This window comes from Pseudophryne corroboree, chromosome 6, assembly GCF_028390025.1.
Source record: "Pseudophryne corroboree isolate aPseCor3 chromosome 6, aPseCor3.hap2, whole genome shotgun sequence".
In the NCBI taxonomy this organism is placed as follows: Eukaryota; Metazoa; Chordata; class Amphibia; order Anura; family Myobatrachidae; genus Pseudophryne; species Pseudophryne corroboree.
Window position 1 is genome coordinate 519,517,658 of NC_086449.1, and position 72,089 is coordinate 519,589,746.

Genomic DNA, 72,089 nt, shown 5'->3' on the forward strand with positions numbered 1-72,089 from the left:
CCTCCTGGAGGGAGAATAAATAGCGTGGTGCACGTAGCGTGCAACCGTGCCCGCAGCATGGCGAACCCGCAAGGGGCTCATTTGCGCTCACCCATCTGTCGTTATGCCAGCGGTCGGGATCCCGGCACCGGTATGCTGGCCGCTGGGATCCCGGCCGCCGGCATACCATACTACACCCTGCTCGGGCACACAGAGGTTACTATCGCTACAGTATATGCCCCCAATGTAGGGGCATAATATATTGCACAAACGTCATATAGGCCACTTGTTCCTCAGTGGAGATTTCAACTCCGTTCTAGAGCCAACTCTAGATAAATCTTTCCCCTGGAACCTTCATTCTACTTGTTCTATATCTAGAAGTCTGTCAGGTCCGGGTGTTTTTGTGAATCCGTTAACCCGGGACCAACCACAGGTGTAGGTGCTGGGGTATGAAGAAAGCAGGGAGGACGAAGAAAGTTCCGTTTCATATATTTATTAAAAATAACAATTCAGTAAAGAGTTAAATGACAAGTTGTTAATCATCATATTATACTGAAGTATTGCAGGAATGGCAGATATAATATGCAGGATAAATCTCAAAAACAAAATAAAAGAAATGTTCATGGAACTGTATATAAAACAAGCTGATGAATAAATGTTGAATTGTCCAAATATGAACAAGCTTTGATGCTGAACTGCAGAATGTGTTTAACTGGATAATGCAGACATGAAGAAATAACTGTAAGGATTTGCAATGAAGTTTTGAGAGTTAACTGAGAGGCTGTGAAGAATTATCCTTGTTATGATGACATAGAAAATAAAAGTACTGAATTGGGTTACTTGCGGGTTCCGGAGATCACTGTGAAAACTGTAGCAGACGACAAGGTGATGAACGGGTTAAATGCAGAGTAGAACAAATGAACAGCTGAGGGTAGTGGAATCCTCCAAACTTTGTATGGTTGAAGGCAGGCAGACAAGGTAACCTCATGCAAGACTCTGGGAATCCAACTGTTTCCAGTAGGTGTGCAATTAACTGACAGCACAGCGGAGAGCCGGTGGATCTTTAGCAGTGAAGGCTGCAGACGGACCTCTGGGAACGGAGGCGATATCTGGACCACGGGAATCACACAGGAATGCACGGAGAGAGCTCAGAGCTAGAGCACAGCGTTGATACAACAAAGCACTGGCCCAGAGTAACATAATCCCAGCCTACTTAAAGGCAGCACAAGCACGGGATTGGCTTACACCTGCCCACAGGTGTTTTCACAAGTGCTCTGTATTACCTATTTGGTCTCCAACATGGCCACCTCCTATACAGCAGACACACCGCAGTGCCTTAGGCCATTTGGTCCCCGCACTCTCAGTTCCCAGAATCTGCATTACCTGTGCCACTGATCACGCCGCGTCCCCACACGGGCGCACAGCACCGTGAGCAACCGCACTGGCAACGCACGAACCCCAGAACCCGCAGAGGTGAGAGACCGGTTCGTGACAAAGTCTCAATAAACATATGGCATCAGCAGGTCTTTTTGATACATGGCGTTCTCTCAATCCCTCTTCTAGGGATTATGGGGCTAATTCAGTAAGGAAAGCAAATTCTACTAATCAGCAGAATTTGCTATCCTTTTCCTAGCATGCTGGGGCTGCCCATTGCTGGGCAAGGCCGCCCAGCATGCTGACCGAAGCCTCCCACTCCCTTCAACAAGCAGAAATTGCGAGTGATCGCAATTTCTGCTTGCTAGCAGAATTGCTGATAGCTTGGCTGCACCCGCAGGAGACCCGCCGCCTGCTCCCTGATTACGGCAGCTGCATGTGACGTCACGCAGCTGCCGTGATCACACCCACGACATTCCCTTATTCGGCTACCTCCGCTCCCCCGTTCGCACCGCCCCTGTAACACTCTGTCTCTTCCCTGGAAATGGAGCATTGCCCCCCCCCCCCCCCCCCCCCACCCCACTACTGCCTCTGCCTCTGCAGCGCAGTAGTAACCTGATCGTTGTGCTGCGAAAAACTTCAGCGAGCGATCAACTCGGAATGAGGGCTATACTCCGGAATTGATTTCTTCTTATTTATTGTAGTCTTCCCATTTCCACGCACATCATATATGTTAAAACTGTTACTAAATCCTGGTCTGACCACTCCATAGTAACCTCCTCCTTTGACCTCCTAGACACTCCAGACCCCCTTGGCGGCTTAATGAGACACTTCTTAAAATTCCTCAATTTCAGACTAAACTTAAAGAACAATCATAATAAGACTGCACTGGTGAAAAAGTGATGTTTAATTATACCAATAAAAAACATATATTAAAACTACATCAATGTGTTTTTTAAAGTTTTGACTTTAGGGTTGAGTATCCCCTCATAGACAGCTGCTGGTAAATTAGTGTTCATTAGTGACTATAGTGCCAGTCTTCACTTTTTAAATTAAAGAAGTCTTAAAAGATTACTTCTCTCTCTCTATTGCCTTTTAGAAAATGCTAGACAGCATCTGATTGGTTGCTATGGGCAACATCACCAATTCTCTGTTTTAGAAAATCTACGCCTTAATGTCTCTGGCTCCAGGTGCTTCCCTGTTGTTTGGGATGCCCATAAGTCCATCCTCCGAGGATATATCATCAGCTTTGCTTCACAAGGAAACAAAGAACATTTATCATCAGCTTTGTTACACTTAAAAATAAAGGAACATAAACATCTCCCTCACAGATCAGGTTCACCATTTAGTTTCTCTCCATAAACACATGCCCACTGATGCCCTCTTCAAGCAACTTACCTCAGCAAAATCTGCTCTTAACTAAACCAGCGATTTTATGAAAAGAGCAACAAGGCAGGAACTCTTGCCAACCGTTTGAAGGCTCGGAGGGCAACTATGGCGATCCCTGCGCTTAAGGACTACTCCGGCTCCCTTCAATGCAATCCCCCTAAAATCAACAATATCTTTAAAGATTATTATTCTTATCTTTATAATCTTCAGGACCATGCTCCATCACATTCCTCTTGTCCCATCCCCATTATTACTTGTCTTCCGGTCCTCTACCTTTAAGACACTTAACATCCCTATAACCGAGGAGAGGTTTCGCTTGCTGTTAAACTACAGAAACCTTCAAAAGCACCTGGTCCAGACAGTCTTCCTACTATAAAACATTTCCAAGTTTACTAATACCCCATCTTATATACTCCTTGAACCAAATCCTGGAGGGTATTATAAGGGTATATATCCTCCCTCTATGCCCCTCCTCCAGACCTCAGTTAGATTTCTGTGCCCGGCCGAGCTGGATGCACACTAGGGGCTCTCCTGAGCTCCTAGAGAGAAAGTATATTTCAGGTTTTTTATTTTACAGTGAGACCTGCTGGCAACAGGCTCACTGCATCGAGGGACTAAGGGGAGAAGAAGCGAACCTACCTGCTTGCAGCTAGCTTGGGCTTCTTAGGCTACTGGACACCATTAGCTCCAGAGGGATCGACCGCATGGAACTGGCCTTGGTATTCGTTCCCGGAGCCGAGCCGCCGTCCCCCTTACAGAGCCAGAAGCAAGAAGAGGTCCGGAAAATCGGCGGCAGAAGACATCAGTCTTCACCAAGGTAGCGCACAGCACTGCAGCTGTGCGACATTGCTCCTCATACACACTTCACACTCCGGTCACTGAGGGTGCAGGGCGCTGGGGGGGGGGGGGGGGCGCCCTGAGCAGCAATAAAAACACCTTGGCTGGCAAATATATCACAATATATAGCCCCAGAGGCTATATATGTGATAAATACCCCTGCCAGAATCCATAAAAAAGCGGGAGAAAAGTCAGCGAAAAAGGGGCGGAGCTATCTCCCTCAGCACACTGGCGCCATTTTCTCTTCACAGTGCAGCTGGAAGACAGCTCCCCAGGCTCTCCCCTGTAGTTTGCAGGCTCAAAGGGTTAAAAAGAGAGGGGGGGGGCACTAAATTTAGGCGCAATATTGTATATACAAGCAGCTATTGGGAAAAATTCACTCAATATAGTGTTAATCCCTAAATTATATAGCGCTCTGGTGTGTGCTGGCATACTCTCTCTCTGTCTCCCCAAAGGGCTGTGTGGGGTCCTGTCCTCAGTCAGAGCATTCCCTGTGTGTGTGCGGTATGTCGGTACGGCTGTGTCGACGCGTTTGATGAGGAGGCTTATGTGGTGGCAGAGCAGATGCCGATAAATGTGATGTCGCCCCCTGTGGGGCCGACACCTGAGTGGATGGATAGGTGGAAGGTATAAACCGACAGTGTCAACTCCTTACATAAAAGGCTGGATGACGTAACAGTTGTGGGACAGCCGGCTTCTCAGCCCGCGCCTGCCCAGGCGTCTCAAAGGCCATCAGGGGCTCAAAAACGCCCGCTCCCTCAGATGGCAGACACAGATGTCAACACGGAGTCTGACTCCAGTGTCGACGAGGTTGAGACATATACACAATCCACTAGGAACATCCGTTACATGATCCCGGCAATAAAAAATGTGTTACACATTTCTGACATTAACCCAAGTACCACTAAAAAAGGGTTTTATGTTTGGGGAGAAAAAGCAGGCAGTGTTTTGTTCCCCCATCAAATGAGTGAATGAAGTGTGAAAAAGCGTGGGTTCCCCCGATAAGAAACTGGTAATTTCTAAAAAGTTACTGATGGCGTACCCTTTCCCGCCAGAGGATAAGTTACGCTGGGAGATATCCCCTAGGGTGGATAAGGCGCTCACAAGTTTGTCAAAAAAGGTGGCACTGCCGTCTTAGGATACGGCCACTTTGAAGGTACCTGCTGATAAAAAGCAGGAGGCTATCCTGAAGTCTGTATTTACACACTCAGGTACTAGACTGAGACCTGCAGATAGTGCTGCTGCAGCGTGGTCTGTGACCCTGTCAAACAGGGATACTATTTTGCGAACATAAGAGCATATTAAAGACGTCGTCTTATATATGAGGGATGCACAGAGGGATATTTTGCCGGCTGGCATCCAGAATTAATGCAATGTCCATTCTGTCAGGAGGGGATTAGAGACCCGACACTGGACAGGTGATGCTGACTTTAAAAGGCACATAGAGCCTTATAAGGGTGAGGAATTGTTTGGGGATGGTCTCTGGGACCTCGTATCCACAGCAACAGCTGGGAAGAAAATTTTTTACCTCAGGTTTCCTCACAGCCTAAGAAAGCACTGTATTATCAGGTACAGTCCTTTCGGCTTCAGAAAAGCAAGCGGGTAAAAGGTGCTTCCTTTCTGCACAGAGACGAGGGAAGAGGGAAAAAGCTGCACCAGTCAGCCAGTTCCCAGAATCAAAATTCTTCCCCCGCTTCCTCTGAGTCCACCACATGTCGCGGGGGCTCCACAGGCGTAGCCAGGTACGGTGGGGGCCCGCCTCAAAAATTTCAGCGATCAGTGGGCTCGCTCACAGGTGGATCCCTGGATCCTTCAGGTAGTATCTCAGGGGTACGAGCTGGAATTTGAGGCGTCTCCCCCCCGCCGTTTCCTCAAATCTGCCTTGCCGACAACTCCCTCGGGCAGGGAGGCTGTGCTAGAGGCAATTCACAAGCTGTATTCCCAGCAGGTGATAGTCAAGTTGCCCCTACTTCAACAAGGACGGGGTTACTATTCCACTCTGTTTGTAGTACCGAAACCGGACGGTTCGGTGAGACCCATTTTAAATTTGAACACATACATAAAAAAATTCAAGTTCAAGATGGAATCGCTCAGGGCGGTTATTGCAAGCCTGGAGGAGGGGGATTACATGGTATCCCTGGACATCAAGGATGCTTACCTACATGTCCCCATTTACCTTCCTCACCAGGAGTACCTCAGATTTGTGGTACAGGATTGCCATTACCAATTCCAAACACTGCCGTTTGGACTGTCCACGGCACCGAGGGTCTTTACCAAGGTAATGGCAGAAATGATGATACTCCTTCGAAAAAAGGGAGTTTTAATTATCCCGTACTTGGACGATCTCCTTATAAAGGCGAGGTCCAAGGAACAGTTGTTGGTCGGAGTAGCACTATCTCTGGAAGTGCTACAACAGCACGGATGGATTCTAAACATTCCAAAGTCACAGCTGGTTCCTACCACACGCCTACTGTTCCTGGGGATGGTTCTGGACACAGAACAGAAAAAAGTGTTTCTCCCGCAGGAGAAAGCCAAGGAGCTGTCATCTCTAGTCAGAGACCTCCTGAAACCAAAACAGGTATCGGTGCATCACTGCACACGAGTCCTGGGAAAAATGGTAGCTTCTTACGAAGCAATTCCATTCGGCAGGTTCCATGCAAGAACTTTTCAGTGGGACCTCTTGGACAAGTGGTCGGGTTCGCATCTTCAGATGCATCGGCTGATAACCCTGTCTCCAGGGACCAGGGTATCTCTACTGTGGTGGCTGCAGAGTGCTCATCTTCTAGAGGGCCGCAGATTCGGCATACAGGACTGGGTCCTGGTGACCACGGATGACAGCCTTCGGGGCTGGGGGGCAGTCACACAGGGAAGAAATTTCCAAGGACTTTGGTCAAGTCAGGAGTCGTCCCTACACATAAATGTTCTGGAACTGAGGGCCATTTACAATGCCCTAAGTCAGGCAAGACCCCTGCTTCAAAACCAGCCGGTACTAATCCAATCAGACAACATCACGGCAGTCGCCCATGTAAACCGACAGGGCGGCACAAGAAGCAGGATGGCGATGGCAGAAGCCACAAGGATTCTCCGATGGGCGGAAAATCACGTCTTAGCACTGTCAGCAGTGTTCATTCCGGGAGTGGACAACTGGGAAGCAGACTTCCTCAGCAGACACGACCTACACCCGGGAGAGTGGGGACTTCATCCAGAAGTCTTCCAACTGTTGGTAAACCGTTGGGAAAGGCCACAGGTGGACATGATGGCGTCCCGCCTCAACAAAAAAAAGAGATATTGCGCCAGGTCAAGGGACCCTCAGGCGATAGCTGTGGACGCTCTAGTGACACCGTGGGTGTACCAGTCGGTTTATGTGTTCCCTCCTCTGCCTCTCATACCAAAGGTACTGAGAATAATAAGAAGGTGAGGAGTAAGAACGATACTCGTGGTTCCGGATTGGCCAAGAAGAGCTTGGTACCCAGAACTTCAAGAAATGATATCAGAGGACCCATGGCCTCTACCGCTCAGACAGGATCTGCTACAGCAGGGGCCCTGTCTGTTCCATGACTTACCGCGGCTGCGTTTGACGGCATGGCGGTTGAATTCCGGATCCTAAAGGAAAAGGGCATTCCGGAGGAAGTCATTCCTACGCTAATAAAAGCCAGGAAAGAAGTAACCGCAAACCATTATCACCGTATTTGGCGAAAATATGTTGCGTGGTGTGAGGCCAGGAAGGCCCCTACAGAGGAATTTCAGCTGGGTCGTTTTCTGCACTTCCTACAGTCGGGAGTGTCTATGGGCCTAAAATTGGGTTCCATTAAGGTCCAGATTTCGGCTCTGTCGATTTTCTTCCAGAAAGAACTGGCTTCACTGCCTGAAGTTCAGACTTTTGTAAAGGGAGTGCTACATATTCAGCCCCCTTTTGTGCCTCCTGTGGCACCTTGGGATCTCAACGTGGTGTTGAGTTTCCTGAAATCACATTGGTTTGAGCCACTTAAAACTGTGGATCTGAAATATCTCACGTGGAAAGTGGTCATGTTATTGGCCTTGGCTTCGGCCAGGCGGGTGTCAGAATTGGCGGCTTTGTCATGTAAAAGCCCTTATCTGATTTTCCATATGGATAGGGCAGAATTGAGGACTCGTCCCCACTTTCTCCCTAAGGTGGTATCAGCTTTTCACTTGAACCAACCTATTGTAGTGCCTGCGGCTACTAGGGACTTGGAAGATTCCAAGTTACTGGACGTTGTCAGGGCCTTGAAAATTTATGTTTCCAGGACGGCTGGAGTCAGGAAAACCGACTCGCTTTTTATCCTGTATGCACCCAACAAAATAGGTGCTCCTGCTTCTAAGCAGACTATTGCTCGCTGGATTTGTAGCACAATTCAGCTGGCGCATTCTGCGGCTGGATTGCCGCATCCTAAATCAGTAAAAGCCCATTCCACAAGGAAGGTGGGCTCATCTTGGGCGGCTGCCCGAGGGGTCTCGGCTTTACAACTTTGCCGAGCTGCAACTTGGTCAGGGGCAAACACGTTTGCAAAATTCTACAAATTTGATACCCTGGCTGAGGAGGACCTTGAGTTCTCTCATTCGGTGCTGCAGAGTCATCCGCACTCTCCCGCCCGTTTGGGAGCTTTGGTATAATCCCCATGGTCCTTACGGAGTTCCCAGCATCCACTAGGACGTCAGAGAAAATAAGATTTTACTCACCGGTAAATCTATTTCTCGTAGTCCGTAGTGGATGCTGGGCGCCCATCCCAAGTGCGGATTGGCTGCAATACTTGTATATAGTTATTGCCTAACTAAAGGGTTATTGTTGAGCCATCTGTTGAGAGGCTCAGTTATATTTCATACTGTTAACTGGGTATAGTATCACGAGTTATACGGTGTGATTGGTGTGGCTAGTATGAGTCTTACCCGGGATTCAAAATCCTTCCTTATTGTGTCAGCTCTTCCGGGCACAGTATCCTAACTGAGGTCTTGGCAACAGACAATCCTCCCCTCTCTCATCCATCCGGACCAGGTAGGCTTTGTGCATTCCCGCCAAGCCCTTGATAATACTAGGCGCACAATAAACCTTATCCATCATGTCAACTCTATCAGGCTCCCCTCTCTCCTTCTAGCCATTGACGCCGAGATGGCCTTTGATAGGGTATCACAGATTTTTATGATTAACACTCCTCAAATTTGGCTTTGGAGGTAAATTTCTCCAGGCTCTCAAGGCCCTTTAGCACAACCCTTCTTCTTATCTCAGACTCCTTCCACATTTCTAATGGTACCAGGCAGGGGTGTCCGCTCTCCCCATTGATATTTACTCTAATCACTGAACCCCTGCAGGATTTGTGCAAACCCGGACATCTCTGTTGGTAGTTCTTCTTTCTCTTTTTGCCGACGATGTCCTTCTTACCCTAACCAACCCATTGATTTCCCTCCCAAATCTATTTCATGGTACAGGTTTTAAGGATACTTAAGGTTACAAGCGGCAGAGGAGGCACGGGGCTGGGGATGCTTGCTGATTGAGCCGTGCAGCAGCAGGGGCTGTATGGCAACAGCACACAGCGCACAGCCCTTTCTTCCTCACTGCTGGCTCCTCCTCACAGTGCAGCGGAAGCAGGCTGCTGCGGGTTCTACTCCTCCTCCATGGCGGTCGTCGTGCTGGTCTGTGACTGGGAGACTTAAGTAATGAGCAGCACTGAAAATCCTTACCTACAAGTTCAGTAATCTTACATTGTTCTTAATGACAATCTCTTTGTCCCTGCTGTCACTTTCTCTATGTTTCTGCTGCCTCTCTGTCTCTCTCCATGCTGTCTCTCTCTGTCCCTGCTGTCTCTCTATGTTACTGCTGTCTCTCTCTGTTCATGCTGTCTTTTTATGTCCCTGCTATGTCTCTCTGTACTTGCTGCCTTTCTCTGCCCCTGCTGTCTTTCTATGTCCCTGCTGCTTCTCTCCGTCTCAATGTCCATGCTTTTTCTCTCTGGGGGTCATTCAGACCTGATCTCAGGCTAGGATTTTTCGCTGCACTGCGATCAGGTCAGAACTGCGCATGCGTATGCACCGCAATGCGCAGGCGCGTTGTACGGCTACAAAGTGGATCGTTGCTGGGCGATGGATTGACGAAGAATCCATTCGCACAGCTGATCGCAAGGAGATTGACAGGAAGAAGGCGTTTGTGGGTGTCAACTGACCATTTTCAGGGAGTGTTTGGAAAAATGCAGGCGTGTCCAAGCGTTTGCAGGGCGGGTGTCTGACTTCAATTCCGGCCCCGGACAGGCTGAAGTGATCGCAGTGGCTGAGTAAGACCTGGGCTACTTAGAAACTGCACAAAACTTTTTTGTACTGCTCGGCTGCACATGTGTTTGCACACTTGCTAGCAAAAATACACTCCCCTATGGGCGGCGACTATCTGCTCGCAGCAGTGCAAAAAAAAACCCTAGCGAGCGATCAGGTCTGTGTCTATGTCCCTGCTGCCCTCTTCCCTCCAGTTACCACTGTACAGATGTTGCCATGCTCCTTGTGGCAACATCCAGGTGTGAATGCACAGAATTTAAGATTTTGAGCAGGGCCTTCCTACTTCTATGACTATATACAAAAAGAAAAGGTCGCACAAGTCGTCTGTTCCTTTAAACCAACCCTCTAAATGTTTACCGTTTTGTTCATATGAATTATCTTTACTGAGGGGTGCTACCACAGGCAAGATAGGGTACTATATATGCAAAAAAAGAGAAAACAAGATTGCCTTATAGTGGTGCACATTGCTAATATAAAATGTAACTTTTAATTTGTATTAATAAAAAACATTGCGAAATATAGGATAAAATATAAAGGTGAAAAAATAGAAAAAGTGATTTAAAATATGTGACTCCTCGCACACAGGGCGTCCGCAAACTGTAAATTCTGTATGCCTTTATAATATGCAAATGTTCATATATTTTACTGTATTTATTAATAAACGTTGTATAATTCCCAGCAGTGATTCATGTCTTGTTTTATATTCATTAAATATTATATAGTTACCAGCAATTCATGTCTTGTTCTTTATTCCTTATTTTCAATATAACCAATAAAGGTCATGTATGACAAGATATACTAATATTCAATCTATATGTAAGAGAATCACTATAGGAGTCTCTAGCAAATCAGTGTGCTAGTTAATTTCTTCACAGCAAGATGTTTACATATGATTTTATTAATTTCTATGTATATACAGTGTGTGTGTGACTCCTTGGGATTCATTCATTCCAGTGAACAAAACAGTCTTGCTTGGTTGCGTTTCTAGAATAAGTAACGTCCATTAAAGACCAGATCCATATCCCACAAATGTCTGGACATATGGTAGAGGTCACTATTATTCCATCTTACCACACATTAAGGAGATATACTATAGTGCTAAGAGTCTAATAAATGTTGTTATATTATGTGTCTGTTCTTCATTTATAGTGCACTCATTCAGTCTAGCTGTGACTCATATATCGCCACATATATTTTAATGTTATAGTTGATTCTATGGGGTTAATTCCCTTCTACACAGGCAAGTATTGATAATGACGGTCACACAGCGTCTGTGTCCTTTATTAGCAGCACAAAGCAAACAGTCTGACTATAACTCATGTGTGGCTCCAAATGTTTCAATATTGTAGCTATTCCTTAGCTTCTATCAGCACAAGCAATTGTTGATTGATGTTGTTACACTGTCCGTATCCTTTATTGGTAGCCCAGTCACACAGTCTAGCTGTGACTCATACACTGCTGTGAATGTTACAATATTGTAACTATTCCAGTGAGGTTAATGTCTATCAGTACAGACAGCTCTTAGAACATGATTTCTGTTTAAATCCACAGTATGGTTTATTTCTGTGTGATTGATGTGGATTACTAGTGCATTCCTGTATTGCAACTTATCCCACCTCAATAATTAACACAGTATATATCCTTCCCTAATTATCTACAGTATTTTACTGCATATACACCATACACTAGATCTCATAATAGAATGTGTTGATAGTGGTAATTGATTCTATGGGGTTAATTCCCATCAGCACAGACAGCCACCAGTACATAGAATTACACAGCGTCTGTGTCCTTCATTAGCAGCACGAGTCACACAATCTGACTATAGCTCATGTGTGGCTGCAAATAGCTGTTAATTAATGTTGTTACACTGTGTCTATATTCTTTATTAGTAGCCCAAATACGCAGTCTAGCTGTAACTTATATAGTGCTGTGAGTGTTGCAATATTATAACCATATTCATGGAATCAATTTCTGTCCGTACAGACAGCTATTAGGACATGATTACTATTTAGATCCAAAGTATGGTTTATTACTGTGTAATTCTTGTGGATTATTGGTGATTCCTTATTACAAAATATTCCACCCAAATCAATACATATCACACACTGAGTCTCATGGTGGAGTGTGCTGATAATAACAGCACGTTGAAACACTGCTCTCCGTATGGCTGTCTAAGCACACTTTCTATCTATATAATTGTACCCTTCGAGGGGTGTAATATTAGAGTATCAATCTAAATCACTGACATGCTATATCGCTGTGGTACAGAAGACTATCTACATACACATTTCTCTATCTAAATGATCATTCCCTTCCGGGAGTGTGTAAGATCTTTGTTTCACTGCCTCGGCATTAAAGCAGTAGCGGACGCCGTGTGCGCAGAGAGGCCTGACGCACGTTTCGCAATTGCTTCTTCTGAGGCTACTTCTATGACTGTTTGTTATTACCCAGTTTTGTTTTATCATTGTGTCCAATTGTAAAGCGCAATGTAATTTGCTGCTCTATATAAGAAACTGTTAATAAATAAATAAATTTACAGCATCTGTGTGCACATCTTAGATGCGCATGCACCGCATTCAAAGTGAATGGGACAGCAAAAGACACAGCTCAGCGCTGCTAGGCGCATGCAATATGTAGCCACGATTAGCGTGACTACAGCTGTATATGTTTCCATGTCAGTGATGTCACCCTCCCCCTAATCCCACAAAGCCCTAGTGTTCTTCTGTATCATATGGCTTTTTAAGTGTATTGTATGTTGATTTGCCTTTTTTCAATGCATTGTACGTTGATTTGGCTTTTTTGGTGCATTGTGTATCTGTTTTTTCCCCCCTCAGTGTATTGTATGTGGATCTAACTTTTTCAATGTATTTGTATTTAGTATGGATTCTAGTTTTCTGTGAATGTGTGTGTGAATTTACAGATATTTCCTCTCCTATATTTTTCTATTTCTGTAGTTTAATACTGGTTGAGTATCCCATATCCAAATATTCCGAAATACAGAATATTCCAAAATACGGATTTTTTTGAGTGAGACTGAGATAGTGAAAAATTGGTTTTCTGTGGCTCAATGTACACAAACTTTGTTTAATACACAAAAGAATAAAAAATATTGTATTAAATGACCTTCAGGCTGTGTGTATAAGGTGTATATGAAACATTAATGAATTGTGTGAATGTAGACACACTTTGATTAATGCACAAGGTTATTAAAAATATTGGCTAAAATTACCTTCAGGCTGTGTGTATAAGGTGTATATGAAACATAAATGCATTCTGTGCTTATATTTAGGTCCCATCACCATGATATCTCATTATGGTATGCGATTATTCCAAAATACGGAAAAATCCGATATCCAAAATACTGCTGGTCCCATGCATTTTGGATATGGGATACTCAACATGTATATTATATTATAGACTGACGTTATAATAACACACACCTACACAGCCCAAACTTTGACCATTTGTTTTTTTTTACTTGGTTTATGACATTATGCACCAATTGATGCCCCACCCCCACTAAAAGCTCCTCACACACAGCTCTGCCCACCCCAGGAGTTCCTGAACCTGTTTGTTTTTTTTTTTTTTTAGAAAAATAGCACTGCATATTGGAGTTTAAATACTGTAGGCTTCTCATATACCAGTCAATGAAAACTTATTATGCAAATAACCAAAATGTCTCATATATTGAACATTAATCTTCATAGTAATAGTCTCCATTAAATGGCAACATTCAGTGCTAATCCACAGGGGTGTCTAATCCCATGAAAAGATTTAAAAAATGGGAGGGAAGGGGGGTTCTTGAGTGTTAATGTCACAACTGAGGGCCTGAGCTGACGGGAGGCAGCCTCAGTTGTAGGGGCTGAGATGTAACGGAACCTGGGAGGTTGTATCAGACCCCTAGACATGTAAGTAACATGTAGAAGAAATGCCCGAAGGCGTGAACACGACAACCAGGGTAAAAGTCAATGATGTTTATTTATGACAAACTCCGTAACACAGCAGCAGTAAAAGAAAACATAAAAATCAGCAGAGGATAAATACAGTTCCTGGGTTCTACAGGGTGGCAAGGGCCACAGGGCTCTGGTAGTGTGAGATAGTTCTTATAATCTTCTAGTTGGAAACTCCTTACCAGGCCCGACTGTAGCAATGGAGATAGCCCAGGATCGTACCAGCTGGTGTTCCAGGAAAAGCTGGGCTGCTGTGGATAAAACGGCTGCTGTGGGTACTGGCTGGAACCAGACTGATGTTGGCACGGAGTGGATACTGGCTGGAACCAGTTAAATGATAAATGTAGCTTGAGAGCGGTGAAATAATAATGCCAGTGATAAATGATAATCTGTAGAAAAGGGTACCGGCACTTTAAGAAGAGCTGATCTCTGCTGGAAGCTGATTGCTGTAAGCAGGTGGATCTGTAGCTGGAAGCAGATGAATCCAAATGGATAGGAGAGTCAGGCTACACCGCAGGTGGAATGCTGGTGCGGGTCTCTTTAGTGGAGGTTTGGAGATAGGAACTGGAACCTGGAAAACAACCACAGGAGAGAGACAAACTGGAACAAGGTTTGACAACCAAAGCACTGACGCCTTCCTTGCTCAGGCACAGAATACTTATACCTGCAGCAAGGAAGGGATTGGCTAGGCAATTATGCAGATTAACATTGCAAACAGTAGATTGGTGGAAATGAACAGATGACAGAATCCAAGATGGCTGCGCCCATGCAGACACTTGGAGGGAAGTTTGGTTTGTAATCCATGTGGGAATTAAAACAGTAATGGCGGCGCCGGCCACAGGAGACAGGAGACGCCAGACTGATAAGTGCACATTTAACCACGCGGGCACAGCGGAGGCCGCGGCTGACGTAATCACCACTCTGACACTCTGCATGCAGAAACTCAGGAACAGCGGCGGAGGCCGCGGGAGACGCCATTCCGGATGTTACAGGCGTTGCGGTGACCGCGTCTCAGAGTGACAGGAGAGGAGGCAGGAATGTGGACATCAGTATGACAGATGGGATCTGGTCCTGGAACGCTGAGCCAGCCTTAGAAGGCATCTGAAGGGTAAGTAATGGCGTCCAGATACCCGGATCGTGACAGCACCCCCCCTTTAGGAGTGGCCCCAGGACACTTCTTTGGCTTTTGAGGAAACTTGGAATGGAATCTCCGGACCAAGGCAGGAGCATGGACATCAGAAGCATTGGTCCATGAGCGTTCCTCAGGGCCGTAACCCTTCCAGTCAATAAGATACTGTAGTTGACCGTAACGGTGACGTGAGTCCAGGATCTTGGCCACTTCATACTCAACGCCTCGTTGAGTTTGGACTTTCGGAGTTGGAGGAAGTGAGGAATGAAACCGATTCAGGATCAGCGGTTTCAACAGGGAAACATGGAATGTCCTGGGTATTTTTAAGAAGGGAGGTAACTGAAGTCTGTAAGCAACAGGATTGATGACTTGCTCAATTTTGAAAGGACCAATGTAGCGAGGTGCAAACTTCATACTGGGAACTCTTAACCTCAAATTCTTCGTGGATAACCATACCCGATCACCCACCTTGAGAGCAGGAACCGCTCTACGCTTCTTGTCCGCAAACTTCTTATACCTGAACGATGCCTTGAGCAGAGCTGCTCGTACACTCTTCCAGTTGTTTACAAACTGATGCAAGGTGATATCCACTGCTGGAACAGAAGTTGCTGGGAGCGGTTGGAATTCAGGGACTTTAGGGTGGAATCCAAAGTTGGTGAAGAATGGTGTTGAAGAAGATGAGGAATGATACTGAGTGTTATGACAGAACTCGGCCCAGGGAAGTAATTGAACCCAGTCATCTTGAGAGGAAGACACATAGATGCGGAGGAAGGCCTCCAAGTCCTGATTCACCCTCTCAGTTTGACCATTGGTCTGAGGATGGTAAGCCGTGGAAAACTTTAGTTTGACTTGGAGGACTTGACATAAACTTCGCCAGAATTTGGCTGTGAATTGAACTCCTCGATCTGAGATAATTTCTTCAGGCAGACCGTGGAGTCGGAAGATCTCTTGTATGAACACTTGAGCCAACTTGGAAGCTGACGGAAGACCGGTGAGAGGAATGAAGTGTGCCATCTTGGTGATCCGGTCAACTACCACCCAGATGGTATTGAACTTGTTGCACATGGGTAAGTCTGTAATGAAATCCATCGACAAATGGGTCCATGGTCGACGGGGAACGGATAGTGGAACCAGTTGCCCCGCAGGCGACTGGCGGGATACTTTATGTTGGGCACACTTTGGGCAAGATGCAATAAACTCCATGACGTCCTTTCTCAGAGTTGGCCACCAATAGGACCTAGAGATAAACTCCAGGGTTTTTTGGATACCTGTATGTCCGGCAAAACGGGAAGCATGGGCCCAATGCATGAGCTTCTTCCTCAGTACCGGCTTCACAAAACTTTTCCCTAGTGGGGGCGTAGAGTCCATCCCTACCGTGGAGAATGCCAACGGATTGATAATAGGATGCTTGTCTGAAGACTCTGACTCATTTTCTTGCTCCCATGAGCGGGAAAGGGCATCGGCCTTGCGATTCTGAGAGCCCGGACAGAACTGGAGTTTAAAGTCGAACCTGGAAAAGAAAAGTGCCCATCTGGCCTGACGAGGGTTGAGACATTGTGCGCCTTTCAGATATAAAAGGTTCTTGTGGTCTGTAAGTATGGTGATTGAATGAGAAGCTCCCTCCAACAGATATCTCCACTCCTCTAGAGCGAGCTTGATGGCTAGCAACTCCTGGTCGCCAATGGCATAGTTGCGCTCCGCTGGGGAGAACTTCCGGGAGAAGAAACTGCAAGGATGTAAATGGCCATCTTTAGCCCTCTGAGATAACACCGCTCCTACTCCAACGGAGGAGGCATCCACCTCTAAGATGAAAGGAGAGTCGATGTCGGGCTGTTTCAGAACTGGTGCAGAGATGAACCGTTGTTTTAAGAGATGAAAAGCTTGCGTAGCTTCTTCAGACCACTTGGACGGGTTAGCACCCTTCTTAGTTAAAGCAGTAATAGGCGCCACAATGGTGGAAAAGTCTCGTATAAACTTTCTGTAATAATTGGCGAACCCTAAGAACCTCTGGACCCCTTTGAGGGTTAAGGGTATCGGCCAATTCTGGATTGCTTGTAGTTTCTCAGGATCCATCTCTAGTCCGGAACCGGACACAATGTAACCTAGAAACGGAATGGACTTGACTTCAAAGATGCATTTCTCTAATTTGCAATAGAGATGATTGACACGGAGACGGGACAGAACCTCTTTTACCCAAAAACGATGTTCCTCTAAATTGTTGGCAAAAATGAGGATATCATCTAGATAGACCACGACATGACGGTATAAAATGTCTCTGAAGATCTCATTGACAAAATGCTGGAAGACAGCTGGAGCATTGCTCAATCCGAAGGGCATGACAAGGTACTCATAATGTCCGTCACGGGTGTTAAAGGCGGTCTTCCACTCGTCACCCTCACGGATCCGGATGAGATTGTATGCACCTCTCAAGTCCAGCTTTGTGAAGATGGTAGCTCCGCTAACTCTATCAAAGAGCTCAGTAATCAGGGGTAGTGGATAGCGGTTCTTGATGGTAATGTCGTTCAGACCTCTGTAGTCAATGCACGGCCGCAGACCACCATCTTTTTTCTTTACGAAAAAGAAGCCTGCGCCGGCTGGAGAAGAGGAAGGTCGAATGAACCCTTTTGCTAGGTTCTCTTTAATGTATTCCTCCATAGAATGCGTCTCAGGCAGAGACAACGGGTAAGTTCGGCCTCGAGGTGGAACCTTCCCTGGAACGAGATCAATCGGGCAGTCCCATTCTCTATGAGGAGGAAGGATATCAGCAGAAGCCTTACTGAACACATCCGTGAAATCTTGATATGGAGGAGGTGGAACATCAGACGACCTGGGGGAGGAAGAACAGACAGGCAATACTTTAAACAAACATGTCTCAGCACAGGAGGGAGACCATGCCAGAATCTGCGTAGTCGTCCAATCAATAGATGGATTGTGAAGACGGAGCCATGGAAGGCCCAGGACCACAGGATGTGTGGCCCTTGGTATCACTAAAAAAGAAATAAATTCGGAATGAAGAACTCCCACTCTCAGACGAACTGGTAGAGTCCTTAGGGAAATAACTGCATCAAAAATCTTGCTGCCATCCACGGCAGTTAAGGAGATGGACGAAGGAAGTCTCTCGGTGGGTAGGGACCACCGTTTAACATAGGCTTCGGTAATAAAGTTCCCAGCTGCTCCGGAATCAAGGAGGGCAATGACGTTCCGATAACGTTGAGCAATTTGGAGCGACACTGGGAGATTACAATCATGAGGAGATGGAGAGGAGATCATTACTCCTAGCCGGCCCTCTCCTGGGCTAGCTAGGGTTTGGAGTTTTCCCGGACGTTCGGGACAGGCATTGATGGTGTGAGACGGAGCTGCACAGTAAAGACAAAGAGACTCAGAGAGACGTCTTCGGCGCTCAGCAGGAGTTAAACGGGAACGGCCAATTTGCATGGGCTCGTCTTTAGATGGTGACAGTTGGCGAGGAGGAGGAGCAGAAGATTTTGGAGCAGATGATCTTCCACGCTCAGTTGCTCTCTCTCTGAAACGTAAATCAACTTTCGTGCAGAGTGAGATTAGCTCATCTGACTTGGAAGGTAAGCCTCTGGTAGCTAACTCATCTTTAATACGCTCAGATAAGCCATGCCAGAATGCAGCATACAGGGCCTCGTCGTTCCATGCCAGTTCGGATGCCAGGATCTGGAACTGTATAAGATATTGTCCTACAGTACGTGATCCCTGGCGTAAACGGAGAATCTCAGATGAAGCTGAAGTTACCCGGCCTGGCTCGTCGAAGATACGCCTGAATGTTGACACGAATGCAGTGTAGGAGGATAGCAGGGTGTCGGACCTCTCCCATAACGGTGATGCCCAATCAAGGGCTGAGCCACTGAGAAGAGAAATAATGTAGGCAATTTTTGTACGGTCACTGGGAAAATTGCCTGGTTGTAGCTCAAACTGAATCTCACACTGGTTGAGAAATCCCCTGCAGAATCTTGGAGATCCGTCAAATTTTGCTGGCGTTGGAAGATGAAGACGTGGAGCAGAAATGGGTAAGGTGGGTGGGGTCATAGCTGGAGTCACTGTGGTTGACGCACCGGACGCGTCTGATCCACGGAGGGTTGTCTGAATCCCATCCAGCCGAGTAGAGAGATCCTGGAGACAGCGGATGATGTGGCCCTGTGCAGCCTCCTGATGTTCAAGTCGGGCTGCCAGTTCTTGCATCGGCCTGGCCGCTTGATCCTGGTCTCCGGCTGGATTCATATGGTCAGTGCTTACTGTCACAACTGAGGGCCTGAGCTGACGGGAGGCAGCCTCAGTTGTAGGGGCTGAGATGTAACGGAACCTGGGAGGTTGTATCAGACCCCTAGACATGTAAGTAACATGTAGAAGAAATGCCCGAAGGCGTGAACACGACAACCAGGGTAAAAGTCAATGATGTTTATTTATGACAAACTCCGTAACACAGCAGCAGTAAAAGAAAACATAAAAATCAGCAGAGGATAAATACAGTTCCTGGGTTCTACAGGGTGGCAAGGGCCACAGGGCTCTGGTAGTGTGAGATAGTTCTTATAATCTTCTAGTTGGAAAGTCCTTACCAGGCCCGACTGTAGCAATGGAGATAGCCCAGGATCGTACCAGCTGGTGTTCCAGGAAAAGCTGGGCTGCTGTGGATAAAACGGCTGCTGTGGGTACTGGCTGGAACCAGACTGATGTTGGCACGGAGTGGATACTGGCTGGAACCAGTTAAATGATAAATGTAGCTTGAGAGCGGTGAAATAATAATGCCAGTGATAAATGATAATCTGTAGAAAAGGGTACCGGCACTTTAAGAAGAGCTGATCTCTGCTGGAAGCTGATTGCTGTAAGCAGGTGGATCTGTAGCTGGAAGCAGATGAATCCAAATGGATAGGAGAGTCAGGCTACACCGCAGGTGGAATGCTGGTGCGGGTCTCTTTAGTGGAGGTTTGGAGATAGGAACTGGAACCTGGAAAACAACCACAGGAGAGAGACAAACTGGAACAAGGTTTGACAACCAAAGCACTGACGCCTTCCTTGCTCAGGCACAGAATACTTATACCTGCAGCAAGGAAGGGATTGGCTAGGCAATTATGCAGATTAACATTGCAAACAGTAGATTGGTGGAAATGAACAGATGACAGAATCCAAGATGGCTGCGCCCATGCAGACACTTGGAGGGAAGTTTGGTTTGTAATCCATGTGGGAATTAAAACAGTAATGGCGGCGCCGGCCACAGGAGACAGGAGACGCCAGACTGATAAGTGCACATTTAACCACGCGGGCACAGCGGAGGCCGCGGCTGACGTAATCACCACTCTGACACTCTGCATGCAGAAACTCAGGAACAGCGGCGGAGGCCGCGGGAGACGCCATTCCGGATGTTACAGGCGTTGCGGTGACCGCGTCTCAGAGTGACAGGAGAGGAGGCAGGAATGTGGACATCAGTATGACAGATGGGATCTGGTCCTGGAACGCTGAGCCAGCCTTAGAAGGCATCTGAAGGGTAAGTAATGGCGTCCAGATACCCGGATCGTGACAGTTAATTTTTGTGTATGAATGTATTGTAAACTGGTGATGAGGTGTGAAGGACAAGCTATCTAATCTAAGCAGTTGCATAAAGTATTAGCAAATGCTATCCTGACTGGACAGTCAGTACTAAAGGCATAGGTAAATGCATGGTGGACATAGACTAGAATAATGACTACAACAGCACAGTACTATATAACACTATTTGAGCTGTGGCCACAATATGCAGTATAAGGGACAGCCCAGAGGTAGAAGCTTCTCATACCAAATCTGTGTGTGTGGATATGAGTGCTCAGTCAGTGGGCCAGAAAGCAGCTTCCAGCAAGAATAGACAGGCTTCTTAACATGAGGTGGAAGAATGTGTTCTTAGACAGACTAGTTATATAGCCTACTGTTTATAATTAGTGGTGTTGGAACGGATGGGGGGAGGCAAGGGGGCCGCTCCCGGTATGGAGGGGAGGATAATCGGGGTGTGCACCAAAATGTATTTTTTTATGCCCCCCCAACCACAAAACATTCTGTCGCCCCTGACTATAATATATATATGAACTATTACATTCCCTGCACTTTGTAAGACGCCTAATACCCCTTTTAGACATATGACCCGGGAATTACCCTGCTCAAGTCCCGGTATTTTCTCTCCAGCAAAAACCCGGGTTTTTCTTCAGACCCCCTTTCATACTACACCACAGACCTGGGAAATTCCCAGGTTGGCCCCTTTCAGACATAAGCTGGATTTTTCAGTTTTTAAGGCAGTGTCATCATTTTAAGGGTACGGCTTGCAGGCACATAATAATGAGGTCATGCAAATGGGAGGGCAGGCTATTAAATTCCATGTTAGGAATACAGTAATTTCATATTTATATACCAATAAATAGAACACCAGTTTTTCTTTTCCAAAAATGTTTATTTTAGAAAGAATAAAAGTTTTTTTTCAACTTGTAAAACGTGTGTGCACATCTTTTGCATCTTTAATGAGATCCTCCCAATTATGAGGACATATATGGTATAGTACAAAAACTTTTTAGGAATGACAGGCGCATTACACCCACTTTAGCCATAACATAAAAGTGCTGCTGTATTGCAGTGCAAAAAAGTAGTTTTGCCGAAGGGCATGGTGTATCACAAGGGTCTTAAACCTTTGCCCTGCAGCTGTTATGGAACTTCAGTTCCCAGCATGCCCATCCACATTTTAGATTTTAGCCCATGCTAAACGGTGGCAGAAAATGCTGGGAAGTGTAGTTCCATAACAGCTGCAGGGCAATGGTTGAAGACCCCTGTTCTACATAAAAAAAAAGTGCTGCGGTATTGCAGTGAAAAATACAAACGAGATAATCATAAGACCAAGGTGTATGATGTACTCATAATTATGAGCGTATGCGCAATACCTGAATTTTTTAAGACAAACATACGCATTTTAAACATACATATTTCACAAACAAAACATTAAACAAAAATAAAGTTATGGGCACAATACCCAACCAATAAACATAAAACAAAAATTTACTGTATGTGCACAGTATACATTAGAGAATTTGGTACTGTGGTTTATTGCTGGGAGTAGATTCCTCTGGAGTTGTACTAGATAATGAATCTCCAAATTCTGGACCTCTCGGTCTATTCTTCAATGTATTCGAGGTCGAATTAAAGGATGTTGGATACTGGCCTTGCTGTGCAAACTGGTGAGTATCCCCAAAAGTGGTGGGAGACTGGGCTTGCTGCACAAACTGGTGAGTATCCCCAAAAGTAGTGGGAGACTGGGCTTGCTGCGCAAACTGGTGAGTATCCCCAAAAGAGGTGGGAGACTGGGCTTGCTGCATATACTGGCGAGTATCCCCAAAAGAGGTGGGAGACTGGGCTTGCTGCATATACTGGGATCTAGGCTCAAAAGATGGGGGAGACTGGCCTTGCTGGGCATACCGTGTTTTTGGACCAAATGTGGTGTGAGAATGCGATTGTAGGTCAGAATGAGTGTTTGTAAATTGTGGTGCAGAGGTCATTTTGGAAAAAAGCTGACCTAGGAATTCACGGTTCTCGCTGCTGATCTTATCCTGCATAGCTACCATTTGTGTTAGCAAATTCCTCTGCAGTTCACGTTCATTGTCCATAAATTTTTGCAATCTTGCATCCTCTTGACTCTGCCAATCTGAATCCATCTCGCGTAGTTGGTCGCACAGGATATTTGTCATGGCTTTTGTAGCTACCTCTATTTTGGTCGTCTTTTTCCTACGAGGCGGGACTGTGTAAACTAAAATACAAAACAGAAATTTTTTTGACCATCTCAAAGGTAACAATGGGATATGGCACAGAAGTGTAAGTTGGACAAATAGATTTATAAAATATATGAATACATCTGTGCTTGTGGTTACCATACGCTAGCACAATTTGAACGCAGCAACAGGTACAGTTTAATAATAACACCCTATTACGTCACAATATCATAGTCATTACTGTTAGTATACTACATAAAAGCATTGTCATATACTATATGTTAAATATGTCTCTGACAATGATAATGCCGGAAACTTACTGTTTGAGCGTAGGGTAGGCTTGTCTCCCTGGGTCTGTGGTAGGGAATCATCCCCCGTGCTCTGCGACGATGCTGTCACATCTGTGGCCTTGTTTGGATCGATGATGACGGTGAGATCCGAATCAACATCTGGATCATCATCAAATAGGCTCTGCGATGATGCCTCGCTCTGCTGGCTGCACTCTGGAGACGATGTAGCCGCAGCTGATGGTATAGCAGACAGCGTGCCAGCATCACTAGATGAGGATAGGGCAACGGGATTGCTAAGTGCTGTATGGCCAAACACGTTGCTGCACAGTTCATATAAGTGCCACTCCATCCTTCCCATACCACTGCGATTTCGATTGTGGTCATGGACATTGGTATATTGGGGGTAAGAGAGAGTTAGATTTGGGTGGGGTGTATTCAATCTGCAATCTAATTTGCAGTGTAAAAATAAAGCAGCCAGTATTGACCCTGCACAGAAACAAAATAACCCACCCAAATCTAACTCTTTCTGCACATGTTATATCTGCCTCCCCTGCAGTGCACATGGTTTTGCCCAATTGCTATCAAAAATCCTGCTGCGATCATCTTGTAATTACCCCCATTGTTTCTTAAGGGACTTTAGTTTGTTAAGAACTTGCTGTTGTGTCTTCACAATACCTCTGCTGGACAGGATCTTTGCAATGTTGCCATAGATCATGGCATCCTTAGTCCCTGTTATTTGTGATTTAATTTCCTCCTCACCCCTCACATGTAGTAGCTCCTGGACCTCCTCCTCCTTCCAGTGAGCCATTATGAACAAAATGGCAGTCTCTTCACTGGCAACCTCTGGCACACTTCTGCAGACTTCTCTGCACAGCTCTGTGTTACTCTGGCACTCTCTGGCACTGGCACACATACATGCATAGCTCTGTGTACCTTCTGCACTCTGGCACTGCCACACTTCACAGCAAAGCTCTCTGCTTCCTCCCATGCTGCTGTGGCGTCTGTTCCCCTCCGTCTGCCGCTGATGAGGTCATCAGCAGGCATCAGGCGGCCCTTTCTGACCAATGAAAACCTTTTTCATGCAGCCAGAGAGCAAATTCCCGGGTCGCGCCTGTAAGAGGCACGGGGGTGGGGCCCTGGGGAAAGAATACGGAGCGCTCACTTACCAGGCCTACGTACCTCACGCCTCCCGTCCTCCACCTTCAGTCCATCGAGGTAGCTCAGACGATACTGGCACACGTCCAGACACAGAGAAGAACTTCCTGGGGTGACCTGAAAAGAATGGGGGACACACTACGCAGGGGTGGCCTACACTGGGCTCAGTGAAGGGTCATCATTGGCACTTGTGGCCTCAGACTGGGTGCCCCCGTAGTGGTGCGAAGCACCAGTGGCGACCCTGAACGAAAACGCCCAAAGGGGAGGTGGGGGAGGGGGCAACATACACCACAAACACACACGAAACACCTTTATGCTCACCAGCTATATACTTGGGTTCCGCCAGATGACTGGCCCTTCTTCTTTGCTCCTGTAAGAGAACACACAACACAGCCCATGGGACGTGGCGCTGCTTACGCTTTATGATGGAGAGACACTTATACAGAGGTTATAGCACGACACCGTAATACTGTTTCAACCTTGTGGTACTCACCAACGCGTACTTCCGACAGCCTACCTTTCATGGGGGCCTGGCTGTGGGGAAAACTGAGAACTCATCACACATGCGGCGTAGCGCCAACTTATGCGAACCGCGGCCTAGCGCCGACTTACACATCCTGCGGCCTAGCGCCGGATCAAGAGATACCACGGCCTAGCGCCGACTTACCACACCTGCGGCGTAGCGCCGACTTCAGCGACCTGCGGCCTCGCGCCGACTTCAGCAACCTGCGGCGTAGTGCCGACTTCAGCAACTTGTGGCGTAGAGCTGACTTCAGCAACCTGCGGCGTAGCGCCGACTTCAGCAACCTGCGGCGTAGCGCCGACTTCAGCAACCTGCGGCGTAGTGCCGACTTCAGCAACCTGCGGCGTAGCGCCGACTTACTGTACACACCATAGCGTTGGGCCTCCTTGCCCTGGATGCCCCCTGCCTATGTCTGTCTATCTGGGGGATAATGGGGGCCTAACGCCCTTTGCTGCTCAGGCCGTGGGCCTGCCTAACTGTGGGGGGATAATGGGGGCCTAACGCTCTCTGTTGCTCAGGCCTAGTGCCTGTTTTTGCCCCACGGTCCTAGTGCCCGCCTACGGTGCCTCAGGCTGGTGTGCCTAATGCCCCCTTTGGTCCCCCCGGGCCTAGCGCCCGCCTAACGCGCCTCAGGCCTAGTGCCTGCCATGCTCCACGGGCCTAGTGCCCGAATCCCTGGTGGTCCAGGGGGGGGGGGGGGGACACCACCTGAACTTACCCGTCCAAGGGGCAATGGCTGGACCCCGCCTGGTCCGGCCACGCCCACCGTGTTGTCTTTGCCGGAGGCGGGATGGCTCCCACCACCTCCGGGCTTCCTGGAGACTTCACCTGGGCAGCGGTGGCCTGTGCAAGCTCTTTTGCGTTGCACACCACTGTCCCAGGGCTTCCCACGTCTTCACCGACAGGCGTCGGCTCTTTGTACTTCACCCGGCGGGCAGCGGTGTGTCTCAGTTCTTCTGCAACTACCGCCGCCCTCCGGGACTTCTGGCGCCGTCTTCCTCCTGCAATCTTCGGGAGCTCTTCTCTGCCGCCGAACTGAGCCCTCGCGCCCGGCGCTGGCTAATACAAACAAGTGTCAGGGGGCGGGGCTATGACGCGGCGAGCCGGGATTGGCTCGCCGCCGCCACTCCTGATTGGCTGCCAGCTCACGAGCCGCGATTGGCTCACGGCTGGCACCAAATTCAAAAAGCTGCACGGTGATTGGCGGGGCCTGAGTCCCGGAGGATGCAGGCCCGCCGCCATCACCCGCGTGGAGCGGCGGTGGATATTCACCGCCGCCCCCACGCCCGCTGACGAACTCTGCAACTGGCCGAGCAGGGGAAGACCGGACCAGGCCCGGACTCCAGTGCTGCCCGAAACCAGCGCCACCTCCGGCCCCATGGGGAGGCGCCGGCCCGCCCCAGGTGAGGAGGTACAGGTATGTTAGTAGCAGGGCCAGTGACCGCACGAGTACACTGGCCCTTGCTACACGCCTTTCAGACTTAACCCGGGAAGCCAACCCGGGAAGAAAAACCCGGGAAAAACCCAGGTCAATTGCAGGGTTGGCGACCCGGATCACATTCCCGGGTTGATGCGCGTTCATGTGTAAAAACTCGGGAATTTAGAGCATGTCTGAAAGGGGTATAGGTGCTAATTATGCCCTCTACATGGGCTGGCCACACTTGGTCTAAAACCAAGCAGCTGGAAACGCCCTTCTAGAATTCCTGCATTTGGCCCTGAAAGGAATACTTATATCTGGATGATTTATTGAAGAAGGGAAATAAATGACTGCGTCAGCAGAGGCATTGGAACAACTTTTATTGTTTACTGATGTTGCTTTATTATTATTATTATTATTATTATTAATAATAATAATAATAATAATAATAAAAAAAAAATTATTTTATTTATATAGCGCTTTTCTCCAGCAGGACTCAAAGCCGCTTTACAGACATATATAGCATTAGGTCCGATTCATGTTTGTATGGAATTGCACAGCCGCAAAGAAGCGACTGTGCAATTCTAATTAAAATTCTAAAGCTGCAGGAGGCGTCCGTAGGAGATAGACGCTTCCTGTTACCATTAGCGAGAATCCGAGCCAAGATGGCCATTGGAACCAGACACCGGGGTCCAGGAAGTGTGCGTCCGATGACGCAGACTATGGATCTGTCATACCTTCAAAATGGGGATGACTCCCTTTTTGTTTTGAAGAATGGTGCTGGGTGCCGCCTGCACTCTGCCCCCCAGCTTACAGGGAGCCGCGAGCGACATCACAAGACCTGTTCTGCATATGCGCAGAATGGGTCTTAAGCCTGTGCAGACCCCAAACATTGTATTTGTATGCCTCCCGCAGCACATCACATCTGCCAGCACTCAAAACCCCCAGCAGTAGTCGCGGTCCAGGGACGGCCAGGCCCCCTGCCTCACAATATCGGTAATCTTGGCAATGTGAAGCAGGGGCAGGGCCACAATGGCGTGCTCATGCCGTCATGTCCCTGTTCCGTCCCTATTCTGCATCACTTTCCCCAGCCATGCCCCCCGCTGTGCCGACATTGCTGCCCCCTCCCCCCCTTCCAGTGATCTGAACTTTATGCGAACATACCTCTGTATTCTGAGTTGCCTGCACCTATGCAATAGCATCACCCCCAGCCCTCCGAGCATCTGTCAGTCATATTAGCTGCAGAGACATATGGGTCTGTGCATAATACTACTCACCTCCTCATAGCCCACAATTCCATGAAGAAACTGAAAAGTAGCCCATAGCAGCCAATGATATTACACCTATCATTTGTTTAGTGCATAACAGAAAATGACAGAATCTGATTGGTTGCTACTGGCAACATCAACACTTTTCAGTTGTAGAAACTTTTGAAAATCTACTCCTTAATCAACCATTCCAGTTCTAAAGATGGCTGCTCGGAGTCACCAGCAGAACATAAACCATCTTAAGTTTTGGTAACCCGTCAGTACGGTATGAGTATGTGGATCCTAGGGAAGCTCCCCCAACAGACAGTCAGTGTGAACGGTGGTGACGTGTCACCGTGCAGCGCACTGCGCAGGCGCCGGAGCTGAGGCAGCGGCCTAGCCAGCGGGGAGGGGGAAGAGGAGGATTCCCAGTGACGGGAGCAGTGACTGTTCCTCCTGCTGCTAGTACTCATATCTGCCCTCCTGTGTGTGCAGTGTCTTCCCATGTGACACCCCCCCGTTTCCCGTGTTCCTGACTGTCCTGCCGCTGCCGCTCTTCCTCATTCGCCGCTCTGCTGCACTTTTTCCGGAGAAACTCCTGCTACTGCCGTCGCTTGCCCGTAGCTGCCGGCGCCGCAGTCACCTATGTGGGGTGTGAGATAACGGTCCGTCTGTGTTCCAGCGACGTGCTGCTGCTCCCTGCCCTTGCTCAGCATGCCTGTGCCCGCTCCCTGGAGGATAGCTGCTGGCCTTCTGGCAAACCTGCTATCGTCAATCTGTATTGTGTTTATCAATAAGTGGATCTATGTTCACCATGGCTTCCCCAACATGAGCCTGACCCTGGTGCACTTTGTGGTCACCTGGCTGGGGCTGTACCTCTGTCAGAGATGTGGGATGTTTTGCCCCAAGAGCCTTCCTGTCTCTAAGGTGCTGCTCCTGGCCCTCAGCTTCTGCGGCTTTGTGGTCTTCACCAACTTGTCCCTTCAGAACAACACCATAGGCACCTACCAGCTGGCAAAGGTCATGACCACTCCTGTCATCATCTTCATCCAAACCCTGTGGTATGGGAAGGCTTTCCCCCTCAGGATCAAGCTCACCCTGGTGAGTGTCCCTTCCCTGCTCAGCTCTGTGCTTCCTTATTATGTTATCTTTATATGATATTGTGCGAATAATGATGATAATAATAATTTGGAATAATCTTTTAAGATTATTACATAGATTTGGGATTGCAGGCAGGTTTCCACCTTGTATGGAATAAATACTTTTCCTTGTTCAATTTGTCATATATCAGGAACATTGCAATTGAATCCTGCAGTGTGGGTTTTGAATTCGTTTTTTGTTTTTTTAACCAGCCAGGTTGGTAAATACTGATGAGGTGGCACATGGCCCCCCTAGGTTTTAGAGAAGAGCCTGAAGAGTTTGCCTTAATTAAGCTCATTCACTTTTGGGTATAGTTACTCCTTAACCTTTTAATGACTGACAAATATGTGTACAAATAGGGCAGTCAATGACACCAACAATAGCAGTATTCATTTTATTTTTTAGAAGCATTTTCATTACTGTGAGTAATGTTGCAAAAGTATACGGTGTGATTTCTCTCTCTCTCTATCTATATATATATATATATATATATATATATATATATTCTATACACACACACACACATTGTCTTGAATGTGCATTTTAATTTATTTTTTTCAATAAGAGTGCTTTCCCTTTTTATGGTGAACTACATGTCAGCGTGTTCTGGCTTCCATTGGAAGCTGTCACTTGAGACCCAAAAATGTCCCCACGCCTCAGTTTTCTGAACCTGCTATGGTGCTTAGAGCCCAGTGCTGATTACTCCCAAATTGGGAAAACCAACGTGTGGCCCCTCCTGATTTTGGGGTAACCAGAAGTGTTTTTGAATGGATGGAGCCATAGATGGGGGCCCTGTAGCATGTGGGTCTCCACCACACCCCACATGACTCCCCTGAATCCCAGCCAAGAATGGTTTCTTGGTGAGGGGGCCCATAAAAAAAAAAAAAAGTGGGGGTAATAAAAAAAAAAAAAAAAAAAAAAGATTTTATATATATATATATATAAAACACAATGCAGTCCCTTGGTTCAGATCAACCAATCATTTCCCCAATCAGGGACCAGGCGGCACGCCACGGATTTTGGAAAAAGCAGCTTTTATAAATCAAAGTGCAATCAGTACATCAAAATGAGCATAGTGCAAAGCACAACCGACGTTTCAACGCCTCACAGGCGTTTTTTTCAAGGTGCTCAAAACTGTGAAAAGAACAAAACAATATAAATATATATATATATATATATATATATGTATATATATATGTTTTTAAAGCAGTCTTTGGTGAACTACAGGTCCCAGCATGGCCTGGCTGCCAAAATAGCTGCAGGGCCTGCTGGCAGTTGAAACTACAAGTGCCATCTTGCCTTGTCACCTTTAGTTTGCCAAGGAAATATGCAAAAAGAAAACACCCACAAAGTTTAAGAGAAAAACCCAAATATTTTACTGCTTAAACACACAGACACAAAGTTTACTTTCAGCCTTATTTTATTTCTCATTGGCTGAAGGAGTCCACTTACATGCTGTTAGTCCTGCCCTGGTCATTGCTGTAATCTCCAGACGTCTGAGTTGGCTGTGTGATAGAGTCAGCCTTGTTTTGTATCTGACCAATGTGAAACCTCTATTCGTATAGAGCAGTTTCACGTTGGCCATCATGGATTTCAAAAGAGGCTGCCTCTGTCCTGAAGCCGGAAGGGAAGTGCAGCAGTGATTGGAGCATATGTAAAGGCAGACATCAGTGAATTGCTCTGTTGATGTGGGGAAGCCTACACTGAAACAATTCTGAATGAAACATATTGTCTAAACCAAGTAACAAGACAAAAAAATACCCTATTCTACAGTTCAGGTGATTTTGATTTACCTTTTTTTACATAAGGACAATATTTTGAGAAGTCACTCCAGAAGTAAAAACTTACAGGACTAGTTCAGCGGTGGCCAACCCGCGGCTCTCGAGCCGCATGCTGCTCGGTTGGCTCTCGTGGCCCGACTTCTCACTGTTTCTAATGGCGCCGGGCCGTGAGCCAATCAGAGCTTGCAGACTAAGGCTCCTGATTGGCTGCCGGACCGCAAGCTTTGATTGGCTCACGGACCGGCGCCTGATTGGAGATCAACACCGCATGAGACTGAGGGGCAGGTGAGGCGCACGCTGTGCTCTCATCGCCTCACAAACAGCAGCAGCGCGGTGATTGACAGTCTGCTGGCGCCTGGTGGTGGCAACAACCTCCGTTTGTGAAAACGGAAGCCTGTCGCCATCATTTAGGTGGTGGGGAAGAGGTCAGAGGGATCTCCGTTGTAGGATGGAGATTTCCTGACCTCTGTGACAGACGACTTAGGCACCATATACTTGAACCATTGGGCGAGTTTGCTTCTTCTACACTGAGATTTCGGATCACATTCTTTTCTTTCTTTTTTTTTTTTTTTTTTGCATATCAAGGTTTATTGGATTTTAACTTTCAACAAACATAAAGAAAAAATACATACAATAAGACAGAAAAAAGAGAGATACAAAGATATATTAGGGATACAGAATAAAAGAAAAGGGGGGTTGCCAGAAAGTCTTGTATCAAAGGGACGAAACCTACATAAAATGAAACAATCATTATTACTTACAATAAGTAATATAAGACATCCCATATACTCGTACCAACCAAAATCAGAAGAATGATCCTAAGAATCAGAATTAGGGAAATATAAGACACCAAAATCTATTTGAGCACTATATAAGGTAGAATTCTTGATAACAAAAATCCAGTGGAAAGGTTTCATTGCTGATTGTCCTATTTTAAAAAAAAAAAAATTCCAGATTTTTTTGTTTTGTTTTGTTTTTGTCTTATCTTTTCCTGATTAAGGTTTTTGAAACCAACTGATCTTGTTAGTAAACCTGAATTTTGCAAACCAAGACCTGTTAGGAGATAACAAAGCTCTTTGTTGCCTCTTGGGTTTCTGTAAGATTAGAAGACCTTTTTGTTTTGTTTACACTTTCTTAAACTGTTCAAAGGAAGGATTCATTTGTAATACACAACCCTGTTCTGTGCGGATGGCGGTCATTAGGTCGACATGGAAAAAGGTCGACATGAGTTTTTTACAATTTTTTTTCTTCTTCATTTTTTTTGAACTTTTTCATACTTAATGATCCACGTGGACTACAATTGAGAACGGTAGCCTGTGCCGAGCGCAGCAGTAGCGGAGTGAGGCACCGTGCCCGAAGCATGCGAGGGGTTACGGTGCACTAATTAGGGTTCCCCGTCACTTTTTGCAGAAAACGACACCAAAAAACGAAAAAACAAAAACAAAACAAACCCCCCTCATGTCGACCTTTTTCCATGTCGACCTAGTGACTATGTCGACCAAACATGGTCGACCCAATGTATGTCGACCTAATGAACCACACCCGTTCTGAGCACTATCTCGCAGTCCTGGTTTAGCATAGACTTTAAGCGCTTACGAGCATGGCCGTCTTCCCTTATACCATCATCTCTTCCCTACTGCCTACAATGGGATTAGGACTACTGATGCAGCAATGTTTACAAACCATGTTCTGCAATGTTATGTACTATAATATCCCTTTCACACCACTGCTTTGACTTGGGTTATTGCCAGGTTAACCCAGGTCATTACTCTGTGTGTAAGGGTCCCCAAAAAGAAAAAAAGACACAGGTCCAGTAACCCCGGAATCTACCCCTGGTAGTTAGCAGGTCTGGACACAGGAAGGACCCAGATTAAGAGGCACTGTGAACGCGTAACCCGGGTCGTACAACCCAGGTCACCTTTATAGCATAGAGATTGCCGGATTCCCAAGCACTGTCAGAATAGTTCCACTGCACCTGTGTGCAATATAAACTGCGCCGACCTGGGAATACCTCAGGTTAGAGCCGCAGTGTGAACAAGGTCTGACCCAGATTTTAACCATGTTCCAAACCCTGGGATAGACCTGAAATTTATCCATGAAAGGGGTAAAAGTAACTTTTTTCTTTTGTTCATACTGTTTCTGTTTATGTACTTTTTAATGTGCTGAGGACCCCTTGTGGCGCCATATAAATAAAAGATAATTCAGTTTAATATAGAAGTTCTAGAGTTACATGCCCAACATGTAATCATACTTCCAGCGATAAGGTTGTGTAAGCTTTTCAATCCTTCTGTGTCATTACAACTGTTGACTCGTAAATTTCTTGAATTTTTTTTTATTTTTCTCTAACGTCCTAGTGGATGCTGGGGACTCCGTAAGGACCATGGGGAATAGACGGGCTCCGCAGGAGACAGGGCACTTTAAGAAAGAATTTGGATACTGGTGTACTCTGGCTCCTCCCTCTATGTCCCTCCTCCAGACCTCAGTTTGAATCTGTGCCCGGACGAGCTGGGTGCTACTTAGTGAGCTCTCCTGAGCTTGCTAAAAAGAAAGTATTTTGTTAGGTTTTTTTATTTTCAGAGGGATCTGCTGGCAACAGACTCTCTGCTACGTGGGACTGAGGGGAGAGAAGTGAAGATAGGTCCTGCTTCTTAGACTACTGGACACCATTAGCTCCAGAGGGATCGTACACAGGATCGCACCCTTGGTGGTCCGATCTTGGAGCCGCGCCGCCGTCCCCCTCGCAGAGCCAGAAGACAGAAGCCGGTGACAGAAGCAAGAAGACTTCGAAATCGGCGGCAGAAGACTCCAGTCTTCATATGAGGTAGCGCACAGCACTGCAGCTGTGTGCCATTGCTCCCACACTAAACCCACATACTCCGGTCACTGTAGGGTGCAGGGTTCAGGGCGCAGGGGGCGGCGCCCTGGGCAGCAATTAGAGACCTCTTGGCAAAAGTGGGCATATATGCAGTTGGGCACTGTATATATGCATGGGCCCCCGCCATATTTTTACACAGAAACGCGGGACAGAAGCCCACCGCTGAGGGGGCGGGGCTTCTTCCTCAGCACTCACCAGCGCCATTTTCTCTCCACAGCTCCGCTGAGAGGAAGCTCCCCAGGCTCTCCCCTGCAGAATCACGGTAGAAGAGTGTAAAAAAGAGAGGGGGGCACATAAATTTGGCGCAAAAACAGTATATACAGCAGCTACTGGGTTAACACTAAGTTACTGTGTGATTCCTGGGACATATAGCGCTGGGGTGTGTGCTGGCATACTCTCTCTCTGTCTCTCCAAAAGGCCTGGTGGGGGAACTGTCTTCAAATAGAGCATCCCCTGTGTGTGTGGTGTGTCGGTACGCTTGTGTCGGCATGTTTGACGAGGAAGGCTATGTGGAAACAGAGCGGGAACAAATTAATGTGGGGTCGGCGCCGACACCCGATTGGATGGATGTGTGGAAGGTTTTAAATGATAATGTTACTTCCTTGCATAAAAGGTTGGATAAAGCTGAAGCCTTGGGACAGGCAGGGTCTCAACCCGTGCCTGATCCTATGTCGCAGGGGCCGTCAGGGTCTCAGAAGCGCCCACTATCCCAAATTGTTGACACAGATATCGACACGGATTCTGACTCCAGTGTCGATGGCGATGATGCAAAGTTGCAGCCTAAAATGGCTAAAGCCATCCGTTACATGATTATAGCAATGAAAGATGTGTTGCACATCACAGAGGAAACCCCAGTCCCTGACAAGAGGGTTTATATGTATGGGGAGAAAAGGCAAGAGGTGACCTTTCCCCCTTCACATGAGTTAAATGAGTTATGTGAAAAGGCTTGGGAATCTCCAGATAGAAAACTGCAGATTTCCAAACGGATGCTTATGGCGTATCCTTTCCCGCCAACGGACAGGTTACGCTGGGAATCCTCCCCTAGGGTAGACAAAGCTTTAACACGCTTATCCAAGAGGGTAGCCCTGCCGTCACAGGATACGGCCACCCTAAAAGATGCTGCGGATAGAAAGCAAGAGGGTATCCTTAAGTCCATTTATACACATTCAGGTACCTTACTAAGGCCGGCGATTGCGTCGGCCTGGATGTGTAGCGCTGTAGCAGCATGGACAGATACCTTATCTGAGGAACTTGATACCTTGGACAAGGATACTATATTACTAACCCTGGGGCATATAAAAGACGCTGTCCTATATATGAGAGATGCTCAAAGAGACATTAGCCTACTGGGCTCTAGAATAAATGCAATGTCTATTTCTGCCAGAAGGGTCCTGTGGACTCGGCAATGGACAGGTGATGCCGACTCAAAAAGGCACATGGAGGTTTTACCTTACAAGGGTGAGGAATTGTTTGGGGACGGTCTCTCGGACCTGGTCTCCACAGCTACAGCTGGAAAGTCAAATTTTTTGCCATATGTTCCCTCACAACCTAAGAAAGCACCGTATTACCAAATGCAGTCCTTTCGATCACAAAAAGGCAAGAAAGTCCGAGGTGCGTCCTTTCTTGCCAGAGGCAGGGGTAGAGGAAAGAAGCTGCACAATACAGCTAGTTCCCAGGAACAGAAGTCCTCCCCGGCTTCCACTAAATCCACCGCATGACGCTGGGGCTCCACAGGCGGAGCTAGGCCCGGTGGGGGCGCGTCTCCGAAATTCCAGCCACATGTGGGTTCACTCCCAGGTGGATCCCTGGGCTATAGAGATTGTGTCTCAGGGATACAAGCTGGAATTCGAAGAGATGCCCCCTCACCGTTACCTCAAATCGGCCCTGCCAGCTTCCCCCTTAGAGAGGGAAATAGTGTTAGCTGCAATTCACAAATTGTATCTTCAGCAGGTGGTGGTAAAGGTTCCCCTCCTTCAACAGGGAAGGGGTTACTATTCCACAAAGTTTGTGGTACCGAAACCGGACGGTTCGGTCAGACCCATATTGAATTTAAAATCTCTGAACATATACCTGAAAAGGTTCAAGTTCAAGACTGAATCGCTCAGGGCGGTCATCGCAAGCCTGGAGGAGGGGGATTTTATGGTGTCTCTGGACATAAAGAATGCTTACCTTCATGTCCCTATTTATCCACCTCATCAGGAGTACCTCAGATTTGTGGTACAGGATTGTCATTACCAATTCCAGACGTTGCCGTTTGGTCTCTCCACGGCACTGAGAATATTTACCAAGGTAATGGCGGAAATGATGGTGCTCCTGCGACGGCAAGGAGTCATAATTATCCCATAGTTGAACGAGCTCCTCATAAAGGCGAGGTCCAGGGAGCAGTTGCTGATCAGCGTGGCACGCTCTCGGGATGTGTTACAACAGCACGGCTGGATTCTAAATATTCCAAAGTCGCAGTTGATACCTACGACTCGTCTGCCCTTCCTGGGCATGATTCTGGACACAGGCCAGAAGAGGGTTTATCTCCCGATGGAGAAGGCTCAGGAGCTCATGACACTGGTCAGAGAACTATTAAAACCAAAACAGGTGTCGGTGCATCACTGCACACGAGTCCTGGGAAAGATGGTAGCATCATACGAGGCCATTCCCTTCGGCAGGTTCCATGCGAGGACCTTTCAATGGGATCTGTTGGACAAGTGGTCCGGATCAAATCTACAAATGCATCGGCTGATCACCCTATCCCCCAGGGCCAGGGTGTCTCTCCTGTGGTGGCTGCAGAGTGCTCACCTTCTAGAGGGCCGCAGATTCGGCATTCAGGACTGGATCCTGGTGACCACGGACGCAAGCTTCTGAGGGTGGGGAGCAGTCACACAGGGAAGAAATTTCCAAGGTCTGTGGTCAAGTCAGGAGACTTGCCTTCACATCAACATCCTGGAACTAAGGGCAATATACAACGCCCTACGTCAAGCGGAGACGCTGCTTCGCGACCGGCCGGTGCTGATTCAGTCAGACAACACCGCAGTGGCTCATGTAAACCGCCAAGGCGGCGCAAGGAGCAGGGTGGCGATGGCGGAAGCCACCAGAATTCTTCATTGGGCGGAGAAACACGTAAGCGCACTATCATCAGTGTTCATTCCGGGAGTGGACAACTGGGAAGCAGACTTCCTCAGCAGGCACGACCTCCACCCGGGAGAGTGGGGACTTCATCAAGAAGTCTTCACGCAGATTGCAAGTCGGTGGGAACTGCCACAAGTAGACATGATGGCATCCCGCATCAACAAAAAGCTACAGAGGTATTGCGCCAGGTCAAGAGACCCTCAGGCGATAGCTGTAGACGCACTAGTGACACCGTGGGTGTTCCAGTCGGTCTATGTATTTCCTCCTCTTCCTCTCATACCCAAGGTGCTGAGAATCATAAGAAGAAGAGGAGTGAGAACAATACTCATTGTTCCGGATTGGCCAAGAAGGACTTGGTATCCAGAGCTACAAGAAATGCTCACAGAGGACCCATGGCCTCTACCTCTAAGACAGGACTTGTTGCAACAGGGGCCCTGTCTGTTCCAAGACTTACCGCGGCTGCGTTTGACAGCATGGCGGTTGAACGCCGGATCCTAGCAGAAAAAGGCATTCCGGATGAGGTTATTCCTACGCTGATAAAGGCTAGGAAGGACGTGACGGCTAAACATTATCACCGTATATGGCGAAAATATGTTGCTTGGTGTGAGGCCAGGAATGCCCCTACGGAGGAATTCCAGCTGGGCCGTTTCCTTCACTTCCTACAGTCGGAAGTGACTTTGGGCCTAAAATTGGGTTCCATTAAGGTCCAGATTTCGGCCCTATCCATTTTCTTTCAAAAAGAACTGTCTTCTCTTCCTGAAGTTCAGACGTTTGTAAAGGGAGTGCTGCATATTCAGCCCCCTTTAGTGCCTCCAGTGGCGCCTTGGGATCTTAACGTGGTGTTGAGTTTCCTGAAGTCACACTGGTTTGAGCCACTTAAAACCGTGGAGTTAAAATTTCTCACGTGGAAGGTGGTCATGCTATTAGCCTTGGCTTCAGCTAGGCGTGTGTCAGAATTAGCGGCTTTGTCACATAAAAGCCCCTATCTGGTTTTCCATATGGACAGGGCGGAATTGCGGACCCGTCCGCAATTTCTGCCAAAAGTGGTGTCATCTTTTCATATGAACCAACCTATTGTGGTGCCTGTGGCTACTCGTGACTTGGAGGATTCCGTGTTACTAGATGTGGTCAGGGCTTTGAAGGTTTATGTAGCCAGAACGGCTAGAGTCAGGAAAACTGAGTCACTGTTTATCCTGTATGCACCCAACCAGCTGGGTGCTCCTACTTCAAAGCAAACTATTGCTCGCTGGATCTGTAACACGATTCAGCAGGCTCATTCTGCGGCTGGATTGCCGCTACCAAAATCAGTAAAAGCCCATTCCACAAGGAAGGTGGGCTCTTCTTGGGCGGCTGCCCGAGGGGTCTCGGCAATACAGCTTTGCCGAGCAGCTACTTGGTCGGGTTCAAACACTTTTGCAAAGTTCTACAAGTTTGATACCCTGGCTGAGGAGGACCTTGTGTTTGCTCATTCGGTGCTGCAGAGTCATCCGCACTCTCCCGCCCGTTTGGGAGCTTTGGTATAATCCCCATGGTCCTTACGGAGTCCCCAGCATCCACTAGGACGTTAGAGAAAATAAGATTTTACTTACCGGTAAATCTATTTCTCGTAGTCCGTAGTGGATGCTGGGCGCCAGTCCCAAGTGCGGACTTTTTCCTCAATGCTTGTATATAGTTATTGCTTACATAAGGGTTATGTTATAGTTGCATCAGGGTTGATCTGATGCTCTATTGTTGTTCATACTGTTAACTGGGTAAGTTTATCACAAGTTATACGGTGTGATTGGTGTGGCTGGTATGAGTCTTGCCCTGGATTCCAAAATCCTTTCCTTGTACTGTCAGCTCTTCCGGGCACAGTTTCTTTAACTGAGGTCTGGAGGAGGGACATAGAGGGAGGAGCCAGAGCACACCAGTATCCAAATTCTTTCTTAAAGTGCCCTGTCTCCTGCGAAGCCCGTCTATTCCCCATGGTCCTTACGGAGTCCCCAGCATCCACTACGGACTACGAGAAATAGATTTACCGGTAAGTAAAATCTTATTGTTTTTTTACTAATTATATGTGATTTAACTGAATTCTATGTAGTAAAACTAATTCAATTGTCTTTCATTCATAGGTACCTATTACATTAGGAGTGTTCTTGAACTCCTATTACGATGTGAAGTTTAATGTCTTGGGGATGGTCTTTGCTACACTCGGTGTCCTAGTAACATCCCTTTATCAAGTGGTATGTAATACTAATTCGTACTTTCTTGTTATGTGAATAATACCCCTTTTCCACTGCTGCTAAATCCCGGGTTATTGCTGTGATAACCCAGTACACGGCTCAGTGGAAATATCTCCCAACAAAAAAAGTGGGAGTGTAATTGGTATCCCGGATGATCCGACCCAGGTTAACAGCATGGGGATTGGGTAAAACAGGCTGTAATGTCTCCCTGCCCATCTCCCCGGTGACAGCTGTGACCACAGACGGAAAATTATCCCACGCGACCGAAGGTCGTTGTTCTGGGGTCTGGACCGTTACGGTTTTGAGCTAGTGTCGGTGAGATCTACATTTCCTGGTGCTTGGAGATGATGTCACCGCCAAGTGCCGGCAGAAGATTGTAAACGACGCCGACCCAGGAATAACCCTGGTGAAGCTGCAGTGTGAAAGAGTTCTGTTCCGGGTTTGATCCAGATTGGAACCGTGATCCAGATTCTGTGTCGGGGACGGGATTATGCTGGAAAAGGGGTATAACTGTATTTTCACCTTGCTGATAAACTTAAAAAGGAAATGTAACCAACTTTTTTTTACCCAGCAAGAGGTCTAGTAAACGGTTCCAATTAAATGCTACTAAGGCCGGTATTCAATTAGTTGTGTGCAGCCCTCGGAGCCGGGATAACAAATGGGTCCGGATACTTATCCTGGATCCCATGTGTTATCGCACGAAAATGGGATATTTTTCTCTCGAAAAAAACAGGTTTTAATTGAATAGCCTGATAATGACCATCGGTCAGCCCGGGATCCGGTCTTTAGGTCGACAGGGTCTCTAGGTCAAAAGGTCGACATGAGTTTTTCACGATTTTTGTCTTTTTTTTTTTTTAACCTTTTCATACTTAATGATCCACGTGGACTACAATTGGGAATGGTAACCTGGGCTCGGCACCTTGCCCGAAGGGGACATGGTGTACTAATTGGGGTTCCCGGTCACTCCACGAAGAAAACGACACAAAAACATTAAAAACTCATGTCGACCTAGCATCCCTGTCGACCAATAGTGGTCGACCTAGACACTGTCGACCTAGTTACTGTCTACCTTCCATACCACACCCGGTCAGCCCGTTTTTGTTTTTTACCGAGAGAAAGTTTATTGGGGTTAATTGAATACGGGCCTTAGTATTAGCACCTGTAATTGTAATTTCATGCCTCCCAAACTTCTCTAGGCAGTACAGGGAAAATATAGCCCTTTCTTGATCCATGCAAACTATAGTCCCAATTCACACTAGCTCCAGTCATAATAACCACTTTATTGTGACGTGCCACGACTTTCCTGTAAGCTCTCAAAGTTCTCAAATTGGGACTCTCCTGCTAACCTGGGGATAGATGTTGTATATGGAATAATGAAAATAAGGATGTTTGAAATCATTAAGGAGTTCAGTGACCACATAGTCACAATGATCATTCACATGTTTTCTTAATGGACACTGAAGTAAAAATATCAGATCTTTGTACATGAGTTTATGAATATACTAGCATTACTTCTGTATGTTAAATGCAACAAATACACTCATTTTCCTTCAATGTTTGAGAAAGTAACAGAGAAAATGAAAAAACAATAGCAGATTGGCTTGCTCAGTATGTTTCGGCTGACACTGTAATACCGCTATTAGCTGCGCACCCTGCAAGCCACATGAAGGTGCAGTGGGACTGCAGTGTGCCAACCCAGGGTCCTGCGCCTTGTGTGACTGCACAGCATTCACACCCCTAGTTAGGGCCCTGTGAGTTACCAATGGCATGCGGCACATTTCTTATGTTGCATCTCTTAGGTTAGTTAGTGAGTGTAATTTTCCAGTTGGATCAAAAATAGGGAGAGAACCTGCAATAATGATTTTCTGGGATTAAGAAGACTTCCATTGCCCAGCTTCAAGTAACATTTTATTCTTAAGAGCAAGTGTTGTAAAATATATGCTGTTATTTATTGTACACTCTAGCACTCTGCACCCAGTCAGTGAGTAGTGCATATTTTAATTGAAGCCCTTCACTGATTGTGCTCACTCTAGCACCCTGCACTCAATCATTTTAACCACTTGCATGGCATGGTCGCATCAGATGCGCCCATACTAGCAAGTGATGCGACCAGTCAGATAAACAGTGTTAGCAGCTGCAAGGGAAGGAAACTTCCCTCTGCTGCTGCTTGGTTCCTCTGCCTCCCTGCTCCCTCCCCTCAGTGTTGTTGTGCTGCTGATCATTGCTAATCGGTCAGCACGGCAGAAACACCCCACCCAGCGGCTGAGGACAATATAATTTTTATTTTTTTAACTAAAATCATTCTGGATAAGGTGAAATTCATGTTCTTCACCTAATTCACTCATAAAGAAACAACAGTTTGAGTGTTTTTTGGGGGGAAAAATCGTCGGTTAAGTGGTTAATGTTTCACAAGTCTAATTGGGGAATCAATAAAAGGTGTCTGGACATTTGTGTTGGATGCACGGTTTAAAAAATGACTAAACCGTGTGTTAAGCAAACATAGTCCCCACTAGTTTATAATGGTATTTCAGTTATTGCTTCCAGTGAAATATAGGGAATTCTATGTTAGCTTTAATAGTGTTCACTCTTGGTGCAGGGTGCTGATCAGTGAGGAGGGCATATTTTAATTTTGAAGGGCAAAATTTTAGACGTGATGTTTTGCCAAAGTGACTGTAGCGATATATCAAGTCTAAAATTTTGAAGGGCAACATTAAAATATACCCTCCTCACTGGTCAGCACCCGGCACCTAGAGGGAACACTATTAAAGCTAACATAGAACAAGAGTTTTGTGTGAAGTCCAGTTGCAGTTTTTATTGTGAACTCAAATGTTTGTTTGTAGTTATTGTCTGGATTATTCATTTGTTTATAGTGGGTTGGAACCAAGCAACATGAGTTACAGGTGAACTCCATGCAACTGCTGTACTACCAAGCACCTCTGTCCTCTGCCATGCTGCTCCCTGTTGTACCGTTCTTTGAACCAGTGGTTGGAGAAGGGGGGATTTTTGGCCCATGGTCACTCACAGCTTTGGTAAGTTATGTTTGTTATATTATGCCTGAATATTTAGCTGGAAAGTGTTCAGATGAATACATGTTATTCTATTTAACAGATAATGGTTCTTCTTTCTGGAATTATCGCCTTCACTGTAAACCTGTCTATCTACTGGATCATCGGGAATACTTCACCTGTTACGTATCCTTTCTAAATTCCTATTTCTGTGTCAAGCTAAGGTCTGTGTAAAGGTGTGTATACACAGTGAGATTTTTTCTTTCGATTTTGACTATATAGTAAAAATCGCAAGAACAGTAATGCAGATCGCAAAGTGAAAGTCACTTTGCAATACCGATGCGAGGTCGGTATCGCAAGCGTAGATAGACTGTGCAGGCAAGTCAATTTTGACTATCTAGTTTAAAAGTATAGTCAAAATTGACACTTAGGGGGTTATTCCGAGTTGATCGCTAGCTGCTGTTGTTCGCTGCGTAGCGATCATTAAAAAAAACGGCAAAACTATGGATGCGTATGGGCCGCAATACGCACGCACGGCGTACGGGTACAAAGAGCATCGTTGTTTTGCACTGCTTCTAGTGACGATTCCATTCGCACAGCAGATCGCAAGGAGATTGACAGGAAGTGGGAGTTTATGGGTGTCAACTGACCGTTTTCTGGGTGTGTTTGGAAAAACGCAGGCGTGTCCAGGCGTTTGCTAGGCGGGTATCTGACGTCAATTCTGGGACCTTCGTTGCAGCAATCATCGCACAGAATAAGTAACTACAGGGCTGGTCTTGTTTTGCACAAAATGTTTTTGTATCGCTCGGCTGCACAGGCGTTCGCACTCTTGAAAGCGAAAATACACTCCCCCGTGGGTGGCGACTATGCGTTTGCACGGCTGCTAAAAGTAGCTAGCGAGCGATCAACTCGGAATAACCTCCTAAGCCAAAATCGTACGTTGTCAGTATCGCAAGTACAGTCATCTAGGCTTGCAATACCGACCACAGTCTCTATCGCATAGTGAGAATCGGGGTTAGCCCGAATCTCAGTGTGTACAAGCTTTAAGTTGTAACATGTTTATAAACATTCGTTATCCTAAAGTCACACACAGAAATAAGTGGTGCATGTATGTTCATTGTGGTGCAATGCCCAAGGAAATCAATGGCCATAATCTTCTTAAGCAGAAAGTCACATCTATGTATTTGTTTCTGAACTGGAAAGGAAGCCTAGTATAGTGTATCACCTTGGTCTGCGTTCATAATGTCAGCATTGTGAATGCCTTCCTTAGAATGTTTGCAATTTGTTGACCGTTTACTACCTCCACACTGGAAATCCTTATGGTCAACAAGCCAGCTCATGTCATTCACAGTGTTGACATTTGACACGTCGACTGACCATGTCAACATTTTGCAAGCCGACATTTAAAACATGTCGAAATTCTGAATGTCAACACATGCGACCACACCCAATCACCACACTTCCAGGAGCAAAATATGGCAAAGATTATGGCTCCTCCACAATACAGGTTTCTGTTTCAATGACATGACACAAAGCCAGTTAGGAGCTATAAAACAAAAAAAAATGTCTATGCTTCTGAAAATGTTTGTGTTATGGAACAGGGACTATTCCCTTTTAATAATGAAAGAAATAGTAAAATGTTAAGGTACATGCCCTCATGCGTTGTTTCCTTGTTTCCTAAATGCTTTTTCTGACTCAGCCATCCATTTAGATAATCATGGCAAATTTCCTATTTCCATGTTCCTCTGCCCTAATATTCTCTCAGCATTAAATACACTTGCACCCAAAAATAAAATATGGGGGTTATTCAGAGTCTGTAACAGTTTTGCTAAAATAACAAAACTGTGTCCGTTCGAGGACTGGTGCTCCGGGACTTACCAGTCCGGACTTTGTGGCGAGGTCCCTCCGGGAGCGGGGCAGGCTGCTGGCAGCGGGCGTTGGGAGCTAGCAGGCCAATCAGCATCAACCAGCAGGTATTTAACTGGTGAGTTCTAGATGTGCAGGTAGTTGGTGCAATGTCTCTGCTCACACTGAAGCAGTGTGGCAATCCTGTGCTTTTCAGCCTTGTGTCACAGTATCCAGGGAGTTTGTGCAGTTGGTAACTTGTCAGTGCAGTTTCGGCCTCAGTCACAGTTTTCCATCCATTTCAGTGGTGAAAACCTGGCCTCTCAGCAGTATCAGCCAACTCGGTTGCCCACTTCAGCTGAAGTACCGCAGTCTACCTAAAACCCACCGCTCGTCTTGCTACAGTTACCAAATCCTCTCGGTGTGTTTTTCCCAGTCGGATCACTGTAGCGCTTCCTCGAGAGCTCATCATCCTGGCTATTCAACTCTGACCTATGTCTGCTGTGCAGGTTGATCTCTGTTAGGTTTAATTTATGCCAATGTAAAAGACTTTCATACGTCCAGCCCAACTCTTGTTTAAGGAAACAGTCCAGCTAGCTTCTGTAAACCCTGAACCGGATCCACAGGCTCATTCGGATCTGACAAACTGCTACTGATAAAATCGCATGCTGAGGCCACAGCACAGGGCAAGGCCTCCTAGCATGTGTAGTGCCATCCTGCGTTGCGATCGCAACTCAATTGCGATTGTATTGCAAGAATCATGAAATAGAGGTTGACCCCCTGCATACACAGCGGTGCATGTACAGAAGGACAGAGATCGGTTGTTTGCGATTTTGCAAATTACCGATCAACTCTGAATAACCCCCTACATGCGGTAACTTAAGGCAATGAAAACAACTCCTCTTATTAATAAAAATGTATTCCTTTAACAAAAAACAAAACAAAAGGAGTTTTATAAAGGGTGCCCGCGACATTTCCAAATCTAAGTAGGAGCCGGCACTACAGTGATCAAACTGAAAATAAACTACAGCTCCCAGCAGCCCTTGCTTGTCGGGAGCTGTAGTTTATTTTAAGTTTGATCACTGTAGTGTGGTGCGCATGGGGCGGATTGGGCCTGTCCAAATGTCCTTGACCCTCAATGGCCTTCCGGCCAGGGAATCCTGCCGACACCACCCGCCACCCTGGTGCCACACCTGCACCGCACACCCACCATTGCACCGCCGAGCAAGACCCATGGTGCTTGGCGGCATGACTTGACTGTAGCAGGGAAGTTTCCACTTTGTTACAGCTGCTTCTAGTAATGCGACTGCGACACCAGTGCTTCCTGAGCCACAGCCTGCTGCCTGGCATCACTGTCCACTGGCTCCCAGATGGTGAGGGCAGCTAGCAGGACACAGAGATATAGAATGGGGAGGGGACACACACACATAGAGACATGGGGGGGGGGAGGGGACACAGAGACACAGAATGAAGTGGGGGAGGCTGTTTGACACAGTGAGTAGAGTGGGATGATGAAAGATGCATGCAGAACATGATGGTTTGGCAGAGATACATAGGGATATATTCAATTAAAGTCGGATCCATTCCGACATGCATTTGTTGAAATGGATCCGACAAGCCCTATTCAATGAGCGGCCAAATCCGACTGTCGGATTTGGCCGTTCCCGGTGTCCTGTCCTGCTGTCAAGCGGCAGGGCGGGGTGCGCTGTCAACGGCGGGGAAGGGGATGGGGGTGCTGCTGAGAGTAAGAAGCCTGGCCGGGAGGACGCACTGCTCAATCCGACTTTTTTTTCAAAGTCGGATTGAGGTTGTCGGAAGCGGGACCAAAACCTTTCTGATTTGGCCCCGTTTCCGACAGAATCACGCGGATCATCGGCTATTCCGCCGATCCACGTGCTTTCCGACAAGTCAAATTCTGGGGATTGAATAGGTTGGAACCCCTTCCGACCTGAAAAAGTCGAAAACTGACGTCTTTCCAACAAGACGGCAGTTTCAACAGCAATTGAATACACCCCTAAGTCATTAGATGATTACGTGGCTGGCAGATAACACAGTGGGGGAGATGATGGTGTGCTAAGAGAAGACAGTGGGGGAGATGATGATGTAGCTGAGAGACGACACAAGGGGATGGTATGGCTGAGAGGAAACGCAGGGAGGAGATGATGGTGTGTCTGAGAGACGCAAGGGGGAGGCTCAGATTGTGTGGCGTAATGTGAATTTTGTCTCATACTATGTTGTTGTTGTTATTATTATTATTATTATCCTTTATTTATATGGCGCCACAAGGGTTCCGCAGCGCCCAGTTACAGAGTACATATGCACATAATCAAAACAGGAAAACAGTGACTTACAGTTGAAGACAATTTAGGACAAGTACAGGGTAACTAAGCATAACTACACCAGTAAATGACAGAGATAAGTTCCAGGTGGCCAAAAAACTGCGTGATTTGGGCAGTTGAGGATTATTAAAGTAAGAAAAGGATAAGCACATGAGGGAAGAGGGCCCTACTCGTGAGAGCTTACATTCTAAGGGGTGGGGTAGACAGACAGGGGTGACACAGATGGGGTACATAGAGAGCGTGGAACAGAGGGTTAGGATGAGATTTGGCTGGGTTTGGTAAAGAAATGGGTCTTAAGAGCCCGTCTGAAGTTTTGTAGAGAGGTGGAGAGTCTGAGGGGGAGAGGTAAAGAATTCCAGAGGAAGGGAGCAGCACGTGAAAAATCTTGGAGATAGGAGTGGGAGGAAGTAATCAGAAGACAGGAGAGCCGGCGTGCATTAGCAGAGCGAAGAGGACGGGTGGGAGAATAAAGGGAGATAAGGTCAGAGATGTAAATGGGAGAGGAGTGGGTGAGGGCTTTGTAAGTGAGAGTGAGAAGTTTGAATTGGATTCTGAAAGGGAAGGGAAGCCAGTGAAGGGCTTGTAGGAGAGGGAAGGTGGATGTAGTGCGTTTGGTGAGGAAGATGAGCCGGGCAGCAGCATTGAAGATAGATTGGAGTGGAGAGAGGTAATTGTCAGGGAGGCCAGTTAGGAGGAGATTACAGTAGTCCAGTCTGAAAATAATCAGTGAGTGAATAATGATCTTAGTGGCATCCTGGGTGAGAAAAGGTCTGATCCTGGAAATGTTTTTGAGATGAAAATGACAGGTTTGTGAGAGGTGCTGAATGTGTGGTTTGAAGGAGAGGGAGGAGTCAAGGATTACACCAAGACAGCGTACTTGGGGGCTAGAGGAGATAGTCGTGCCATCAATGGATAATGAAATTGTGGGAGGTGAGGTTGTGCGGGAGGGTGGGAAGATGATCAGCTCGGTCTTAGACATGTTGAGTTTAAGAAAGCGCTGGGACATCCAGGAAGAGATAGCAGAAAGACAGTTAGAGGCACAAGTGAGGAGAGCCGTGGAGAGATCAGGGGAGGAGAGGTAGATTTGAGTGTCATCAGCATAGAGGTGATACTGGATATTAAAAGAACTAATGAGTTCACCTAAAGAGGACGTATAGAGAGAGAAAAGGAGAGGACCAAGAACAGAACCTTGGGGGACACCAACAGTTAGTGGAAGTGGGGGCGAGGTAGCATCATGAGAGGAGACAGAGAAGGAACGATCAGAGAGGTAGGAGGACAGCCAGGAGAGGGCAGTATCGCGTAGACCAAGAGAGTGAAGGTGTGGTGTAATGTGAATTTTGGCTCATACTGTGTGGTGTAATGTGAATTTCGGCTCATACTGTGTGGTATAATGTGAATTTCATCTCGTACTGTGTGGTGTAATGTGAATTTCATCTCGTACTGTGTGGTGTAATGTGAATTTCAGCTTCTACTGTGGTGTAATGTGAATTTAGGATCATACTGTGTAGCGTAACCTGAATTTAGGCTCATACTGTGTGGCGCAACGTGAATTTCGGATTATACTGTGTGGCGTAACGTGAATTTCGGATTATACTGTGTGGTGTAATGTGAATTTGGCTCATACTGTGTGGCGTAAAGAGAAATTTGGCTCATACTATGCGGTGTAATGTGAATTTCGTCTCCTACTGTGTGGCATAAAGTGAATAGGGACACTACTGTCAGTATCTGGTGAGCATGGGGACATGTGTGACAAATGCAGAGGAGGAGTCTGATGGCATAGAAAGAGACAAATTTGGCTCTGATGGCACGTGTGTAAATTTTTAACTTGACTTGTGTTACATTAACACTCAAATGTTGCCACCACCCCCCACCCTCCCCCTTCCCCCTCTAAATCTGTACTTATCAGAGTTGCTCACTCTGGGGGGAGGGGTGGGGGGGATGGAATGCATATGCACCTTAGCCCATCACTCTCTAGTTCCACCACTGGTTCAGGGATGGGTTGTGGAAGTGTAAGTAGTGATAGGATGTAGCAGCAGTTAGGACTCGGGGATATTCCGTAGCGGCCAGTCAGTACCGGCCAGTGGTTGCACCATTATGTTAAATTTTATTTCTCTGGGATGTATTATATCTACTTCTATTACTAGGAACTAGGTAGAAATTAGATTAAGCCATGTGATTTTACTGAGACAATGTAAAAGAGTGCTAGACACACCCCTCTTGCGATGCACGCCCTAATAAAATTAGCTGCGCACGCCTACGCTTGTAAACCTTAGTTTTATGGAGAATTTGTGGAATACCTGTATAATGGTTACTGTTAAGTGTTTTATTGCATACCAACTCTGGTTCTGTGTTGCTGTTAATCCTTAACGTATATTTAGATACAATATGTTTGGACACTTCAAGTTCTGCATCACTCTTTTGGGAGGATACATCATATTTCACGACCCCCTCTCGCTTAATCAAGGAGCTGGAATATTGTGTACTCTGCTTGGCATTTTAGCTTATACACACTTTAAACTAAAAGAACAGGAATTGAATAAGAGTAAATTAGTTCAGAGGCCGTAATGCATGTCTCTTGAGACAGCAATATTATTAAGGAACTTTTTTCTAAGTAGAATAAAGAAATTTTTACAATGAAGACTATTAAAGAAAAGAAGTGAATGCCATTTCTGCATTTAGTGGATAATATTAAATGAACAAGTGTCGGCATTTTGAAGTTTTCCAGAAGATACAATTGAAGGCTACTACGATGTTCTAATGTACATATATTACTATGAACTGGTTCTTAATCTAATTGTCTGCATGGTGCTTATAATCTCAATTTTATAATTTGTCATAACTCAAAAAAATGTAAAGTTGTTTGCGAAGGTTGATATGAAACAAGAAAATGTAAGCTTTGACTAATCTGATGTGTGTTTCGATGAGTGGTCCATATACTGTATAAATGTTGATTACCATTTTATGAATTGGAATGTGTAATTACTAGAGGTGTTTATGTCAGGGAACTTTGAAACCTCTGTGAGTGCTAACTCAAAGTTTGAAGAAAAAAAATATCCAAATATTCAGTATTCATATTGAATAAATGTGAAAAACATTTTAGTTATTTTGCAAATTTCTAATTACTACATTGAGATTTTTAGATAACATTGGTGAAAAAACTATTTTATGTTTCATTTGGTTGGAAACAAAAGTATTGATCACTTGATCAATGAAGAGTTCATCCCTTAAATTGAAATGAATAAAATGGTACTTGTGCAGTCTTACTATTTTTAGGAAATTCTGTAGTTATGATCTTATCATAATCGGATTGTAATAATCTACAGCTGTTGCATCTTTTTATCCAGAGCTCCACTAGCCAAACACAGATAAAAAAAATAACCGAAATACTTACTAGCATTACTAAGTACCTCATCCTACAGGTGAACGTAGTACCGATTTTTGCGTAGTTAAACGATTTTGACAATTTTTTTGCTGCAGCGTATGCGCAAACATTTGAATAAACACTTAACTAAATACACAAACAAAAGGGTGCGATGGTGTGCACATTTGTTTATGACCACGCTTTTACTTGTCATGGCTGTTTTACAGCATCTGCCTACGATCTCTTTCACAGCACCGCAGCTACAGTGAACATATAACAAGGAAGACTCTGGGCCAGCCAGGGGCTGCTCGAGGAGTCGATGGTGGAGATATCAGATCTGCCATTGCACTTGAGCATTGCCCAGATATGCAAAGCGGTCACTGCTGGGCTTGCAGAGTCCAACGCACGGCAATGCACAAGGGGAATGTTTAAAGTCCCATTCGCATATTTTCCCATCTGAGAATGGGTGAGAATTTGCAGTTACACATGATCTGTGTGCACCTCTGAATCGGGCCGATTGTCACTGTCACTGAGAAGCAGTTAATGCAAGGCTTTAGTTTTACTCTCAAATGGCATCATAGCCTAAGTTACGGTACATCATTCATACCTCCCGAGCTACTAAACAGAGACCACCAGGTATAATGAATGTAAAGGCTGCTCTATTAGTGTGGCAACAAATCATTCGGGTGATTCAGATCTGATCGTAGATGTGCTAAATTTAGTACATATAGGATCAGTTACTCTGACATGCGGGGGACGCCCAGCACAGGCCTAGTCCGCCCCGCACGTCGGACCCTGCCCCCCTTCCCCCGCACGGGTGCGAAAGCTTCGCACAGCGGCGATGCTTTTGCACCCGCCGAGTAGCTTCCTGCCTGCACAGCCTAAATGCGCAGGGAACTACCCGCCGCATCCCGGGTCGCAGCAGCTGCCGTCACGCAGCCGCAACCGTCTGGACGCCCAGAAGCGATCGCAGCCCTGAGATGCTTTTAGCATCTCACTGGGCCTCGCACGCGCAGTGCTCCCCAAAGGGCTTCAGACTGCGATTGCTGCTGCTGTAGCGATCCAGTCTGAATTAGACCCCATGTCAAGAAGACCCTCTACGTGCAAGTGAGCGAAAATAACTCTGTTAGCTACAAATATAAATACACAAACAGGAAGTCTCTCACTCAGTTTATAAGTATATGCATTAATAATGTGATATAAGCAGCACATCCCATTATGCCATTGATTTTAGAATATTCATGAATCACACTATATTTTTAGATAACAAGACCCATATTCGACTGCTATCTTTTTGTAGCGCAAGTACCCAAAATAAGGTGTGCACAAAGAACCAATGTCACATTAGAAAGCACACACGGGCACCAAGTAACTCCTAATTTATATACCTGAATGAAAATTTCTGCGATTAACAGTTTTATGCCATCACATGAGTGGTTAATATGAAAAATGATCTGTTAATGTGAGCACAAAACAATAAAGGATATTTTTGTTACTGCTCCTGTCCCACTTTGTGTGTCTGGAATTTATGTATCATAGCACATGCGTGAAATTTAATGAGCTGGATAATTACAAGTAAGGTACTTAACCAGCTGTTTGTGTGAAGCAGGAGAACAGCATATAACAATTATATAACTTTCATTGTATTGCTAAATGCTATGTGTGACTGAATACCAGTGGCTAAGTGATGGCTACAACTTTTGGGCACATGGATGTTCATCATGTGTTGCCCCTCCACTTGTCATGCTATGAAATGGAACAAACTTTCTGCAGCGGGGTACACTGGGATTCCACAGGGAATATATTGGGGTGTAGAGTTGGATCTTGATCCGAGGCACCAACAGGTTAAAGCTTTGACTGTTCCCAGGATGCATTGTGCCGCCTCCTCTATAACCCTGCCTCCAGGCACTGGAACTCAGTTTCTAAGTTCGTGCCTGCAGAGCAGGTTACTAACATGTGGGGCTGCGCTAGGCTACACTGAAAAAAGCTTTTTAAGAAGACTTCAAGGGCCGCAGCACTGTTTGTCATTTGACATTCTGTGCTCCGGTTCCATTATCTCCCCAGCAGCGCTGCATACTCCCACGGCCAGGTTCCCGGGTACTTGCAGCGGCGGCGCACCGGTCATCAAGCACACCACCGCTTACCCTCTCCAGGATCGCGTGGCTACACATCAGGGAGTAGGTAAGAGGGTCCCCAGCTGGGACCCGCCGGTTAATTGCGGTCCCAGAAAACGGACCGCGCCACTGGCGTGGACACTGTACTGCACAGGGACCCCACTATATCCACCAGGGCAGGGAGCACAGGTCAGATTGACTAAAATCTGTTTGGTATATTCTCCACAGTACCCGGTGGTGAGGACCAGCATAGGGAATAAGGTGCTGACCTGTAGCCCCTCCCCCAGCTCCGGGCGCCATCTACTGTTGGTGTTCCCACCCTGGAGCTGCTATTCACTCTCCCTCACTCCCTGACAGAGATTTTGGCGCCATCTTCACTACTAGCTGGGCTGATCTTCGGGACTGCAGAGCTCTGTCTCCTCTGTAAAGCCCCTGTCTCATCAGCGCTGTGCATTTACAGGCACTTAAGTATTCTACATGTCTTTTTAGACAGTGTTAGTTAAGAACACTATCTATTTTATCTGAATACTAAATATTCTATCTGAATATTTAGTACAAGTATTCTGTGATATACATCCAGTATCTACTGTGCATTGTTATATCTATATTCATACAAATTTATATCTAATACAGATTATATGAAGAGAGGAGCTAGACCTAAAAATAAGGAACAGACCCTCATTATGGGCAAGGAGAAAATAAGTGCACCCTCTGGCTCTGAATCTTTTTTAGAGAAAGAACTGTATCCCATTTGGAAGGGGCGGAATCGATTTGCAGGGTTGAGCCAAGACTCACCCAAAAGAAAAGGTTTAGAAACAGAGGATGCAGAGGAGGAAGTAAAAAATACCATCAAAAGTGCAAGAAAAGAATAAGAAATCGATGCTTGTTCAATCTATCATCTAGGGTGTTAAGTGAAAGTGAGAAAGCAGTGATAGCTAAGGGCCTAAAGTTCGCACCAGCACAGAAACCTGAACTTTTTGAGCTCTTTATTGAGCTTAACAGGTTCACTAGGGATCTGTGCAGGAAACGTTACTTTGCGAATAAAGTTCTGAAAGATAAAGAAGATGTACAGTTTCCCATCATTTTAGATAAAACTGACCAAATAGCTTTGAGTACACTTGTGGAACTACAGGGTGAGAGCAATGATACAGTGAAACTGTTTGATATACAGCAAGGAAATAATAAAAGTAAGAAAAACATCTTTAAGAAAAAGTCAGAGTTCTATCCGATGCAACACAAAAGTGGGATGATCGAGACATTCGATACGCTAACTTTAGATGGTCTAAAGGAAATATGTGATAGAAAAAGATCGAGTAGGGATAATTTGCATAGAGCGGAAAGAAAAGCCCTTAAAAAATTAATGACAGATAAAACAATTATAATTAAGAATGCAGATAAAGGAGGAGGCACAGTGGTGCAGGATAGGAACACATATGAAGAGGAAGCATATAGACAATTAAATAATAAAATATTCTATTCCAAATTAACTCATAATCCGACATCGGGTTTTGTATGTGAATTTAGGGTGCTCTTGGATAGGGCATATATAGATGGTGCAATCTCCAAACAGGAATATAATTTTTTATTTAATCCCTATCCGGTTATACCCACATATTATCATTTACCCAAAATTCACAAATCCCTCACGGCACCACCCGGGCGTCCCATTATTTCTGGTATTGGGTCCCTCACCACTAATTTGTCTTCATTTATTGATTCTTTTTTACAGCCACATGTGACCACACTTAGGTCGTACATTAGGGACTCGATGCACTTTTTGAATTTAATATCCACTGTGAAATGGCAGAATAACTATATTTTCATCACTTGTGACATCGAGTCTCTTTATACAAACATTCCACACTCTGGAGGGGTTGAGGCAGTTAGGTCGTCTTCTTGGAGGAGAAAGCTCCTAAGTGTGGTCAGATTGCAGTTTGTTTTAGATGCTATTCTTTTCACACTCACTCACAATTATTTTACATTCAATGCACAATTTTATTTACAGATACTGGGTACCGCCATGGGCACCAGGTTCGCCCCTAGTTTTGCCAACCTGTATATGGGTCGGTTTGATGAGGACCTCATATGGACTGGCGAACATGGGGCGGGCCTGGTGCTCTATGGTAGGTACATTGACGATATGTTTTTCATTTGGGAGGGAGATTATGACTCGGCCCAATCTTTTGTAGATTATTTAAATTTGAACCACTTTGGATTGAAACTCACGAGCACGATACATAGTACTAAGATTTCCTTTTTGGACATTGCACTTGAAGTTAAAAATGGGAAAATTACCTCCTCAACCTTCAAGAAGGAGGTAGACTGCAATAAATTTCTTAATTATTCTAGCTGTCATTACCAGCCATGGCTTAGGAACATACCAAGGAGTCAGTATATGAGGCATAGAAGAAACTGCTCGGATATTGAGGATTATAATCAGCAAGCGAGCATCCTCACTACTGCACTCCTTGAACAGGAATATCCCACGGAGATCCTAGAGAAAGCGAGAGAACAGGCAAGAGTTGTTGATAGAGAATCCCTCTTAATACCCAACATGACCAAATATAACAGTCAAGAAGAAGATAATTCTAGATTGAGGTTTATTACAAGGTTTAACTCAGGTTCAGGGGAAATTAAACAACTATTGAGAAAAAACATGTCCATCTTAAAGGCCGATAGAATACTAGCACCATTGTTGGAAGAAGAACCACAGATAGTGTTAAAGAAAGCACGAAGTCTACAAAACTTCCTAACTCCTAGCCACTATGTGAGCTCGATCGAGACAGAGAGAATCAGTGAAACTTGGCTCAGTGCGGTTCCGCAAAAAAAAGGCTGCTTTAGGTGTGGACGGGTGGGCTGCATGACTTGTAAATTTATTAAACATAACAGCACTAGTTTCCATTCCACTGTACATGATTCTGATTTTGAGATCAAAAGTAGAATAGACTGTAATGCCACATATGTAATTTATTTAATAACTTGCAAGTGTGGCATTCAGTATGTGGGTCGTACAACTCGCAAACTCAATACAAGATTCTTAGAACATAAACGTAACATAGTGAAAGGAATAAAAACTCATAGTCTGTCTTTGCATATTCAACGAAAACATCAGGGCAAAATAGAGGGCTTAGAAATACAGGGTATTGAGAAAATACCTGTCACTGCTAGATGTGGGGATAGGTTTAACCGTCTCTGTAAAAGAGAGGCATTTTGGATATTTTCACTGGGCTCTCTATCTCCCCTGGGTCTGAATGACAACATTGAAATGAATAATATATGAGATAAGAATATCTGCATTTCCTCTCTCTGTGTTTTTAGTCAGGGACCACTGTATTATTCCCCCTTTTTCTTTTTTCCTTTTCCCATATCATCCTCCCCCCCCCCCCCCCCCTTTTTCCCTTGTCCTTTCTCCCCTATCCTCTCCTCCTTTCCTTTTTTGGATATCCATATGGGTGCAAAATATTAATGGATGGAGAGATATGAATATAGACAGATTATCTTAAGCAAAATTAACATTATGAGATTTTTTTTTTTTTTTTAAATATAGAAGTATGTCTATTTTTATTTGGGGATAATGTTGACATGGGAAGATGAGTGGATATGGTACATGATAAATTGAAAATATGGGAAATTACTTGAGTGTCCGGCTTATAGCTGAGCACTCATGGCTTGAACCCGGGGTGGCTGGTTGTGGGTCGGGAGCTCTCTATACTGAGCTAAATAGGCAGAGGTGGATGAGAAAGTAAAAATGGTCTGTATCCACCTGTCTTTTATGATAAAAATAGATAGTTTGGTCCTTCACTATCTCTCGCGTGCTGCTTTTATTAGTTTTACAGTTATATTTGAATGATGTTCATTATGTAATTTATTTGTGATTGCTGTATTTTATAAGATATAATCTTTATAGAAATTCAGTACTGTCTATACTTTGAACGGCTGAATAAAATAGGTCACAAGGAAAGAATTGGGTGTATACACACCTAAAACACACCTGCCTCCGATAATTAAAAGAAGTCTTTGATTGGAGGATATCTAGTTTAAATATAGGTGTCAAAGAAGGGTGATTATCTTCTGATGAAACCGTTAGATGTGTACAATGGAGAAACGCGTTAAGAACACCCGGATTATAACACCTTGAGACAAACCCTCGGACTGTGGAACTATACACACCATTCCAGGCTCACCGTGTCCGTTTAACAACCCCCGTGGAAACAAGACCAAAAGCCCCGGCAAGGTTACATCTAGCGGCACGCCGCCGCAGCTGGGAGCCGAGCTCCGCTCCAAAGCTTTCATACAAGCGGCCTGTGCTACGGCCAAGAGGAGACAGACGGCTGTAACGGGGAAAGTGCTACAACACGACGCTGCAGCTGGGAGCCGGCTTTTTGGTCTGTGTTACATTCACCACGAGAAAGAGATATTAATACTCCGAGCAGGAGTTTAGCACGGTGATCTACAAAAGTTTTCTGGAAACAGAGGAGGTGAGATACGGTTCTTGAACTCATGATAGTTACATATCTATTATATGCAAATGTATACAATCAAGAATTTGAGCATAATGCTATCAGTCTGCACGATTGAATAATATTGGAACAAATCTCACTGCTGCTGGACTCACTATGTTTCTTTGAATAAAATCATCTATTTAAGTGAGTGGTTCTGGATGATGCGGGACAGACAGCTATTATAGCTATTTAAGTCTCCACAAAAGTGACCTTGGGATCCAAATTGCTACTAAATGATAAATACAAGCTGATATAGTAATGTGGACTTTCTAGGTGCAAAAAATTAAGGATATTGTTATATCACAATTGAGGGTATTGTTCTCTTGGTATTTTTAAAAGTATTGTTATGTATATATTGATTAGACGTCCTTGTCTTTTATGAAAATATAGAATTAAATTATTTAAACTACATGCGCTCTCTTTTTATAGATTTATTGAAATTTATATGCAGTTTTACTAGACCAGTGCAGTTTTATTGTTTATATGTAATAATTTCTGCATTGTACCTGTGACTGAGTGTGCCTGTAGCTCTTGTGTGGATTTCATTCTCCTGTATCACACATATTGCTATCACTATATTCTGTACCCTGAGGGGCTAGGTGCGTCAGGGTCTCATGTATATAGTGCTACACAGAGTATATGATTTGGTATTTTTTTTACTGTGTATTTCAGTCACCTCATACCATTTAAATTCTCTGTTTGTGCCCTGTATTTACTGTCACATAATACAGGGGGTTATTTGCAGGTATTGTGTTTGTATGGCTATATTGTACTGTCACGCTCTAAGGCTACATTCCCTATAATGTCTGCCACACAGCGGGAAATCCGCGGATGCTTCTGCATCCTGCAGTACTGGCACCACGGATTTACCTGAGGGGGAAGGGTTAAGTGCTGTTCAGGCGCTGGGTACCATACACCTCCCAGTCAACCCGCAGCACCTGTGGCTAATCAGGATCCACCTTGGGCAGCGTTCTCAAGTATGCTGAATATGCTTGTAGCACATCTTACGCCCCCTGTGCGACCTCCTGTGCCATTACAGCCACATATTGTCCCTGTAGTTAATCCGCCCTAGGCGGACACACTGTATACCCAGTTACAACAATTAAATCAATCTTTGGTTAGACACGTCTACCCCACGCCCCTCTGGGGCCAAGGGGTCACCTAAGTGGCCCATTTCTTCCTCCCAATCCACTAATATTTCGGATAATTGTTCTGATGAGGATGGGGAATATACTGATCCGTCAGACACTGATACAGTTGCTACTGATGAGGAATCAACAACCCAGGCTGATGTTCCTGACCTAGTGGAGGCTATTAAGCTGATTCTCCAAATAGATGATGAGATCGAGCCTACTACTACGTCTAAGAAACCTGATAAGTTCAAACGTCAGAAGGTTGCTAAAGTAGTCTTACCACATTCTGACCATTTCATTGACATACGTCAGGAATCCAGGTCGTCTCCAGGAAAGAAGTTTTCATTGTCTAAAAAGATGCTAGCTCGTTATCCTATCCCTGCGGAGTTGAGTAACAACTGCGAAACTCCACCGCTGGTGGACTCTCATGTCGCACATCTTGTGGTGTCATTTATTCTGCCTGTCACCACTGTCACCTCACTGAAGGAACTGACGGATAAGCGCGTGGAGGGTTGCCTGAAGTCTATTTACTCTCTTACTTGTGCTGTACATAGACCCACTATGTCAGCCTCCTGGGCTGCGAAAGGAATTGAAGCATGGGTTCAGGTAATTGAGGATGAGCTACCTCAGGATTTTTCTGACCCTGCCTGACAATATCTGTCTTATATTACCACAGCCTCCCACTATATTCAGGAGGCGGCCTCTAATGCAGGTGTAATGGCGGCCAAGGCATCTACTACGTCTATCCTGGCTTGCAGAATCCTATGGTTGAGGTCCTGGAAGGTGGACCTGGACTCCAAAAAGACCTTGGAGGTGCTCCCTTTTAAGGGAGACATCCTATTTGGGGAGGATCTGAAGAAGATTGTGACTGACTTGGCAATTGCCAAGACTGCGTTTCTCCCAAATACTAATCCTTCTGCTCCGAAGGCTAAGAGTATCACTTTTCGTTCCTTTCAACCGCCAGAAAAAGCAAAAGGTCAGGCGTACCCGAGACAGGCTCGTGCTTCCAAAACCACTAAGCCCAAATCTAAACAATCCTGGGCCGTCCATCAGCCTGCTTCCAAACAAGACAAGCCTGTTGCATGACGGGCCGGGCCTCCCCCTGGGGGACCCCAGGGCGGGAGGCCGACTTCTGCAGTTCACCCAGGTCTGGTTAACGACCACTTTGGACACCTGGTTGCGGGAAGTTGTCTCTCACGGGTATGCAATCTCTTTCAAGAGACGTCCCCCCTCACCAGTTCTGCATGACTGTTATCCCTTCGGATCCGTTAAAAGCGCAAGCTCTGCACTTGGTTGTACAACACCTCCTGGACACAGGAGTGGTAGTGCTGGTACCTCTGTCTCAGAGAGGCAGGGGATACTATTCGACCCTGCTTCTAGTTTCAAAGCCAAATAGGTCCTTCCGGCCTATACTCAACCTCAAATCATTGAACAAATTTGTGAGAGTATCCAAATTCCGTATGGAAACTCTGCACTCCATTGTGCTGGCCATGGACCCCGAAGACTATATGGTATCCCTGGACATACAGGATGCTTACCTGCACATACCTATTGCAATGTCACATCAGCAATATCTGTGGTTTGCTATTGGCAACCTACATTATCAATTCCGGGCCTTGCCTTTTGGATTGACCACGGCCCCTTGAATATTCACCAAAGTCATGGCCGTAATGATGGCCCTTCTCCGCTGTCAGGGAATCAGGATCCTGCCGTATCTGGACGACTTGCTGATCCTGGCGAACTCTCAAGAGGTTCTCTGCAGTCATCTGGAACTGACGGTCCAATTCCTACAGGCCCACGGGTGGCTCATCAACTGGAAAAAGACCACGGTGGACTACATAAATCATCAAGGCGGCACTCGATGCCACATGGCAATGCTGGATGTATCAAAAATCCTCGTTGGGTGGAACGCTATCTGCCAGCAATATCAGCAGTGTTAATTCCCAGAGTCCTCACCTGGGAAGTAGATTTCCTCAGTCGTCAGGACGCTCTGCCGGAGAGTGGAGTCTTCATCCAGAAGACTTTCAACTCCTAACGTACAAGTGGGGAGTACCAAATGTAGACCTGATGGCGTCTCGACACAATCACAAAGTTCCGGTCTTCGGATCAAGAACAAGGGATTCGCAAGCAGCGTTCGTGGATGCACTGGCAATTTCATGGAACTTTCGTCTGCCGTATGTGTTCCCTCCAGTGTCACTCTTGCCCAGGGTACTATTGAAGTTCAAGCAAGGAGGAATACTACTTCTAGTCGCTCCAGCGTGGTCCAGATGACATTGGTTCTCAGACCTGCTGGGTCTATCGATAGAGCGTCCTCTTCTACTTTCTCAACGCCCAGACCTCCTCGTTCAGGGCCCTTGTGTCTATCCAGACCTGGCCAGACTGGCTTTGACAGCGTGGCTCTTGAAGCGTCACTCCTGAGGGCCAAGGGATTCTCTGAGGCGGTTATTCAAACTATGTTGAAGGGCCGCAAACCGGCTTCTGATTTATTACAGGGTCTGGAACTCTTACTTCACATGGTGTGCTGCTAAGAATTATGATGCCTAGTCGTTTAGAACTTCAAGGCTTTTGGCCTTTCTGTAACAAGGCCCGGATTTAGGCCGTTGTCTGGCCTCCCTCAAGGTTCATATATCTGCCTTGTCTGTGTGGTTTCAGAGAAAGATTGTGTCTATTCCTGACATTCATACTTTCACTCAGGGTGTTTTACAGATTCAGCCTCCCTATGTCCTTCCTGTGGCTCTGTGGGATCTGTCTGTTGTCTTAAATGCCCTACAAGAGTCTCCATTTGAGCCTCTTGAGTCTGTGGATCTTAAGTGTTTTACACTTAAGGTGGTGTTTTTACTTGCTATTGCCTCTGCTAGGAGGGTGTCGGACTTAGGCGCTTTGTCCTGTCGTCCACCCTTTCTGATTTTTCACCGTGATCGGGCAGTTCTTCGACTCACCCTGGTTATCTACCTAAGGTGGTATCATCATCTTTTCATCTTAACCAAGAGATTGTGGTTCCGGCCTTTATCTCTTCTGGTTTGTCCTCCAAAGAGCGGTCTTTGGATGTGGAACAGGTTCTCCGTATTTACGTAGAGAGGACTGCCTCCCTCAGGAGGTCAGATACCCTGTTTGTACTTTTTTGTTTTCGCAAACGTGGCTGGCCTGCGAATAAGCAAACCTTGGCCAGATGGATTAGAATGGTAATTGCACAAGCCCATGCACAGGCTCGTCTTACAGCTCCTGCTGCTATTAAAGCCCATGCTACTCAGTCTGTTGTACCTTCTTGGGTGGCCCGCCGAGGCTCATCCGCTGAACAATTGTGCAAGGCGGCTACGTGGTCCTCAGTGAACACGTTCATCAGGTTCTATGCCTTTGATACTTCCGCCTCCCAGTATGCTTCCTTTGGATGCCGGGTTCTTGTGCCAGCTACGGTGCATCCCCTCCCATGAGGAACTGCTTTAGGACATCCCCGATGTATTCCCTGTGGAATCCCAGTGTACACCGCTGCAGAAAAGGAGATTTATGGTAGACTAACCATGGTTAAATCTCTTTCTGCGAGGTACACTGGATTCCACAGTGCGCCTACCCTGATGCACTTAGCTTCTTTGGGTTTGTATGGCATTAGCTGCTAGTCCCTTTTCCTGTCGTGAGAATGTGGTTCTATGTGACTAACATCTACCGTCTCTTTTACCTGCTACTGCATTGGACTGGTTAAAAAAACTGAGCTCCAGTGACTGGAGGCGGGGTTATAGAGGAGGTGGTGCAATGCATCCTGGGAACAGTCAAAGCTTTAGCCTGTTGGTGCCTCAGATCAAGATCCAACTCTACACTGTGGAATCCAGTGTACCCCGCAGAAAGAGATTTAACCATGGTAAGTCTACCATAAATCTCCTTTCTTGAAAAAATGATCATTGATTTTCATGATGAATGCAAAGGTAATTTCTCCTGGAGGGTCCACAGGTTAGCCACAGGATAACATTGGAATATGATGAAGTGACAGCGGATTTGCACCAATCGGTCAAAGCTTTTCGGCCTCCCAGCATTTAACGGGCCCGTCCATATATCCCCGCCTCCTGGCTCAGACAAATCAGTTTTTTGTTTGGTGCGACCTGAGCCGGACCATGGTCAGTGGGCTGCTGGTTTTTAGCAGCCATAAGCTTTCTTATTTTATTTTTATAGTCTTACTATTTTTTTTGAGTGATCTTTCTAAACAGCGTCTTATACACATATTAGAAAGAGTCGCTCCAACAACTGCCGGGCTGCAACAATGCGTACCCAAGAGTACAGTGCTGTTTTGGCGGACGTCTATGTCTGATATACAAGCAGGTCCAGCAGACGTTACCAGGTCGTGGACGGCCTGTGTCCGTATTCCCCCTCTGTTCCGCTTAGAGGGGGAATACGGACACAGCCTCACTGCTTTGGGAGGAGACTACCAAACAGTTGCTGCTGCAGCGCTAGCCCTTAGGGATCATAGGCTCCAGGAGTAGTATGAGGCCGCAATCCCTAGGGTTGATGTCAGCAGTGGGGAGTCAGATACTCTCCTGGTCACGCCTCCCTCCGGTTACTGACCAGTTTCCTCCGAGTCTCCCGTCATGAACTGTTTTCCCGCTTCCATCTGAGACGCTGTGTACTGAGGGACCCAGTCACAGCATAGGCGGCTGCGTGACTGGTGCGTCAGTGTTCACTTGGGCGTCTGTGTTCACTATAGGTTCACGGAGCGGCGGTGTACACTAATAGCGTCTGAATCCACTCAGCGTTCGCAGACATATTGATCGATCCTGGAAGCGGGGTAAATCTCCCTGTATCCCACTCTACTGAGTATGTGTTATACAGCACTAAGGGGGTAATTCTGAGTTGATCGCAGCAGGAACTTTGTAAGCAGTTGGGCAAAACCATGGGGGTAATTCCAAGTTGATCGCAGCAGGAAATTTTTTAGCAGTTGGGCAAAACCATGTGCACTGCAGGGGGGCAGATATAACATGTGCAGAGAGAGATAGATTTGGGTGTGGTGAGTTCAATCTGCAATCTAAATTGCAGAGTAAAAATAAAGCAGCCAGTATTTACCCTGCACAGAAACAATATAACCCACCCAAATCTAACTCTCTCTGCACATGTTATATCTGCCACACCTGCAGTGCACATGGTTTTGCCCAACTGCTAAAATATTTCCTGCTGCGATCAACTTGGAATTACCCCCCATGTGCACTGCAGGGGAGGCAGATATAACATGTGCAGAGAAAGTTAGATTTGGGTGTGGTGTGTTCAATCTGCAATCTAAATTGCAGTGTAAAAATAAAGCAGCCAGTATTTACCCTGCACAGTAACAAAATACACAGAGATACACAAAAATTTACACCAAAAGGAATTGCGCTACCAAGCTGCAGGTCAGTGGATACTCAGAGGTGGGATGTTACCCTCATCCCTAGAAAGAATACCTAAAACTGTCAAAATTTCTAAGTATCCTCTTTCCTGCGCTCCCTTTAACTTTAGGAAAAAAAAGATAAACGGAGAAGATAGATCTCTACTTATCTTAGATCTGTTGTTTCTCTCTCAGTAATACACCTTCTTCATACCCCCTTGTGCTGTCAAACCGGGTGTATGTTTACTCAGAGGTAGTACATGTAAAAGAGAGGTCAGAAAAAACACTCTAGTGTATTAACTTTTTAACAGTTAAAACCACAATCCCTTGCCAAAAAAAATCATATTTAAAAGACAAGAAGTGTTTATGATAAAAGATGTCTGTTTAATAGTCCAAAAAAATATCAAATAGTAAAATCCAAGCATAAAATCTTCATCACATGGAACAAGATTTTCATATCCAAGCAGTGTATGAGGGTGGCTTCCTACCAGATTTGGGGTTTCATAAGTGCACCAAATTTGTAGCTGTGTTGATGTTTCCAACGTCCCCGGGAACGGTCAGCTCCAAGCAATGGGCACCTCGTCCTCTCCTCGTCCAGGTAATCAGCCACCGGAATGTCATAAATCAGCCAACGCGTTTCGATCCGTGGATCTTTTTCAAGGCATGTCCCTCTGGCTCCTCTTCCCAGCTATTTATACCCTTATAGATTGATACTCCCAAATACTGGGAGGAGCCACTCCCATTTACAATTCAATGTGTACATATACATATTATGGTCATCCTATTTTCTAATCTAACATAGACACTCTATTCTACATTATATGGTGTGTCCAATCAAACAAAAACCGCTGTTTAAAATACATATTTTCATTAAAAAAAACATAAAAAATAAAAATTCCCGCGACCGGAAGTGCTGTGTGCACCTCCGTTCTTTTCCGTAATTCCTCTAAGATAAAGTTCCACCTTGTGGTTCATGGTGGAAAGGGTCCCAGCATGGTTTCCGGTCGCCTGACCGTTCAACCTGCTGGTTCCCGCCAGCAGAGAAACTCCGGTCACATGACGCGACCGGAAGTACAGACGCCGCCATTTTTGAAAATCCCAAATGGGCCAACTCGGTCCTTGGTGCTCTTCCAACTACAATATACGTATATAATGCACAAACAAGGTCTTAAACAATGCTCTCCCCAATGTAATTCCACCAATGGATCAAATATAAAAGGTGGTTTGATTCGGCGGAGTACGGCCGATCATGTGATCAAACAGGAAGTTCCCTTTCGGCCATCTTTCTAGTTCCAAAACATATTATTCCAACACACAAGTAGATAATAAACTTCAAAACAACTTATGATACATTATAAATAACCTAATCAACCGAATGACTAGATGATTAAATATCTAATCCTCTCGTGTATGTAAATAAAAAATCGCCATAAATATTAGTGCATGATTAAAAGAACAACATGATAGGAATATAATGTTACCAATAATAAAAATAATACAATTCTGTATATATTTCAAATTGATGTTTCAAAATCATTCTTCCTGGATACTTAAAATGATTCACATTCAGAAAATCTTTCTTCCAATCTCGTATGGTCAAGAAAGGATTGGAGTAGTCGAACATTTTGTAGTTTCTCTAATATAAGGAAAAATGAAAGGAAAAAATGGATGAATTAATTCAACATTATATAATATCAGATCTCATATTATATTCTATGTTGAAGGGACTTGTTCTTAAGTAAGGAACCACTTAACCTCGAAATCCTTATTTAAGCCCCCCGGGATCAAGGTTTTTAAAGAGTGTATATATCGCATCTCAGTTTTTGCTAAGGTTGCTGCTACATTATTACATCTCCAGCTCCCTTTTACTTGTTTAAGTGCACCAAATTTTATAAGATGTTTCGTATCTTGATTGTGGATTTTTTTGAAATGAGCTGAAAGTGCATGGGTTTCAACACCATTTTTTATAATGCGTAGATGTTCCGCATATCTGACTTTCAGGTGTCGGCTGGTTCTGCCGATGTAGAATAAATTGCAGCTACATCCCAAGAAATATATTACATTTACAGAGGTACAGGTTATAAATTCTTCGATCTTGATATTTTGACCATTTATATCTACCTCTGTACATTTATTGGTACCCTTGATTAATTTACACATGCGACAAACCCCACATCGATAGAAACCTTTCGAAAGAGTGCGAACATTGGCCTTAGGAGGTGAGTAAGCACTCCTTACTAATTTATCTTTTATGTTTTTGGCCTTTCGATAAATGAATTGGGGTCGTTCCGGGAGTACTGTCTAAACCATGGGTCTTCAACCTGCGACCCTCCAGCTGCTGTGGAACTACACATCCCAGCATGCCCTGCCTCAGTTTTAGCATACCTTAATAGCAAAACTGTGGCAGGGCATGCTGGGATGTGTAGTTTCACAGCAGCTGGAGGGCCACAGGATGAAGACCCATGGTCTAAACCGTTGGTTTAGTGTAATTGCGAGTTTTTAGTGAACCATTATCTACATAGATATTCAAATCTAGAAAGTTAATACAACTGCGACTGATCTCAAATGTCAACAGGATGTTATACTCATTTCTATTCAAATATTCACAAAAAAGAGCCAGAGTTTCTCTGTCTCCTCTCCAAAGGAAGAGGAGACAGAGAAACTCTGGCTCTTTTTTGTGAATATTTGAATAGAAATGAGTATAACATCCTGTTGACATTTGAGATCAGTCGCAGTTGTATTAACTTTCTAGATTTGAATATCTATGTAGATAATGGTTCACTAAAAACTCGCAATTACACTAAACCAACGGATTCAGGGGTATACATCCACACGACCAGTTGTCATCATGACAATTGGTTAGAATCTATACCAAGTAGTCAACTACAAAGATTAAAAAGAAACTGTACGGATAATAAAATATATGAGGAGCAAGCAGAGATAATGGTGGAAAAGTTTAAAAAAAGCGGGTACAGCCAAACGAGCATCGAGAAAGCTAAGTTCAAATGTGCTAATGTAGATAGAGCAGATCTACTTACCCCTAGGGAAGTGTCAAACACATCGAAGAAAAAAGACTATTCCATGGCTTTCATTACAAATTTTAATGTGCAACATAAACAAATTGAAAATATATTTAAAAATCATTGGCAAATTCTAAAAGGGGATCCTTTATTGGAGACAGTACTCCCGGAACGACCCCAATTCATTTATCGAAAGGCCAAAAACATAAAAGATAAATTAGTAAGGAGTGCTTACTCACCTCCTAAGGCCAATGTTCGCACTCTTTCGAAAGGTTTCTATCGATGTGGGGTTTGTCGCATGTGTAAATTAATCAAGGGTACCAATAAATGTACAGAGGTAGATATAAATGGTCAAAATATCAAGATCGAAGAATTTATAACCTGTACCTCTGTAAATGTAATATATTTCTTGGGATGTAGCTGCAATTTATTCTACATCGGCAGAACCAGCCGACACCTGAAAGTCAGATATGCGGAACATCTACGCAATATAAAAAATGGTGTTGAAACCCATGCACTTTCAGCCAGGGCCGGACTGGGACTAAAAATAGGCCCTGGCATTTTTGAAGCACACAGGCCCACCTCTGTGACTCCTCACCTTACTATTCCTGACTCCTCCCACTTATTAGTCTATGTTCTTACAAATATAATTAATATTCTAACAACATACAGGCGTACATCATTCTCTATTAAAATATACACAACCAGTGGTTGAAGTGGAAATTTTTAAGTGGGGGTATGGAAATGTGAGGCTTGTAATTAAGCGCGCGCCTTCGGCGCGCGCTCCGGAAAAGGGGGCGTGGCCACTCAAAGGGGGCGTGGTCACTCAAAAGGGGGTGTGGTCTTCAGTGTAATTTACCACACCATACACCCCTTATACGCATTATGCACCACAATAGTAGGACCCCTTATACTATCTAATACTGCTGCCCCTTTCACATTATACCACACAGTATAAGACAAAATTCACATTACAGCACCTGGTATGAGTCGAAATTTACATTATATGCCCCCGATAGTGCAGTGCCAGGTATACAAATGCCCCCACAGTGCCAGGTATACAGATGCCCCCACAGTGCCAGGTAAACAATTGCCCCCACAGTGCCAGGTAAACAATTGCCCCCACAGTGCCAGGTACACAAATGCCCCCACAGTGCCAGATCCACAAATGCCCCCCACAGTGCCAGGTATACAAATGCCCCCACAGTGCCATGTATACAAATGCCCCCACAGTGCCAGGTATACAAATGCCCCCACAGTGCCAGGTATACAGATTCCCCCACAGTGCCAGGTATACAGATGCCCCCACAGTGCCAGGTAACCAATTGCCCCCACAGTGCCAGGTAAACAATTGCCCCCACAGTGCCAGGTACACAAATGCCCCCACAGTGCCAGATCCACAAATGCCCCCCACAGTGCCAGGTATACAAATGCCCCACAGTGCCAGCCAATTGCCCCCACAGTGCCAGGTATACAATTGCCCCACAGTGCCAGCCAATTGCCCCCACAGTGCCAGGTATACAATTGCCCCCACAGCAGCCAGTGCTGCAGCTGCTTACCGCTGCTGCACTGCTGCTGTTGCTGCTGCTGCTGCTCCTCCTCCTCCGGGCTGTGAGGGACGGGGGTGAGAACGCCGGGCGCCCGCCAGCACGGCTGTGTCTGGCGCGGCAGCGTATAGCGTTCAAACCAGCCGCCGGTTCGTGAGCCAATCAGAGCTCGCGGACCGGCGGCTTCTGATTGGCTGCCGGTCCGCGAGCTCTGATTGGCTCACGAACCGGCGGCTGCTTTGAAGTCCGCTATACGCGCCGCGCCAGACACAGCCGTGCTGGCGGGCGCCCGGCGTTCTCACCCCCGTCCCTCACAGCTCTCCAAGCCTGACAGCTGAGACGCGCTGCCGCCGGACTGAGCGGCAGCGCGTCTCAGTGACCGCTGGACCGGCCCACGTGGCCATCGGCCCTTCTGGCATCTGTCAGAAGTGCCAGATGGCCAGTCCGGCCCTGCTTTCAGCTCATTTCAAAAAAATCCACAATCAAGATACGAAACATCTTATAAAATTTGGTGCACTTAAACAAGTAAAAGGGAGCTGGAGATGTAATAATGTAGCAGCAACCTTAGCAAAAACTGAGATGCGATATATACACTCTTTAAAAACCTTGATCCCGGGGGGCTTAAATAAGGATTTCGAGGTTAAGTGGTTCCTTACTTAAGAACAAGTCCCTTCAACATAGAATATAATATGAGATCTGATATTATATAATGTTGAATTAATTCATCCATTTTTTCCTTTCATTTTTCCTTATATTAGAGAAACTACAAAATGTTCGACTACTCCAATCCTTTCTTGACCATACGAGATTGGAAGAAAGATTTTCTGAATGTGAATCATTTTAAGTATCCAGGAAGAATGATTTTGAAACATCAATTTGAAATATATACAGAATTGTATTATTTTTATTATTGGTAACATTATATTCCTATCATGTTGTTCTTTTAATCATGCACTAATATTTATGGCGATTTTTTATTTACATACACGAGAGGATTAGATATTTAATCATCTAGTCATTCGGTTGATTAGGTTATTTATAATGTATCATAAGTTGTTTAGAAGTTTATTATCTACTCGTGTGTTGGAATAATATGTTTTGGAACTAGAAAGATGGCCGAAAGGGAACTTCCGGTTTGATCACATGATCGGCCGTACTCCGCCGAATCAAACCACCTTTTATATTTGATCCATTGGTGGAATTACATTGGGGAGAGCATTGTTTAAGACCTTGTTTGTGCATTATATACGTATATTGTAGTTGGAAGAGCACCAAGGACCGAGTTGGCCCATTTGGGATTTTCAAAAATGGCGGCGTCTGTACTTCCGGTCGCGTCATGTGACCGGAGTTTCTCTGCTGGCGGGAACCAGCAGGTTGAACGGTCAGGCGACCGGAAACCATGCTGGGACCCTTTCCACCATGAACCACAAGGTGGAACTTTATCTTAGAGGAATTACGGAAAAGAACGGAGGTGCACACAGCACTTCCGGTCGCGGGAATTTTTATTTTTTATGTTTTTTTTTAATGAAAATATGTATTTTAAACAGCGGTTTTTGTTTGATTGGACACACCATATAATGTAGAATAGAGTGTCTATTTTAGATTAGAAAATAGGATGACCATAATATGTATATGTACACATTGAATTGTAAATGGGAGTGGCTCCTCCCAGTATTTGGGAGTATCAATCTATAAGGGTATAAATAGCTGGGAAGAGGAGCCAGAGGGCCATGCCTTGAAAAAGATCCACGGATCGAAACGCGTTGGCTGATTTATGACATTCCGGTGGCTGATTACCTGGACGAGGAGAGGACGAGGTGCCCATTGCTTGGAGCTGACCGTTCCCGGGGACGTTGGAAACATCAACACAGCTACAAATTTGGTGCACTTATGAAACCCCAAATCTGGTAGGAAGCCACCCTCATACACTGCTTGGATATGAAAATCTTGTTCCATGTGATGAAGATTTTATGCTTGGATTTTACTATTTGATATTTTTTTGGACTATTAAACAGACATCTTTTATCATAAACACTTCTTGTCATTTAAATATGAATTTTTTTGGCAAGGGATTGTGGTTTTAACTGTTAAAAAGTTAATACACTAGAGTGTTTTTTCTGACCTCTCTTTTACATGTACTACCTCTGAGTAAACATACACCCGGTTTGACAGCACAAGGGGGTATGAAGAAGGTGTATTACTGAGAGAGAAACAACAGATCTAAGATAAGTAGAGATCTATCTTCTCCATTTATCTTTTTTTTTCTAAAGTTAAAGGGAGCGCAGGAAAGAGGATACTTAGAAATTTTGACAGTAACAAAATAACCCACCCAAATCTAACTCTCTCTGCACATGTTATATCTGCCCCTCCCCCCCCTGCAGTACACATGGTTTTGCCCAATTGCTAACAAACTTGCTGCTGCGATCAACTCAGAATTACCTCCTAAGTCTCTATCTACCTTTTGAGTACGAATAGTTGGATAAGTGCATAATGCATATGAGTCTAATATTACTGTGGTTTCTTTTGCTATGCGTCTGAATACGGTTAAAACTTTTATAAAGTAATGCAGTAATATGTCATTACAGGGTGGATGCCTCATGGAGCATAAAGGCAGTTTGCAATATAATTTTTATTTGCATGTTTCTTTATGTAATCGCCTTCCATTGTCTGAAGTAGCCATGTGAACTGCCCTTTCATTCCTAGGAATCAATGCCCCATTTTTTCTTAAATAGTTTGAACTGTATTTTATTCCAGTCACAGGCAGTTTAACAGAAATTGTAACACTAAATAGAACACTCAGGGCTTGATTTACTATGTACAAGAGACTATAAAGCCTGACCTCTAGTGCAAATTTTATTACTTTCATTAGTAAAAAAAGGCTCTCTAATAGGTATGAGTCTATTCCAGTAGTTCCCAAACTCAGTCTGCCAGGCACACTAACGGGCCAGGTTTCAAGGATATCCATGCTTGAGCATAGGTGACTTAGGTACTAGTTAATTCATTTTGATTAAACCATCTGTGGTTCAACCATGGATCTCCGTAAAACAAATTATTATGGACTGAGGCCCTAATTCAGCATGGGTCGTGGTTGTGTGAAAAATTGCACATCTACAACCCTTTACACTAACATGAGGGGGGGCAAGTACAGCACTCCCCCCCCCCCCCCCCCTCCCCTTACATGCGAACATTTCACTCAGCATGTTAAGGGTAGCCCTCTGACTGTGCAGCCTAGCTGCGAAGGCAGATGGCTACCCACCATATTCAGGCTTGCGGGGTCTGCGTGTTATGTCGCTCAGCGGCCCCTCAACACCATCCCAATAAAATCTCATTGATGCCACCTTGCGAATGCAGGCCGTGGCGTTCACATATGTGAGATGCCATCACATCTCACTGTATGCGCACGTACAGGGCGGCTTCTGCGCATGTGCACACTCCAGAAGGGCTTCAGTATGCAAACGCATTGTAGATGCTTTCCATACTGAATTAGGCCCTGAGTTTGGGAACCACTGGTCTGTTCCGTTCCTGGAACAATGTTTTTATTGAAGTCAATAAGGTTTCAATACCAGATGAGATACAATGCCACATAAATGTATAAGTGTATCACATTTAAAATTAAAATATAATAATAAAATACACAAAGGGGTACAGCTCGCCTTCAAATTTTTTTTACAATTATCGTGAGATACTGTACATCAAAGAAAGAATAAGAGAATAATCAAGATGACAGTGATGTGTTGTCGGTCTTCGTGCACTATTAGCGCCGTCAAATACTCAGGGATATTTCCAACTTGTGGCAGAAAGGCCACTGTTTTCTCATTTCTGGAACATATATTTTAATGATCGTAAATCAGACTGCTGGCACCAGCTAGGCCAGCAGTGGGAACGGCATCATTAATGTTCATAGACCATGCTCACTGTTTGGAAATGACATTTGCCCATATTTAGTTTATTAAATGTCACCAATATCAAAGTAAAGTTACCTTGCCTGTCTCTGCACATGCACAGAGGTGTAGGCATGGTATGTACCCCTTTGTACTTGTACTGTATTTGTATCAATTTACTGCCAACTCATGGCTTATTGCATCTTCCCCTTAATCACAGAAAGATGCCTATCTGTAATAACACCTGCCGGCATTTTAAACAGGTGGTGTAAGCTATACAAAAATATAACCGTAAAGCAGGAAAAAACTGCGGGCTACACACGAAGGCTGGGTGACTTACATCCCTCTAGGGCCACCTGCTGCCTATCACTAAGCTATAATGTTAGTCTTACTGGAACAGAACTCAATATTTAATGACATAAGAATATATAAGTATTCTTGAGCAATCATTCACTGAATATTCACAACATAGACATCACTAAAGAGCAATACATTTTATTTTCAAATATATACCTAGGGATGTGTGCAGGGGACCCTGTAATATAATTGTTACACAGCACATTACAAAATGTCTTCTCTAAACAGGGAAAATAAGATTTTAAACCTACCTGTAAATCTTTTTCTCGTAGTCCGTAGAGGATGCTGGGGACTCCGTAAGGACCATGGGGATAGACGGGCTCCGCAGGAGACATGGGCACTTTAAGAAAGACTTTGGATCTGGGTGTGCACTGGCTCCTCCCTCTATGCCCCTCCTCCAGACCTCAGTTAGAGAAACTGTGCCCAGAGGAGACGGACAGTACGAGGAAAGGATTTTAGTTAATCCAAGGGCAAGATTCATACCAGCCACACCAATCACACCGTATAACTTGTGATATACTATCTAGTTAACAGTATGAAAAAACAACATAGCATCGGTCCAAACCGATGAAACTATAACATAACCCTTATGTAAGCAATAACTATATACAAGTCTTGCAGAAGTAGTCCGCACTTGGGACGGGCGCCCAGCATCCTCTACGGACTACGAGAAAAAGATTTACCGGTAGGTTTAAAATCTTATTTTCTGTAACGTCCTAGAGGATGCTGGGGACTCCGTAAGGACCATGGGGATTATACCAAAGCTCCCAAACGGGCGGGAGAGTGCGGATGACTCTGCAGCACCGATTGAGCAAACAGGAGGTCCTCCTCAGCCAGGGTATCAAACTTCTAGAACTTTGCAAAGATGTTTGACCCCGACCAAGTAGCAGCTCGGCACAGCTGTAGTGCCGAGACCCCTCGGGCAGCTGCCCAAGAAGAGCCCACCTTCCTAGTGGAATGGGCCTTAACCGATCTTGGTAACGGCAATCCTGCCGTAGAATGCGCTTGCTGAATCGTGTTACAGATCCAGCGAGCAATAGTCTGCTTTGAAGCGGGAGCGCCAACCTTGTTGGCTGCATACAGGACAAACAGTGTTTCTGTCTTCCTGACTCTAGCCGTTCTGGCCACGTACATTTTCAAAGCCCTGACCACATCAAGGGACTCGGAATCCTCCACGTCACGCGTAGCCACAGGTACG

General features: G+C 45.5%; 2 protein-coding genes across 2 annotated transcripts; one reads left to right on the forward strand and one right to left on the reverse strand.

Moving 5' to 3' along the window:
* Positions 1–21,353: 21,353 nt before the first annotated feature.
* Positions 21,354–23,385, reverse strand: LOC134935402 (uncharacterized). The gene is made up of 2 exons (XM_063930487.1): positions 22,997–23,385; positions 21,354–22,714 (listed from the first exon to the last, which is right to left on the reverse strand). Exons 1-2 carry the CDS (start codon positions 23,322–23,324, stop codon positions 21,993–21,995), a joined length of 1,050 nt encoding a protein of 349 aa, XP_063786557.1. The 5' UTR covers positions 23,325–23,385; the 3' UTR covers positions 21,354–21,992.
* A 4,171-nt stretch (positions 23,386–27,556) lies between these two features.
* SLC35E3 (solute carrier family 35 member E3) lies at positions 27,557–50,494 on the forward strand. Its single transcript, XM_063927491.1, has 5 exons — positions 27,557–28,409; positions 38,336–38,446; positions 41,317–41,475; positions 41,555–41,637; positions 48,014–50,494. Exons 1-5 carry the CDS (start codon positions 28,023–28,025, stop codon positions 48,198–48,200), a joined length of 927 nt encoding a protein of 308 aa, XP_063783561.1. The 5' UTR covers positions 27,557–28,022; the 3' UTR covers positions 48,201–50,494.
* Positions 50,495–72,089: the final 21,595 nt, after the last annotated feature.

Coding starts and splice junctions, on each gene's coding strand:
- LOC134935402 (XM_063930487.1), bottom strand. CDS start 23,324: ATGGGAAGGATGGAGTGGCACTTATATGAACTGTGCAGCAACGTGTTT. Junction 22,715..22,996: donor GCCTACCCTACGCTCAAACA/GTAAGTTTCCGG, acceptor TTTGTATTTTAG/TTTACACAGTCCCGCCTCGT.
- SLC35E3 (XM_063927491.1), top strand. CDS start 28,023: ATGCCTGTGCCCGCTCCCTGGAGGATAGCTGCTGGCCTTCTGGCAAAC. Junction 28,410..38,335: donor TCAGGATCAAGCTCACCCTG/GTGAGTGTCCCT, acceptor TTTCATTCATAG/GTACCTATTACATTAGGAGT. Junction 41,476..41,554: donor CATGGTCACTCACAGCTTTG/GTAAGTTATGTT, acceptor TCTATTTAACAG/ATAATGGTTCTTCTTTCTGG.